Raw genomic sequence first — 62,421 nt, 5'->3', positions numbered from 1 at the left:
CCAGGTCTGCCTGCATCCACCCTTACAACTCACACCTGATTCTTTCCATATTTCTATTCACACACATTCTCTGTCTCTTGTCCCTGCTCTGCACGTTAATCTCTATGCAATAACTTCAAAGTAAGAATATTGACTTTCTATGTCCAGTTGCATGCATACAAATAAGAGGATCCCCTGACTATGACACCGACATCGTCATGACTTTGTTTAGGGGTACCGCGGGCCAGCTAATCTTACAAAAACTGCTCTGTGGACCCATGTTACACAGTCATTCAGTTCAGCTGGGTCTTGTTTTTTATGAGCCACATTGAAATCAAAGTGTTTTCCCAGGCTCTTGAAGTGCCCGGGTCAAGAATGCTGACAATCTGCTGTCAGAGAGAGGCTGTCAGCATCCTTCCTATCAAGCCCTTCCAGTCATCACTTGCAGAAGGACAAGCAGGCAGCCCGCTGCCTTGTGACAAGCGCTGTGACTCCAGGAGGGAGCCAAGGGCTATGAATGAAGCCCTAGAAAAGGTCACTTTATGTAAGAGGAAATAATGGCTTCACCCAGGGCTCATACATAATTTTTGAATCAAAAACCTGTTTACTGGCTGCTGGAATACATGTACTTAAAGATTTCTCTTGTTCTTTCTCCCCTCTTCTCTCATTAAAAGGTAAGACTTCTGAAATCTCCGAGTCATTTAGTTTGGGCATTTAATGTCCTAGGTAGGTCATGAACTGTTATTTATTATTGAATTTGCAGCCATGTGGATTACACTTACCTAGTTCCCTAAAAGGGCAGCAACAAGTTTTCCCATCCCCCTATTAGGACTTCATGGATGCCCATGGATCCATCACCTTCCACAAACTTTTTTCAGGGAGTATTTCTCCTGACACCTACACAGGCTAGAAAAGCCAGTCAGCGACCTCCTCAAGTAACTGTATGGACATTCAAATCATTTCAACTTTCTCAGCTTCGGAGGTGATTTCAAGACCTCAAGGATGGCTAGTAACACTGGAAACATTCCCTGAATAGCTTAGAAGTCATATGATAAGACAAATTCCCAATAGCTTTCTAACCCAATTCCTAAATAAATGATTTTCAATAAATTAAATATATATATATGTATATATATATACGTGTATATATATATATATGTACATATATATATATATATATATATATATATATATCCAGTCACTGTATTTTAAAATATGTCCTTTGCAAATTATGTATCTGCTTTCTTTGGTGAATTTTCCTCTTGCTTAAGGTTTCTGTTAACCCACACACAATGGATTATATTTGAAAGGTCTAAGTCACAACTCACTTTTTAAACTTGTGGAATTGAATTAAAGTAAATGGTTTATTTTCAATGTCTATGAACTGTTTAAGATGGTTTATGTAATTGAAATAAAAATATACACTTCTTGGGGGAAAAGGTGCAATGGTTGAATTCTTCAAGGGATTATCCGCAAAAACAGCAATGCCTTGAGTTTATGTAAATTATCTTCCATACCTCACGAAGTAGTGGTACAGTGGGAAAAGCATTAATTAAGAATCGGGAAAGCTGGATTCAGGTCCTAATCTGGTCATCGACTTTAACTGGCTGTGTGACCGTGGGCAGGTCATTCCACCCTGCCTCCCTGACCCCACCCTTAGCTTCAGGAAGTCTGAAGGGGACTTTGTCTAAACTCCTAAAATTCTGTTTTCAGCTTTGGTCTCAAACTCACCACTTATGCAAGAAGAGAGGTGATACTGACTACCATTTTACAGAAGGCAAATACCAAGAAGGGTCCACTAGCTATTGAGAAAGTCACGCAGCTCAGATCTTCCAGTAGCTACCTGGCACTTTTTATAGGCGTTGGGGATTTAATTAGGCATCGGAAATTTAATTAGAACTTGTGGCAGTAACTGCAATTATTGAATAGGGTGCCTGTGCATTGTGGAAGGATCAGATTCACTCTCATACCTGCAAACACAACTCATAGACTCACATCTACCTAAAGAGTCTCCTTCGTAGTCAGGGACTAAGGATAAAGTTACTGACTTATTCTCCCTCCAAGATCTAGCCATTCCCTCCAGTGGTGGTGTTGAAACAAGACAACAGGAAATGGCAGAGGGCCCTGGCACCACCACAGACCAGGGCTTTGTCATAGGCGTTTAGGCAGGGTGGGGCTAACCCTCAAAGCAGGATGCTCAAGCTTGGAGGGAGGCAGCTCTGCCCAGCGCTGTTCCAAACCCTTCAGATGTCACATTCTGCAACGAGAAACTGAGCAACCCGCCGTCATTAGCCATGAAAGTGATTAGCAGGAAAAGTGAATGCATGCTCACACACACACACACACACACACATTGGGATCATTAAAGTGTGTGTTCACAAACTGCAGCCAAGTTTTGTAGAAATGGGCATTTCGTCAACAGTGAAAAACCAGAAAGAGAATATGCCTAAAATTATTACAAGTTTGGCTTCTTTGACTGTGATTAGTCACAAAGCCGCTCTGCGCTTTCGAGGTGATGAGTCAGCCCTGACAGGGTTAGCTGCACTACTTGGTAAATTTGCTCCAGCAGAGTTCAAAATCATTGCAAAATAACTGACCTGTGTGAACTGTCAGCGTTGGGAGAGAGCCAGCGGAGGACAATGACATAATTAAAACGTTGAGACTCCTCAAGAGTCATTTCCTGTTTCTTTCTGTACAACGGTGGAGTACTCATTCATCGGGACGTCTGGTCTCACAGGATGGCAGTACGTGTTTGCTCGCTCCATTATAAATGACTCTGGCAGGGTTTGAGAGTACGCAAGAAAACCACATGGACGATGTTTTCAAGTCTTCATTTCCAGAGTCTACCTAAACATCAAATGCTTCAGGTGAATGCCTGGCTGGGAATAAGCCACGCCCACATCCAGCCTATCTCAGAGTGGTTAATGGTGATCTATCAGGTCACAAAGTGGTCAGCTTTGTCCTCAGGTGCTAACAATCTCTTCAAATTAAAGTCAGATGCCAAACAACCCTCAGACCAAGGGTTACAAGGCCTACATCCACAATCCACCCACATCGTCCTCTAAATCTCCAAAGTCCTCTGGCCCCCACCTGTGCCATCTTTGATAACCAGACTCACTTTGAAGGCAATCAAGGCGGGGGCTCTAAAACACTCACACTATGATATTTACTTGCCTTTCTGTGCAGTGAGAGTTTCCAACAAGGTCTTTGAAAAAAAGCAAATCAAGTGAGAACACCTTGTTCAATAGCTTCAAATGGCCAGCGAGTTCATTCTTCAGGTTTTTCTCTGTCAGTAATTCTGGACAGTTGTAATATTACAGTCACATGATTCTTTCCACTTTAATATAAATATAAATTTGGCTTAAATTCTATTAAAAAGAAAAACCACCAGAATTACTTAATGCTATTTTTTTAGTTGCGATAACCTTCTAGTTCTTAAATCCAGATTATTTGGATTGGAATACACATATGTTTATTACATACACATATGATATCTATAGGTATAATAGATATATAGATATAATATCTAATCCCTCTTAAAATAGTATCCAGATACTAACAATATTTTTGTTCCCATAGTGCTTTGCTATGAGTAAAGTAATTAAGTGGTAGCTCTGGGACTTGAACTCATGGAGATTTCACTGCCACTTCATAATGTGTCCATAATTTCTCCTCAAGAGCAGGACTACCCTTCCTACTTACAAATGAGGACACTATGGCTCAGAGAGATTAAATGAGCTGCCTAATGTCACAAGACTAAGCAGAGTCAGAACTAGAATCCAAGTCCCTACTCTTTTCAATAAGAGGAATACATGAAAATATTTATTGAGGGTATTGACAATAGCATAAGAACAGAAACTCACTGGATGACAATAGGAAAAGCAATGAAATATCAAAAACAGTGGGATATGATGTTGCCATAGGACTTTAAACAATAGTAATTAGGATGATAGCTACCACATAGTGAATGGGTACTTTGTGACAGGAACAGCAACAGCCCTTTATGTTAACTACCTAGTTTTGGGTTCACAACTCCATGAGACATAGCACTGTCTGCATTTTACACATGAAAACTGAAATTAAAATACATCACTATCCGAAGGGAACTCAGCTAACAAGAAAAAGATTACCTGGCTCTAAAGCATGGTTTCTCAACTTTGGCGCCATTGACATTTTGCGCTACATAACTGTTGTGAAGGTCTGTCTGTCCTGAGCAATGTAGGATATCGATGCCTGACCTCCACCACCAGCTGTGAAAACCAAATGTGTCTCCAAACATTGCCAAATATCTCCTGGGGAACAAAATTGCTCCAAGTTGAGCGCTTCTAGTCTAAAGCATAGGCTTAACCATTATACCATATATTGTGTCCAATACCGGCAGCCTTCCTACAGAAACATGGTGGTAGAAATAAATATTTATAAATATTGTATGTGTGTACATACAGATGTATAAATATGTATATTCATACATTCTCTCCATATAGGTGTTCACACACAGACGTAGTCATAGAGAGGATTCCATAAGAAATATATTCTGAGACTCTCAGATTTGATTGCAGGAGGTTTGGGTGGGAAGATGGGGGAGGATCAGGGTTCCTGGGAACCTTACCTGTGAGGCAACAAGGGAAACAAGATTGGTCAGAGGGGGAGCTGAACTGCAGTGTAAATTCACTGTTGAGACAAGATTCAACAATTCTATAGGGAGCTCTGGGAGCTGGGATGCCCCTTACACGTGTCCTGATTGACACACAGGGCCTGGTCTTTTATCCACTCGCCACAGATCAACCACTGGACATGGGCTATCCCCAAGGAGGGGTGCATCCTCCAGCAAGGGGCCTCTCGCTGAGACAAGGCTGAGGACAATTCTAGAGAAAGGTTCTCTGAAAGCACAACAGTCACCAACACTCCCACACCTAGGGACCAAACGTCCTCTGCCCTGAAGTGGCCATCTGGGTGCTTGCCTCTGTAGATACATGTAAGAGTATTTTTATTATTTAATTGTAACTTGCTTAAAATGCATAAGAATGTGGACCAAGATTGGAAAGTAATAAGCAAATGAAAATAGGAGTACTATGAATAGTGATTATTTTTCTTTTTCAAAGTTAAATACAGGAATGTTGCCATCATACTGGTCTTACCATTTAAAGGAAGTGCTGAGATCTCAGAAAATACAATTCATAGCTTTAAAACGCCATATATCATATATTCGTACGGCTATAAGATTCCCAAACCAGTTTATCTGCTGTATGCAGGGACCTTCTAAGCACTTTGATGTGCATTAAGTTACTAAATCTTCTCAAGAACCCTAAGGTAGGAATTTTTATTAATCCTTTAACAGAGAAGGAAATTGAGTTTCCAAAAGGTTAGGACAGGCAAGATCTACATATCTGGTAGGTGATAGAACCTGAACTTGAAGCCACGTATTAGGGCTCTGAAGTCCTTCCAAACCAGCTTTACCACCTTTTCACACGGTACCCCTGACATCCCCTTGTAATGGCAGTAATTTGTCTCCTCCTCTTTCATTTCTTCTTTAAAAAACAAAGAAATGGCAGAGTAGTAAAGCTATCACTGTAAGACTGTGCTAAAGGATAAAAAAATTTGCCTTCAAATTCCCCACTTGAAAGTCTTCTGAGATGTAATGTCTTTTAGATACAGTGGAGATTTTAAGAGTAAAGTTATTTTCCTTCAAAAAGTCAAGTCTCCTGCTCTCACCCTGAAACAGGAAGCTTTATAGGTAACCTGTTTGAAGGATGATTCTCTCAGAGCCAAGGCTTTACACTCTCAAGAGACTGAGGACTCGAATCTGTCAGGAACTCTGAGGGAACTGCCTTCAAGGTCATCAAGCTAGGGACCATTTCTCATCCTCTGGGGTGCTATGAAAATTTCAGCTTAAATTCATTAGCATTCTGAAAAATTATTTCATCAAAAGATCTTAGTGAATTTTTATATTCTTTATTAAAAATTCCCAGGTAGGGGCAACTGGGTGGCTCGGGTTAAGTCCCTGACTCTTGATTTCAGCTCAGGTTGTGATCTTAGGGTTGTGAGATCAAGCCCCACATAGGGTTCCATGCTCAGCTCAGTGTCTGCTTGAGATTCTCTCCCTCTGCCCCTTCCCTGCAAACACTCCCTCACTAAAATAAATAAATAAATGTCTTTAAAAAGTTCCCAACCTCAAAAATGGTCCTTTTCTTCCCAGAATGGCCATGGCCTTTGTACCAACCAAGCCTTTTAGAACCTTCCTGCCACTGGAACATATATTGTACATGCTACATGAACAAGGCTTCCAAAAGGGCACAGGTTGATCATCACAATGGATACTTTATTTGAAATGGAATGCATCTTGAAAATATGAAAAATAAATCACATCTCTCCAAAATCATTTGAGACATATTTACACAAATTATGACCACTCTATTAAGTTCACAAATATGACATTTTCTAAAGCATTTAGTACCTGGTGATGCTTGGTTTTCAGAAGTCAACATCTGCATATTCTAAAACTAAGCATAAGACTGATGGTAGAATGTAGCAGACGATAGTTTTATCTTTCTTCTCAAAATAAATACAGTGATCCAGAAGGACCACCTATTATTAAACCTTCCCCAAGGCTTAACTGATCACTGGCTTTTATGCTTTTATGCAGATGCTTCCAGAGTCCTTCTGCTACCTTCACTGGACCATCGTGCCCTGCCAGAAAAACCCTGTTGGATTCTATCCTCCACTCAGCAAATGTCCTGCCAACAAAGTCACAGACCCCTCTGTCATCCAATCTTCTGTAAATCTAGATTAGCTGTTCAACACTGCAGATCAAAAAGTTACCCTTTGAATTATGTCAAGAATTTAGAAAACAGATCTTTAAAACCCATTCAACAAAATTCCACAATTAATACATTTTAGGTTGCTTTAGGTAAACATGTATTATTTCTCTTGAAAGAATTGCTGATATACTCCATATCAAGCTCTATTAATTCCCAAGTTTAAATTTTAGGCAGCAGCTGAGGGTAGTGTATTGGTAAAGCAAAAGCAAATTAGCTTGACATTTACAAAAGAGAAGGAGGAATGCTCCCGGGCCCCTTTTCTCCTACAAAGCTCTGAGCTCCATGGGATTGTTCTGGTCTCACTCAAGTCTCAGAGCCTCTTCTCAGCCTGCCACTGTCCAAGTGGCAACTGGAGCCCAACAAAAACCTCATCACCTTCCCTAGGGACAGAAAACAAGCAGTGTGCTTAAACTCACACACTGGCAACAAACTCATGTAGTATCAGATTTGAAGTGAGGGGTCTTTAAGAGAAACCGAGTATTGATGTATGAGAGTAGGAAGGAATTAAAGGAGACTGCCAGACTTCCTCTCCGTAGGGAACTCCTTTAAGCAATGATGAGTTGCTTTTTGGTTTTTGTTTTTAACCTCCATCAGAAAAAACATGTGAAATGAAATTGTAAAAGTCAGGTTGATTTCTACATGAGAGAATCCCAGCTTCCTCTATGACAGAAATGCTCCCTTTGAAAGGGCCCTTTATACTCATTTACTCTCTGACCTCAGCCCTCCCTTAGGGCACACGCAGATCTGTGTGCATTTCTGCTAAGTCTGTCTAAGGAGCTTCGTCACGAGGCTTAGCCTGCCCCGTAGTACTTGGTCTTGGGAACGACATGAAAGCCAGTGAAGGAAGCACTGTGTGACGCAAGAGAAACCACCTCCTGGATACTGGAAACTACATATTTTTTTTCCTTCTTTCATTCATTTGTTTCAACAAATAGTGATTGAGCTCACTGTGTCCAAGACTTGGTGTCAACACAAGTTCAAGAACAAAAGTTCAGTTTCCAGATGGGAACATTCCTTTTCATGTCCTTTTCCACCTCTTTGCATTGTGTTTATTTAAGGGATACATTTTCTATTGGACCTGCCCTTTCCCTTTTTTCCTTTTCTTGGATTGAAAGAATTGTTTTTACCTTTGTCCATGAAAGTGATTTTTTAGGCCTCAAAATACCTTAGGTAGTTTGTATCATTTTCTTACAGAAAATGGTAGAATTTGGCCACTGACACATTAAGTGATTTGCATTTATATTTTGTTTTGTTGAGTTTTAGTAAGCATGCTTTTTTTGTTGTTGTTCTGAAAAAAAAAAAAAAAGATTCAGCCATAATCATTTCAAAGTGTCAAACAACAAAAAACATCCTATTCCTCTCCTTTCTAATTTCCGAGGTTTCACAGGTAAATAAATGCTAAGAGGAGTTCAGACTAGAGAGCCACTAAGAGGGTCAAATCAACCACAAATCACAGCCGACCAAGGAATATGGGCTGTGGAAAGACAAGATAAGGAACCATGATTCTGGTGGCCCCAATAACCACCACAGTCATGGGGGGCAAGAGGGCACAGAAAAAAAATTCCAGTAGCCACGAGGGAACCTGGGCATATTTTTTTCAACAACACTACCTAGCCTATGTCAGCTAACAACATACAAATGCCTTTTAAAAGCCCAAACGAATCTTAATTTTTAAAATATTTGGTATGGGTTTTACTTTTATTTTTAATAGCGCAAAAACATGAAAGAAAAAACTATGGTTTAATTGGAGGTTATATGATCTGCATATATTAAAACAACAGTACAATGAGCATTATCTAAGAAGCACAGCTGTGGTTCCAGAGAAGCCAAACCACACCTGACTTAAGAACTCTTCAGGTTTGCTGTCGGAACTGCCCGTCATATATATCCATATATGTGTGTGTGTGTGTTTCTAACATTTGTAGCATATTTTCATAACTGTGGCCATATTTTCATAACTGTGGCCCACTGGAAGTGGGAGTCTATTAAGTTTTGTTTGTCATTTGCCTCAGTTTTCTTTTTCCCCCACAACTTTTCAGACTAGAGTTGTGATTTCAAAATTTCATCATTTAAATATTGCACTAAAAAGTAATTTGATCTAAACTCTTTTAGGTGGAAGAATAAAGACATCTCTAGCATGAAATTCTATTTTCGTTTCTGTACTACCTAACTTAGCAATAACCTAATACTGACCATTCCAATTTGGATGCTGGAAAAATACTGATCAAGACTTTGTTGAAAAGATAATGGAAAACAGAGATCGTCAGGAAAGTCATGCAGATAGGAAGTGATTTTCAGCCCCAAGAGGATTTGGTATCAACTATGGCTCTTTTTAAGCTTAAGTAGCATCTGCCCTTGTGGATTTTGACCATCCTTTTGATTTGACACAGAAGAGGGTTTGTTCCACCTTTAAAAGCACATCCTTCCCCCTCCACCCCACCCCTCAGACTCCTGAACTGCTAAAACAAGACTGGGTTGTTTTCTCACTGAAAATCCAGTGTTTATCCAGCCCTTCCTTTTTCAATTTGAGTTTAGTTAACCTAACTACAAAACATAGAACCCTCAAATTTCTCAAAGAGCAATAAAAAGCAAAACAGTTGGTTTCTCTAATCAACAATATTTTCAGTATGAATAAAAAAAAACTATGACTCCTAGTCCTTCGAAATATTTACAAACTATATATTAAAGTATGAGATTCTAGAGTATATTTCTAGAATACAGTAAAAGGGTCAGAAAATGTGGTTCAAGTAGACTGTGCAAAGCTCTTGGAGAAGGATAATCTCTAGTGTGGATAAGAGCACAAATGTTCTCAAACAAGCTGAATGTTTCTCTTTTTCCCCCACTGTGTTTTTTGAAAAGCCTAATGCATTCATATTCAGAAATCACAGACATCTCCTTATTAGTCCCTTCAAACAGATGATATAAGCAAGGCTTTTCCCGCATTACACCAGCCCTACCATATATTCATGATATGCTCATCTTGCCATCAGTTGGGTTACGTATTAAATATTTGGGATTAGATGTCATTACTATGAACTTCCTTTTAGAAAAGCAATTAGATTTTCGTAGTTATATAACTCTGAACATTTAGTTTTTTTAAACTTCTACTCTACAGAAAATATATGCCTAAGGAAAAAAAAAATCTCAAAAAAGGTAATATCACAGAGTTTAATTTGAACCACCTGGCATAACAATGAAAGTGTCAGACCTTCTGCAAATGCCCTAGGAATAATGAATGAATTCTTAATGTTTTCCCCTCCACCGCCCTTCTACATTTTTTTCTTTTCCAAGATTAGAATTTACTAGGGAATAAGTTTTTAAAAATAAACTTTCTTTTTTGGAAAATGGCCTACATTCAGAAATGTCTTAAAACAAGCATTTAAAAAAACTAATAAATAATCATAAATCAAAATACATTAAAATAAAATTACAGTACATCATGGTAAGGTCCACCATACTGGAAGATCCTTTCAAAGGTTCATAAATAAAGCCTTCTGGACTGAAGCCGTTTCCTGCATCATGATGAAGAGTATGCAGAAAACTAAGAGGAGAGGAATCTCAAGTTATCAGCAGGGTGATGTCCAAACTACTTGATCTGGTGCGGGGCGGGGAGACTTTTGTTTTCGATTCAAGTGAAGACAATAGAAAGGTGCTCGTCCCACTTCCTCAAGTCCTCAAAACCTGGAAAGAAATGACAGGCAATTAAGTCATTGGCTCAGAATCCTCCAAAACCCAGCTCTCTTCGGGCCAGTCCGGCGGACAAAGCGAGCTCAGAAAGACACCGGGGTCGCTCCCTCGAGTGTCCAGACATACTCGAGCGGCGCTGGTGACACTGACAGAGCCAGTGGCGTCGCTGGGAAGTGCACAACCGGACCCGCGCGGGCCAGGGTGGGCGGGAGACGGTCCGAGAGGCCTCTCAGCCTAACCCGAGTTCCCCCATCCTCCACTCTATGCCCGGCCTCTCCTAACTCCAGCTTGCTACCCTTCTTTCTACATCTCCAGAAACTTGTAATAACTTCTCATTTTCCCCTCCAAGCACCAATCCGTGAATTAGGCTTCCTACTCCTCCTCCTTTCCGCGAGACCTACTCCTGAGACCTACTCCTCGGAAAAGCCCGTAGTAGCCCCAGTTGCCGGGACCTTACCTTGTCTGGCCCGGGTGCTGCCCCCTTCAGGCAGAGTTGGAAGTGCTGCGGAGAAGCCGGTGGCCGTGCGGCTGCGAGAGCGGCTGTTGGTGCGAGTGCGGTAGTTGTTGTGGGTGCGGGTGCGCGTGTGGGTGCGGATGCGGATGCGGACACGGGTGGAGCTGCTGAGGCTGAGGCTGGGGCTGACGCTGGGGCTGAGGCTGGGGCTGGGGCTGGGGCTTGGGATGGGGCTGCGGCTGAGACTGTGACTGGGGCTGAGGCTGGGGTTGGGGTTGGGGTTGAAGCTGCGGCTGCGGGGGCTGCTGCTGAACCAGGTGCTGCTGCTTCTGCCGCGTGGACTTGACCGCCAGGATAGCCTGACGGTTCTTGTACTGCACCATCTGCAGCGTGATCTCGGCGTTCCAGCCCTGGTCCTGCGGGCACCGAAAGTCGATCTCCTTGCCCTCGGCCATCACCACAGTGAAGTACATATACTTGCCCTTGCGCTCCACGCAGTCCACGGTCTTCATGTTGGAAAAGTGCAATTCCTTGAGCTTGACTGGCGGCTCGAGGCTGGCCACGGACGGCCCTCCCGGTTGGGACGGTTCGGCCGGCCCCTGCCCAGGCTGTTGCTGCTGCTGCTGGTGTTGCAGCTGCTTGGGCGGGATAAGCAGCAGCCCCTCCTCGGTGAGGATGCAGCACTTTTTCTTCCAGAGCTGCAGCAACCCGTCGCTGCGCTTCTCCAACACACCCTCCTTCAGCGCTTTGCAGCCACTGCTCTCCAACATCCTCCCGGCATAGGGAGGAGCGCCGCTCGGCTCGGCCTCTCCACTTCCAGCCGCCCGAGCCGGGGGCAGCAGCAGCAGCCGCGCGCCGTCCTCGCCCCAGCGGCTCCCGCGGCCGCCCGCCCGGAGCGCGCAGAGGAGGCTAACACGCAGGAAGCAGAGCGGCGGTGGCGGAGGCGGCGGCTCAGGGTCCCGGCAAGCCGGCAGCCGCGTCCTGATGCGCCACAAGGTCCCGGAGCTGCGAACCTCCGGGCCTCTGCCGTCCTCTTGCGAGCGCTCACCGAAGGGCACTGGCCGGGCCCCCTCACGGCGCTTTTGAATGAGCCATCTCCCCCACCCCCGAGTGACACCCAGCGGAAAAGGCGGCTCTTGGCGCCCGCACCGCGGGGGAAAGCCCAGCTCGGAAAGGCGCTCTGCCGCCGGCGCACGCCTCATTAACTTGGGGCCTTTCCAAAGCCGGCCGCGTCCACGCCCCCCCGCATGCCTTGCTCCGCCTCTCGCCGCCCACTCGCTTCCGCGCTCCTTCCAGGCTCTGGCTGCGGGGATCCGAGCCCCGGAAACTCCTCTCCTCCGCCTGGGGCGACAGCCGAGGGCGCCCCAGCTGCCCGGCGACAAATGCCGACGTCCAGAGGGCGCCGAGAGGCCATCCTGTCGTCCCGCCTATCCCCGGCCAGTGGGGCTAACAGCTTCAGAAGATGAGGAAGGGGGGCTGCCAGGCAGTACCTGGAAAGCCAAGCTATCTCGCTGCCCTCGGGAAGCAGCCCCGGGGATTCGCGATGAGCTCCGAGACCCTATGTAAACATCCCAGGGCACAAAGGCCGAGAGGATACGGTGTCTTTACACTCGGGTTTGCTTCCAGGCATTAGCTCTTCTTGGAGCGGAGGGCGATTGTTAAATCAGGGCAATAGCGCTACCGTCTGTCCCGTCTGGAAGGGCTAGAAGAGAAGGGTGACCCATCCGCACAGACTGCAACAGTAAATCAACTGCACTTACAGATCCCAGGAATGTCCAGTGAGATACCTCACACTTTAAGGAACAGCTTAGCGCTCCAAACAGCCGACTGGGCTCCGCGGGTCTCGCTCTCTTTGGAAGCGCCTAACGGGCCAGATCGGTTTTGTAATCTCTTGCATCTGGGGAAGGTAATGCTGTACTCGCCCCTAGCTCCCTCCTACTACTCTCGCATCTTAAAAAATTCTGTATTCTAGCAAACAAGAGGGAATAAAGAGCACTAATCGAAACCAAACCTGTTGGTGGGGAAATTCATCCATTAAGTAAAGAGACCCCCGAGGGTGTACCCACCCTGAGGATATGAAGAAACACACTAAGAAGAAATAAATCAGAGCTGGCCAAAGAAGAAAGACTGCTTCTTGTGCCCAAGAAAGGAGGGAGGACTTCCTATGGCTGAAACAAAGAATTCAGGCGAAGAAATGAGCGATGAGGCAGGGGAGCAAGAGTCATATCCTATGTGTCACGCTGAAAAATTCAAACTGAACGCCAAGGTAACTGAAAACACAGAACTTTTAAACACAGGAGGGTCCTGAATGTCAGTATAAGAAACATCTTAGCAAATGATCCAATTCCAGCACAGTCCTGAGTCCGCCTGAATTGCACTTGGCAGATTCTCAGAGCCTTCAATTCTTAATGGATTAGCAGTCTTTTATGGAGAAAGGCAACTACTAAAATTGGATAAAAATTTCTAGTAAATTGGATTTTTTAAAATGAACAATTCTGTATACCAGTAACAACAGTGCACCTAACATCAGTTCTTTCCCTGCCTTCATGGGACAAGTGAGCATTCCAGAGAATTTCTACATGACCAGCTGTTCATCTTTTTAACAGAATGCCATTCTTCAGCTCATGTGGAAAGGAGTATGCAACTCAGAATCTGAGGGCAGGTGTAGTTGATAAGGACATTCCATGTGGAAAAATGATACAATACAAACTTGACTGGGCAAAAAAACTATGCAAGCCATCTTCTTAAGAGAAAATGTTTGGTTATTTAACATTCTGCAGTTAATCAACATGCAGCAGATTCATTCTAAATTACTTCAAAATGTCTGAAAACCAGCACGATTTTCAAAAGCACTCACTTTGTAACTGGATACTTTACCACTCCATTTCCAGCTGAATATTTCACTATGATTTAGTGACTTTGTGAGCCGCTCAGAAGTCAGTCTACAATGTGCCTTCCTTGACCACGGTGCATCGATTGTGCATCGATGTGCATTGTGCATCGATGACCACGGAGATCTCAGGTGTGTAGGAACCTTGTAGTTGAGGGACAACTTTGCTCTTACTTCAACAGTCACATCCAATTCACAAAAATGGCCATGTTAGCCATGTTTTAAAAAGACAATGACACAAACTCACAAAAAAATTACAGGAAATTAACTATTCTGCCCAAAATGTCACAACCCTACACAAGATCACTTTCAAGTTACTAACGTTTCAAAAGCAAACTAATGAAATCACTGCTTTAGTAAACCCGTTTGAAAATGCAGATTCAAATTGCATATTACATCTATTATCATGTTGTGTATCAGCAGCATCTGACAGTTGATTAGCTTCCCCTCTTGGATACAGTTCTTCACTTGGCTTCAAGGACATAGCCCTTAATTTTCCTTCTACCACCCCAATCATGGTCAGTGTCCTCTGCAGTTTTCTCCTCTTCCCCTTTTAGTATCAGAATGCCCCAGAGCACAGTCCTCGGTTCTCCTCTTTATCTATACTCATTTGTTGGTCTCATCCACTCTCATTTTTAGGAAAGGGCCAGAGAGTCCCCAATTTATATCCAACTGCTTGTTGACAAAGAATGAAAGAAAGGCTGTATTAACATGCCAGGCAAGAGAACACATACTGGTGAAGATATTCAGAATAGCTCACTAGAGGGAAGAGTCTAAGGGGATTTTAGGCTGTGGAAAACAGGGTTTCTAGAGCTTTTGCTAATAAAAAATTTAAAAATACTGCTCTGGATAGGATGGAGTCCCTGGATGGAACTGGTTCAATAAGGATCTGTAGTTAAAGCCATGTTTTTTGCTTTTTTGTTTTCAGTATTTTGTTTAATAGCCTTCAGTTTTGTTATATTCAGGCCAAGTTTACTTTAAGTTGAAAATTTTTTTACTCTTCTCTACGGTACTATTTGGATATCTAATAAAGAACTTAAATAGTACATGCTCCCAAATATTTCTTCACCCTGATCTGCTCTACCTGCACCCCCTTCTCAGTTGATGGCAATTCCACCTGCAGGCCAGGCCAAAAACCTTGGAGCAGTATAGCCCTTAAAACAAGAGGCCCTTATCCAGAGCCTTGAGCTTTTGAAGAGTAAAATGACATGCCTATCTTGAGTTCATACTCATTCTAGACCAACTCCAGGTACTCAGGATTCCAAATACCCTGCCTAAATGGGCTCAACTGTTCAAAAAGTGGATTACATCATCAGTGTATGGACTAGTGTATAAAGGCGGTGGACAGATTTTGAACATGCAAGCTAGGATATCCATACAGATGGGGGGCAGGAGGTCCCCCCTTCCCATACAATTCAGAGACAGGGATAGGAAGAGAAGGGCAGGCTGAGGATCAGCTCTCCTCACAAGTAATGTTCTGGTACTGGACTTTAAATCTGGCTTTTCAGGTGTATTTATCAAGACAGGTACACTGAACATATTTCTATTTAGCAAAGCCTTTGAATATTTAACATTTCTGTCTCCATTGCATTCTTGCCCCAGGACTGCAAATACTTAGAAGCATACCTGCCTTGTAGTATATCCTTTACTCCTTTCTCTTGATACTCAATCCACAAATTGAGGAAATTCCATCAGTTATGTCTTCAAACTACATATTCTATTTTTCCTATTCTTTCATTACCACACTGATCTAAATTACCATCAACTCTCCCATGAATTATTGCAATGGAATCTTTCCTACCTTGCCTAATTCTACCCTAGTTTTGTAATCTATTTTCAATACAGCAGTCAGGATCTTCCCCTTTCTCCAAGTCTGCTCAAATGTCATCTCAATGAGGCCTATCCTAATCACTCTAAAATTGCAACCACCCCCTTCCCTTTAACTTTCCCCATAGTATGTATTATCTCCTAGCATCTACTGAATAATTTATTATGCCTGTTGTTTTTTTTCCTCTTCAAGAGGGAGGGCAAGGACCATTGTTTTTATGGGTCCCAATCACCTTGTATAATTCTTGGCACATAGTAGGAGCTAAATTTATGTAGAGATTTAAAACTGAATCAGAAGCCCCTATCTGCCATAAAAACAAAATCAATGTGTTCAAAGGCTTCTGACAGATTTTTCATAATGCATGCTTTCAAAAATTTTCAAAATATGAGACTTTATAAAAACTCTCCAAACTTGTCATACCGATATATATTTGGTATAATCTTTTAAAATGAATACTACACATGCTAGATCTCTCTCTAGATCTTAAATCCTGTATCCTATAGATCTAAATGAAAGCTATAAAGTTTTCTGAGCAACATGCAATTTAATATTGAGAGGCATTTATACAAACTGTCATCCTATTGGTTTCTAGTTCAGAGTAATCAAAGGAATGGAGAAACAATAATGGAACAGAGCTGATAGCAGTTTCTCCTACTTGGCAAATATCCAAAGACTTGTTTAAAAAGTTCAATAATCAATACTGGCTTAAAGACATTTGTCTTAACAGAACTTGGTAACTGAACTGTTTAAATTACAATGTGACTAAATTACAATGTGACTACAAGCTTATACAACCTATGAACTTCTGAATCTGCAATTCAAAGCAGACACTCACAGCAATGTATTATTAAGGACTGGGATACAGCAAGGTTCAAATATATTTCAAAAAAATAGCTAAAATCCCAGTGACCTATGAAATGTTTGGTCACTCTCACCAGGAGAGTAGTCTGCAACTTAGCCATTTTAGCCATTCAGCTCATTTTAAAATACTATTCCGCAGAAAAACCTTATGAAGATTCTAATCTCCAAAATGCCTAGCTGAAAAGCTTAAATACTAACTTAGTTAGATACAGAACTATCCAGACTTCTTAGGTTCATCTGCCTAACCGCCTTTTTCACTTCACTAGTTGGTGAAGGGATGCCTCCTAGTGATCAACTTGTATAATACAGCTTAGAGCAAGTCAGAATAGTATGTGGGCTGTTTGCTACTCTCTATACTCAATTCATGGGTTAAAACTATTATAACCCATTTGTGGTTCAAGCACTGCCAATCATCTATCTTTGTCCTTTCTGCCAACAGCCAAATTCAGGTTGTTGGTTTTTTTCTCACCTACTCTTCTAATAGGCTAACCACTTGAATCTATACCATTCCATACGTTCCACTGCTGCCAACTCTATTTCTAGAACGATACAAAACTTTATTACCTCTCACTGTACAGAACATTCCAACTCCTTATCCTGGCATGCAAAACCCTCCTCAGATAAGTACCACTGGCCTTTACAATTTACTCTCCTTTCACTCAACCTTCCATTAGCTCCAGTCACTTACTTGTGCACTTTTCTTTACAGAGTCTTTTCCTACCTTATCAAAACGTTTGTTCTCCAAAGTCCTATTCAAATACCACAGCTTAGCTTTCTTTTGGCTGAGCGGATTTCTTCCTGATCATATCCCACTACTAATGTGATCACTAGTTAACATCTTAGATGAATGTTTTTATCATACTTAGTAGCACAGTGGATCATCCTAGAGGTTGGTGATGGTGCTAACAGCACTTAAGAAGTCTAAATGTTCTGGCTGAAAATTTACTATTCAAAACAGAGAAGGCAGGCTGAAGACACTTTACTGAAGATGTCCAGCAAGTAACTGAGTTCAGGAGCATTAAGGTAATACTAGCTATGAAGTGACAAATTAAAATATGAATGGGGTCTAGTTCTCTTCTTTTCATCCTAAATCCAGAATGCAGGAGATACATTTGAGCAGAGGAAGGATACATTGAGCCCAATGAAGGTAGTTTAAGAGGGTATGAGAAACTTGCTTGGGTGCTGTAAACAGGCTCAAGGAACTGCTACTATTTCAAAGTATTGATACTCTAGAAGCCTTTGGGGTGGTAGTAGAGAAGCATCAGGTACTCCAGTGACTGACAGGGGGAGAACACCTGAACCTATTTGAAATTTGAGTGTTGCCCTGGCTGAAGAACATCCTCTGCCCCCCTTTAAGAGCCCATGAGCACTTAATATCCTTTCCTGAGTCCACTTCTCAAACTAGGTAAATGCTCCAGTTGTTCACAATTCAAATGTGATAGCCACTTAAGCAATCTCTTCATTTAAGGGACTAGACTGCAAGGATAGAATCTCCCTTTCAGTGTTCTATCACAACATAGTACATAGTCTTGAAAGGATACAGACTTCAATTTGTTATTATTTGCTAAAAAAAAAATTCAGCAAATGAGCAAAGGCCTTTGCTAGGCATTAGAGGAAAACAGAAGCAGTACAGATAATGCTTTCCAAAAATACAAGGATGAAGGAAAACAGATGGAATGATATAAACTTGCTTGAGTGCTGTAAATGGCAAGGTTACTTTATAAGAGGAATTCAGGCTATAGGCCAACAACTGGAGGGCAGAGGTTGTGTCACAGAAGACAAGACTGACAGCATAATGGATGCAAGACAGAAGAGTGAAAGGGACAAAATGAAAGAACTCTATGGGATAGCCAGGCCCAAAAAGGTGGAGAGATACTTTTACCAAAGATAGAACCCAGGAAATTTTTTTTTTTTAAGATTTTATTTATTTGACAGACAGAGATCACCAGTAGGCAGAGAGGCAGGCAGAGAAAGAGGTGGAGGCAGGCTCCCTGCTGAGCAGAAAGCCCGATGCAGGGCTCGATCCCAGGACCCTGGGATCATGACCTGAGCTGAAGGCAGAGGCTTAACCCACTGAGCCACCCAGGTGCCCCTCCAGAAATCTTTTTATGGCAAGCTTCAACACTGCCAGTAAACTTACTAGGAAAATCAAATCTCACATTAAAGGGAACAAATTTGCCACACAACTCCTAACTACAAACTACCTGATTCAAGTAAACCAAGTGAGTAACAATGACTATCTCTGCACAGGTCAGAAACTAGGACATTCAGCAGTTATTGCTTCTAATAAGATCCCATTTACACTTTCAGTCATTGTTTCAACCTCATCTGTGTACTCACAGTTTCCAAGGAAACCATCATGCACAATGAAGTGAAAAGCCTCAGATGAAGTGAAGGACTCTGGTCAGCATGCAATTCTTTGGGCTATATTCCTAAATCTTACTGGGGCCTGTTTACCTATTTCTGAAATGTAGTTATTTGCCTCTTATGTTCCAGGATATCCTTCATCAAACCATCTTTTTCTAAACCTGAAGATCCTCAGCATATGTGACCAATGTGACAGTCATCTTAACCTCCCTCCTCCCAAATTCAGCTTCAGCTCTAGATGTCCAGGTCTACCCTATTCACCAGTCTCCCTTTGGTGTTGTTACCAGGAATCACAAGCTCTTCTTTCAACGGGACTGGATGCCAAGAGTCTTTTGCCTCCTTCAGTCCCACTGCTGCCTAAAAACCTGAACATGATGGGTAAGAGCTTGCAGCAGCCATTTCAGCCATTAAAGCAATTTAAAAAATAAAGTAAGATAAACTAGGAAAAGGAAAGGGGGAGGGGAAAGGGCGGAGAGAGAGGAGAGGAGAGACGGAAGCCATCCATATGCCATGGACAGCAAAGCAAAAGCCTTTGAGAACTACGAAGCTCCCAAACCAGCCCCAGAGTCTAATTTACACCTAGAAGAAAACGCCTTTCAACCCACATTACATTTGGTTTGTTTGGCCAACATGTGTATACAAACCAGGCATGGCGGAGGGGACAGCGTATGTTTAAAACTGATCCAGATAAACTCTTATGTACTCTAAAGTATTTGATATTCTGAAATCCCTAGCTTTATGAAAGTGCCTATTTAACCACTAGTGCACACAGGAATATCCGTAAGAAGCCAGTGAAAACTTCTCTTAGAGTGGGTAGGAGCATAGGCTAAGGCCAAACAAGTGGACATCACACCAGCTACAACACAGACCAATGGTGAGGACGTGTTACTCAACTTCTATTTTACGTATACAGAGAGAGTAATTACCATCCTCAAGTATAAAGATTAAATAAAGCATTATTTCTATTATCTTAAATGAGTACACATTTGGATCTTTCAAAAATGATTAAGATCTATAATGCTATAAAAGCAAAATCCCACCTAGTTTAAAATAGAAATAGTATATGAATATATTTCCCTGAACTCCTCAAAATATATCTAATTTTTAAAACCAAATCTAGGGGCGCCTGAGTGGCTCAGTGGGTTAAAGCCTCTGCCTTCGGCTCAGGTCATGATCTCAGGGTCCTGGGATGGAGCCATGCGTGGGGCTCTCTGCTCAGCAGGGAGCCTGCTTCCGCCCCCACCCCCCGACTGCCTCTCTGCCTACTTGTGATCTCTCTCCATCAAATGAAGAAATAAAATCTTTTAAAAAATAAAAAATAAAAAATAAAAAAAAATAAAACCAAATCTATACTTATCATTTAAGGTTCTTTTACTAATCAATCTTGACATTTTTATGATTAACAGTGAGCTACTTATGTGTACACTTAGGAGTCTCAATTGTCCAGAAGACAAATGATAAAAGATTCTAATATGATAGGGTAAATCATTCTTTTCTTTCTTCATTAATAGGCATGCAATACACAATTTAAAACCTTTTTTTCTGGTCATTTTGAGAAACTATTGTAGCCAACTATTTTCATAAAAATAAAGAAATTGTGGCCATTATAAGATTTCAGTTTCTCCATTCAGAATCTTATTATACCTCTAGGAAGATGTAGTCCCCTTCTGTTTAAACCTGGGTGGGCTTTGACTGACTATAATCAATAAAGTAAGCGAGGACTTCCCAGATTACATCATGAAAGGGATACAACTTTTACCTCTTGGAACTCAGCAATGCTACTGTAAGGCAGTATCTAGGTAGAAATCTGGCTACATCCCACCTAAGGTCTCATCCAACATCAACCACCTGTGCATGAAAAGCCTTCAGATAATTCCAGTCCCTGCCCTTGAAAAGCTACCCCCTAACAATGCTCAGTACAGCAGAAATGAACCAAGCAGAGTCAACAATATAAATCTTGTCAGTGTTTTTTGAGAGTGGTTGTTATTCAGTACTAGGTAACTACAACTGTTGATACTTTCCATCTCACAGAAACACTGAATTTACAGAATATACACAAACCTAGCATTATTTTACCATTTTTCTCAATATTAAGCCAAGCAGTGTGTAGTTATCTGACAACTACGAAGGACCTTAGGCTATCCTGGTTGACTGAGATTGAACTAATGAGAATCCATCATTTACCTTGCTACAAGACTCTGTAAGAATGTTTTGGTACAATGCAAAGAGTCCAGATAAATACTAATTCATCTACACATATGAAAGTTTGCTGTACAACTACCATCTTCCAGGCCCAGCGTTAAGATAGGAAATCCAACAGTAAGCATGCATCCCTAAACTACCTCTTAAACCGGAAGAACCAGTTCAGAACTGAAGGTAGAGGTATTAAATAAAACCGAAGAGTAGGTATTAAATCAAAGAAAAAGAGACTCTATGTTGAGTAAGACATGTACAGAAGGCTAGTGGGAGCAAAAAATTGAAAGAAAAAAGCAGCCAAGCAGCTGAAACTGCAAATGCAGGTTAAACAGGCTGCGTTGTGGACATGGGTTGCTCTAAAGGTTGTAGGCCCACTCACCAAGCCAACTGAACAGAGATCAGATCCAGCTTCTAGTTTTGAAATTCACATCAACTTGCCTAATCCAAGTCTAAAACAGCATCTTAGCGGTGCCTGGGTGGCTCAGTGGGTTGAGCCTCTGCCTTCAGCTCAGGTCATGGTCTCAGGGTCTTGAGATGGAGCCCCGCAGATTGGGCTCTCTGCTTGCAGGGAACCTGCTCCCCCGCCCCCTGCCTGCCTCTCTGCTTGTGATCTCTGTCAAATAGATAAAATCTTTAAAAATAAAATAAAATAGCATTCTTATTTCAGGCATGTATCTCATTGTCCACCTCTAGATTACCTGTCACAATGTCCAGAGCTCCAGGTAGATGTTAGGGATGTTGAAGATAGGCGGATAACTTGGGTGTTCTGGAGCATTAATATCCAAATACTATCAGACTTAGTTTTACTCTAGATTATTTCTGGATATGAGCCAAGGCCCAAAAATTAGCATATGAAAACATGCTAATTTGAACATAGGTGAGATTTTTTTGAAACTAGCGGACTTTAGAGAACTAATTATTTTCTAATTTTACATAAAAAACTTTCAAAATGGGGGAACAGGTTTATATTTCTCATCCAGTTTTCGTCTGCTCTTTTGTATGCCAAGTAGAGCACCTCTTAGCCAAGAGCCATTTTGCCTTTAGAAACACAACAAAACCCCAACTAGTTCTAAAATTAACTGCCAAAATCAATTTAAGATGTGATTCCAACTACAAGTTCTAGATTTTCTTATATTTGGGAAGCACATTTACTAAATGCTCATATGGTTCTAAGTCCTAGACACATTAATGTATTCTCATTAATGTTCACCACAATCTTCACAAAACTATGAGGCTGAATGAACAGTGATAGATGAACCCCAAAGCCTGTATTTAACCATTCTACCTCCACCAACCCATATATTAACTATTTTACTCCCACATTAATTTAAAAAATGATAGGTCATCCCTTGTTTAGGGGCTATACAGCCTTAATCTAAAATTAGATCTTTTCCATTTTTATTCATGTTTTTTATTCCTATACAGCAACCTCACCCACAATTCTCATTCCTGAGTCCACCTATTTGATGAAAGTAGTCACAAGTACAGACTGGAGAATGGCTAGGGAAAAAATCCTGTGTTGGATTAACTCTGAAGCATTCAGTGTGTATTGTTTTTAATCCATTTTCACTGGTCCAAACAAATCTGCCTGCACATTTAACATTACTTGTACTGTGATTCTGTAAGAATGTCTTCATAATTAGAGGAAAAACAGCATTTAGAGGGTAAAAGGGTATGATGCCTGCAACTGTCTTTTAGAAAAAATGCATGTATGCTTAAGAATATAGGGCTATGTAGCAAAATCAATAAATGGTGAGAGAAGAACACGCAAGAATTCTTTCAACTGTTATTTTCAGAATTAGAGTTATACTATCTTTCATGTCCTAGTTTTAAAACTGCCTTCATGGAAGGGTCATCCTCACTTGAAATACTCTCAAGAGGTGGTTTTTAGCGTTTTAAACCCTTTAAAAGGACTTCTATGACTTAGTCTTCCATGGCTTGGCCCTTTCTATCTCCAACCAGTCTTTCAACACCTCGAATGTACCCCAGACTGTCCTCCTTCAGGACTTTCAGTGTGTTTCCTCTACTACCTTCACTGAACTGCTCGCTCTCTGCTCAAAGGATCCATCTTTCAGTACACAATCCTACTCTTCCTTGAAATTCCAGCTAAAAGCGGTCATGTAAAGTTTTGAGTCTTCTGGTAGAAACTACTTCACCATTCCATGAAAAATTTATCATAGCCACAACAGTCTAACTTCATTACAAATATCAAAATTATGACTATGAATAGCATTAACTCTTGATATGAGGTCTGTCAACTTCTGGCACTTTTCATCACTAATCCCCAAATTCCTTCTTGGTTTTTAAGTTTAAACCACACAAGGAAATAAAAACTACTTTTATCTTAAGCAACATTTTCTCCTGAGTTTCAAAATAACAGAACTCAAAACAAGTAATTAACAGATTTACAAAAACTACAAACTCTTAATTTCTAATATGAAAATTAAGCAACTGGATTAATGACTTATTTCCTGCTGGCAGTTTATTATTTCTAAATTGTTATGCTCCATTGCTCATCTATTTTACACTTAAGAAAATTAGTCAATGCCTTAATTTTTTTAACTGAAAAACCTAAAAGTACATGATGTCAAATGGAAGAAACACAAGATACAAAGTATACTATATTTTTTGAAAATATAATTAATACATCAATTAAAAATTTCTCATGGATCAACGCTCATCCTTTAAGTAATTTCACACCCCAACAAAGATGTCTCCATTTCTCAGAAGTCACATAAATGATCCCTAATTATTCCAAGAACTTGGTTTTTTAATCCAAGTTATATTCTGATACCTAGATTTTTAAACCAGTATACAAAGTCACCACTATGAGTTAGTTAATCTCACCATTATCATTTACATTTACTTTTCAGCTATTAGACTTAGTCCTCTAAGTCACAAATTACCTAAATTATGAATACACATTTTCAAAACAAAATCCAGTTCACAATGACCAATTGTATATACACAGTGCAGATATAAAAAAAAAAAAAAAAAAAAAAAAAAAACCACACCTAAAGTAGCATAGGATTTTCTTTCCTAAGGTTCCTATTAAGAACATATCTTCTAAACTACCCATTTATTCTGTACATTTAAAATAACACTTGGCTTGACTTAGTCAAAAAACATAAAGGCTAAAGTTTTTTTAAGACTAACCCATAAAAATGTACTCAAATTATAAACCAAGCCCTGAAACCAAGCATTCAAAAAATATCTGAATATTAGTTTAGTATTTCTGTATTGTGTAAGGTTTTCACAAACAATAAAGTTTTATTTTTATTTTTAATAATGGTAATGGCCTACAACTCAGAAAAACCCACAAATTCATACTGTCTTACAAAGAGCAGTAATATGAACAGTTAATTCAGTTATCTTAGGGGCCTTATTATACACTAATCAGTATTATTAACCTATTCACATTATAATGAAGACATTTCTATCAAAGCTAATCCTTTTCAGGTTTGTTTTTATTACTTCAGCTAAAAAGGAAACAGAGGTAGAATCCCATTTTTCTAAGTATTATTCTGTAAGACAGTTCCACACAATTAAGATATTTTTATGTCACAGAAATATTAATATTGCTTCAGTGAACTAGATAAAAATTCCGAAAATTTTCATAAACTTTCAGATATCTGTGAATCTTTAATCACTAAAGAACTAAGTGATTTATGAAACTATTGTTGTTTACTTACCATATTTGACCACAAAATGACAGAAAAAAATTTTCAAAGTATTAACTTACAAAGGTGATTATATGAGATTCTGCCATTTCTAGAGAGAAAAAAATAGAACTTCTTGGTAATCTGGTGCCTGAGTTAGGGGAAACTATAAACTGAAAATGTAAAGACAAATCAAAGTGTCTCAAAAATGTCTATATTGAACTCAGAGTAAAAACCTTTCTAGTCTTCCAATAACAAACTCCATTTAACAGGGTTTGGGAGGTTGCTTTTAAAATTATACAAATTTACAGGCCATCCTAGCCTAATCACAGAATAGCCCACTCTAAACATCTCTACTCTCTGCTCTTCAAAAATATATATATAGAAATATATCCACATTTTTAAAAAAACCACCCAAAATATCACCAGTACATTTTATAAAATTAAATGCAAATTTTATTAAGGATTTCAAATTACATATTTCAAATTTCTAAAATGGAATAGAACCATTTTGGAACTGGAGAGATGGCATAGATGAACACTGCAATGCCAAATTTATTAGGAAAACAATTCCTCTGCAAACCACATCCCCTTTATGTAACAAGATGAAATAGTATCTGTCCCTTCACTTTGGCAATAGCTATTACCTAAAGGAATGGAAAAAAAAAAATAGTGGTTCTGCTGCTTAAGTTCATTAAAAATGGGATTCTATCTTTAAAATTTTTTGAGTTCAGAAAAGGCTGTGATCAAATGAGCTATGGGAACAAAAACAAGAATCAGCAAAGAATATCTAATCAAAGCAAACAAAAGCATTTTGAAAATAAAGAGGAAAAACATAAGGTGTTTTCATGGCATTTTTTTCCTACACACTACCATAACTGGTTAAGGATTTCCAGTAGTTAATTAAAATCTCAGGAGAGGAATGAATAGTACTATACAAATAACAAGATGTGTTCACATTCCAAGATCTTAATACTAAATTTTCAAAAAGGAAGCTCTATCACTTCTAAGAACAAACTTAATGTAATTTTATTAAAAGCAGGAACTCTAGGCCGCCTTCTAATTATAATCCATTTAGTCTACCCTCACCGAGTCAAAGCTTTTAAGCTCATCACAAAAAATTAACAGTAATTAGCCTGAGGTATTTTAAATGTGGCTCTATAGTCTCAAATTTAATGGCATTTCCCCCCACGAAAAATGGTCTTCTTCCTATGTTAGTCCCATGATCTCTGTAGTTTATACTACAATATGGTCATAACTAAAACACTTAAAAACAATCCTTGGACCTTTACAAAGAGTTGCTCATCTATCAGCTTCTATTAAGATAGGAGCCACACAAAGATCTGCAAGAGTGTTGTCTGACCAGATCCAGAATAGAGGTACTTAAACCTTTGTTTTCCAGTTGAATTAACAAGCTCTGGTATGAATAAAATGCTGCCTATCATACTTGTGGTACAAACAGGTCCAAATTTTTGAGCTTTTAATGAGATCAAGAAACATTTCATAAAATTTAACTTAATATGCCTTAACATATCTCTGTGAGGTAGTTAGGTAAACAGTACTACCCATTTTAATACATAGTAAACAGAAGCATGGGTAAATGACATACTCATACTTGAAAAGCGGTAAAAATTAGAATTAACCATAGAAGCTTGGGGCCTTCTCTCTAGCTCTAATCAAAGGAAATAAAAGATTAACCTTTTAATCATTCTCTTAAAAAAAACATTACATCACTTAAGATTTTGCCTTTCTTTTTTATACTTTCTTAATTAGCCGATGTAGTACCTCTCCCAAAGTTGACACACTTCTCTTCCATAATATGGCAAACTGGGTACAATGCTTAATTCAAGCTAGGCCTCAGCTTCTACCTGAATTAGTACAAAATTAAGACATTATCTTGTGAGAACTAAAATTATATTTGACATTTTTATTTTAGGCTGCAAAAACAAAAACAAGCAAACAAACAATAACAAAAAACTTGAAATAGGCTTGTCAAATGATGTAAATTCATCCTTTCCAGGGAAGCAGAAGGTGGACCCTACCATAAAGAAAAGACGCTTAGTTAATGGAAGTTAAATTTAAAAGCACAATTAAAATAATGAGGCTTAACTTCTGAAAATAGGTTTTATTCACCTGCCTACAGTAACCAATAACCACACTATGAGTTAGGTTTCTTTACTCCGTTTCCTTACCAGGTTTCTAACTATGTCACCAAAAATAAAAAACCATTAATAATCCAAGTTATCAGTTGTTGTCTTACTGGAAATTCTTAACCATATATTTGTCTCAAGAAGTTTTGTTTTTTAAATGAGGAATTGTCTAAGTCACTGTATTTCTATAACAAAGTAATGAAAAGCACAGCTAGTGCAAGCAAATGTAAACCCAATTCCACTACCAGTTGAAAAAAAATACTTTGGTTCTTCAGGAAAAAAATTAGCAAAGCAAAAAAAAAAAAGTTTCTTTTAACAGTTCTGTTCACTTTCATAGCTGTAATCTAAAATCTTTGTTACATGATAAAAATTACTCCAGAAGAACCAAACCACGTAGTAATGAATGAACATGCATGAAAGAATTTGTGAAATCAACAGATCTGGCAGAAAAACTAGAGTTAAAATGCTAAGTAGAACAAATTGGTCTTTAAAATTATCAGTTCCTTTCCTTTAAAAAAAATTACTGAGTCTACCAAGAAAATACAAAAACATAAGGCTGTAAGTAAATAATAGTTGTGTTTAGGCTATTACAGTGCAGGTTATCCTCAAGGCCACATACATCCTGCTTCACTGCTGCTTGCACTCTGCTGGGTTTTGATCCTTCTGTTAAAGGAAAACAACAAGTCAATCTATCTTTTTCTACCTGCTTCGGTTAATTTTCAACACTAGTTATCGTAATTATATCATCTCATTGTTGTACCAAAATTTTTGCCAAATTAAAGAAAAGGTATGCAAGGATGGCAAATTATGTATTCAAATATTAGCAAGTCACAAAAATGCTTAAAATAAGGCCCGTATTTTACTCTGGAATGAACTCCATAAAATAACAAACTAAACCATAATCCTCAAAAACCACCAAGCAATTTATATTAGTCATATTACCAATAATTTTTGCCTTTTTATAAATCAATTATTCAAACATACTAACACTCATACCCTTTAGAGTATTTGATTTATTAACTACCCCTCTTACCTGCTCACTACATTAAAGTATCTTCTGGATCTTTTATAGTATTTAGCAAATGAATGAATGCACTTATCAGAAACCAAAGTTTCAAATGAATCCTGATAATGTACTATGTATTCTGGGGGAAATAAAGGGCTTTACTAACCCTGATATGACAAATACTCAAGAACAACCAATTGGTTGGGAGTCTCAAAGATAAAGAGAACAGAAGTGGTGTGGAAAACCTAACAAACAGTACTGCTTCCCTATTCCCAAGCACCCAGATTATTTAAAAACCTTTGTTTATAAAGCTATCCTTTGGAGGGAAAACCTAACAACACATCCAATAAGTAATTTCAAATTCTTCGTGTGACTCAGTCAGTTGAATGCTGACTCTTAATTTCGGCTCAGGTCATGATCTCAGGGTCCTGGGATTAAGACCCGTATCCCTGCACCCCAGGTCTAACTCTGTGCTCTCAGGCAGGGAATCTGCTTGAGGATTCTTGCTGGCTTTTCTCTCTCTGTCCCTTTTCCTCTGCCCCTCCCAAACCCCACTTGCCCTCTCTCTAAAATAACTAAATAAACCTTTAAAAACTAAAATGCTTCTTAAAAAAAAATGTTTAAAAAAAAAAAAAAAAAGCCCAGGGTGCCTGGATGGCTCCGTCTGTTAAGTATCTGCCTTTGGCTCAGGTCATGATCCCGGGGTCCAGAGTTAGAGGCAGGAATCAACTCCTTGCTCAGTGGGGACTGCTTCTCCCTCTAGCTCTGCCCCAACCTCCATCTCATGCATGCTTTCTCTCTCTCAAATACAATCTAAAAAAAAAAAAAAAACCCCAAGATAATGTATATTAAAAAAAGAAAGTTAGGGTTTATTTACCTTAGACTAAGAAAAATACAAAGTCAGAACCAAAAATAAAATTTCTTAGGAAATGTGCATTCATATTTCACGTATTATTGAAATGCCAGTGGGGATTAAAGTGGACTATACGTCATCTCCAGTCAATAGGATTTATTAAAGAGTTCAATGGACAAAAATTAAGAGATACCTATTAAGAGATATCACCTCTTATTTAACCTGCTTGAATTAAATAGAAAGCAGCACTAATTTTGCTCACCTTTGAGTCATAGTCTGGATCATTTTCCTCATCTCCTTCTTCTTCCCCTTCCTATATTAAAGTTCAAAATGCATCCATGAAGTAGGTACACAGTAGGAAGAAATGGCTCATAATGTACGGAGAAATTTTAATACAAGTTACTCTATAGGTCAAAAGATTTTCATGATTACAGAGTATGGTGACAATGCAATTTAATTGAAAGCTTCTAATATGAAAAATTTCCCAACACAACTTGAGACATCCAGAGAGCTTTTATTGAAAAGATTTACTGCAGCCAACGTTGAAAAAGTTTACTGCAGCTTTTGACTTCTTCAAAGAGCTGATAACCCTGCAGTAGAACAGAATTATTTGAAATAAAAAAAATGTTCTGAGTTTTGCAATTTATTTATTGAAACCTCATACATACATTGTTTGGCTGTAGAATTCTAAAACCATATTTTTTTTCCAAAAGGTTTATATCCCATATCACAGAATAATGATTATAGCAAAGGAATACATAAGTCACTCAATTTGCTTCTCAATGTGTTAAACAGAGAATTATTTGCTCATTTGGTAAACATTACCTCATCTGCTTCTTCACCTTCTTCATCATACTAAAAAGGGAAAAAAGGATGAAGTTTGAATGAAGCTAACAAACATTTGAGAATAGCATTAGTTATAGCCATCTTATATCCACTAATATCTAAAGAGGAAAATACTTAAGCCAAGGCAATTAATTATAAATTAAATGGCTGCAGGAATCACTCAATTCAGTGCCATTATCTAAATCTGACAATTTAAAAAGTTAAAATAAAGAACACAGTACGACTGTGCATTAAGTGTGATCAGGCAACTATTACTATGAATATTACTTGCCTATATTTATTTAAACACGCAGTACAAAAAAGGCCCTAAATCTATTGGAAAGACTGACACTTAGCAATAAAGATAGCCAAAATATTTGAGGGCAGCCTAATTTTACCTTAATCATTGCTTAATACTACTTTGGATAAAAATTCTATGCTTCTAGTATTTTTAAGTAATAAAAAGCATCTTAGGTATGTTTTGGTCAAAGAGCATAATATATCTACAACAGTGACCAAACACTAGTAAAAAGTTGCACTAAGTCAAAGCAGTCTTCCTGTTAGCAGGAAAATAAAAGCTACCAAGACCCTAAGAGAACATATTTAAAACAATTCAAGAAAGTTATCTATAAGATATCAATAATTAGCCTTTGAATTATGATTTTTTTTTTTAAATTACATCTATTCATTTAACTGCTCACCAACTGTGACCATCATACCCTCACCAAATGATTTCAACGCAGGATTCAGATTCACTCACATCATCATCATCATCTTCAATAGCTTCTCCAGTAAAGTATAACACTGATCTTGGGATTATGCGCTCACGTAAAAAGTGACCAATTTCAAAGTCTGCAGCAAGGATAGCTTCAGCATCATCATCCTGTTGTTTTGTTTTGTATTTTTTTAAGGAAAAAAAAGGCACAAAATTTAGTAACTTTTATTTAATTAGGCACATGCAAAACTCTTGGGTTTAAACTCTATGAAACAACACTGAACTTCACTTTTAACTTTCTGTCATTTTAAAATTAGCTTATGTGTGTGATTAAACAATCTTCTATATATGCCTTGGGTTTACAGGGTTTTTTTTTATTTTTTAAATTTATTTTCAGCATTAACAGTATTTATTGGTTTTTTTGCACCACACCCAGTGTTCCATGCAATACATGCCCTCTCTAATACCCACCACCTGGCCTCCCATCCCCCACCCCTTCAGATACCTCAGATTGTTTTTCAGAGTCCATAGTCTCTCATGGTTCACCTCCCTTCCAATTTCCCTCAACTCCCGTCTCCTAACACCCCTTGTCCTCCATGCTATTTGTTATGCTCCACAAATAAGTGAGACCATATGATAAATGACCCTCTCTGCTTGACTTATTTCACTCAGCATAATCTCTTCCAGTCCCGTCCATGTTGCTACAAAAGTTAGGTATTTATCTTTTCTGATGGTTCATAGGGTTTTAATAAAACAAAGTTCCCAAGTAAGTGTACATACTCAGAGAAATTTGAGAAAATAAAAATAAGAACCAGTTATTGCTTTTTTTTTACTTAAAATGTTAAAATAAAAGCAACTTTGTTACATGACTAATTTTCCTTATAAATATTCACTACTGAAAACACCAAATGGAATAATACTAAGAAAGAATCTCGGGATTTAAATAACATTAGGTATATGGCACATAATGGAAGAACATGAAGGATCACTCACACTTCCTTATTATTTTATAGAAAGAGAGTACACAAGCAGTTGTATGTATAATGCCAAATTAGGAGATAGAATCCTACTTAATAAATACTAAGTCAATCTAGGATTTCTATTTAATGACAAAGCACAACACAGAAATGGTGCAGACATTACTCAAAATTCAAATAATGTCATTTAAATTCCAAACAATACCAAACAATGAGTCAAATAATGTCATTTAAATTCCAAACAATACCAAACAATGAGTAAATATTCCATGGATGTTTATTTTGACTCATCAACATAATCCACTATAATAAAGTGAAAAAAAAAAAACCACAAAAGGGAGCAGCGCACTTTGACAGAAAGACTTCTAATCACAGGTGAAGGTGTTCTAGTTGTAACTACTCAAGGCTGTTCTATTACCATACTTGACAACAGAATTAAAAAAACAAAACAAACAAACAAAAAAAACTTCAACACAAACTCCCAACCCACTCACTGACATGAAAAGAGCACAAAATTCTATCTCTATGTTCATTAAGTAGTTCTACCTAAAATTCAGGTGCTGCTTTATAGTCCCCCTGCTTTATAGTCCCCCTTTTTGTCCCACAAAAGACAGACATTTTGAACAAAGCCACTTACCACTCTTTACGAGCAGAAATACTTGCCTTTTACAGATCTGTTCTTAGCCTTAGCCAACACTATTCCAACTCAAAAGTATTCAAAATACACATACTTTCCAATTCCAAATGTATAAAACTACTCAACTATCTGAGTTAAAGTTAAAAAATCTGGCCAACAGAAGAGCAGATTCAAAACGTATGTAGCTTACACCCTGCCTGCACAGACCTGTCTGAGATTGTTTCTCCTTCCAGGCTGTACACAGGCACTACGGCAGCTCTTGGCTATATGCTCATAATACATGGCCACAATATGAAACCATGTTTCCACTGGAGTAACAAATACAGAAAGAGTTCTAACCAGAATGTGGTTAGGAGTTTTAATAAATAGATAGTAGAAATGATTTATCTAATACATCCTAGTTTCAATAAGAAAAATATCATCTTAAGAACTTGAATCCCCCCAATACTTCCAAGCCTCAAAAGAAGTCTTTAGCCTTTCAGCATTTCTCAATGAAAACACTACAGGCATTCTGAACAAAATAATTCCAGATGCATAAAGGTCTTCTCCATGCATTGCAAGCCTCAGAATGTAAAATCAGAGTAGCAACTATCCAACTTCCCACTTCTGAGAACCAGTTCTTTAATTTCATAGTGAATAATTCAACAAATTAATAATAATTTAACTTACCAGATCTCCGCTCTCAGGAACTGCAAAATTGAGAAAAGAAATTCAAATGAGTACGAAACTAAAGAAAGCTTATAACAGAACAACCATCAATACCCAAACTAAAACCACTATTTACCTTCAGGAGGGGCAAAAAAATTAAAGAAAGAGTCATTGGAAACTGTTTTGGTCACAGTACGAACTGTCCCACGTCCCTTGTGTTTCTGCTTCTTCTTAATGGTTTTCAAAGTGACATTCTTTCCTTTTTTCCAATCTATCTGGCACCTTGCAAAACAAAGGGAAGAATCTATCAGAATTACATTATACTTTAATGCTGGAAGAGCCAAGATTTATCTAATTAAATATTTTTTTTTAAAGATTGTATTATTTTATAGAAAGAAGTGAGAGAGAGAAGAGTGAGAGCACATGCAGGTGAGTAGGGGGGAAGAGCAGAAGGGGGGAAAAAAAATCACAAGCAGATTCTGGGCTGAGACATAGGGCTCGATCTCACAACCCTGGGATCATGACCTGAGCTGAAACCAAGAGTGGAAGCTTAACTGACTGAGCCACCCAAGTACCCCAAATGTTATTGTTTTAATTACAGATTTTAGAGGGAAAAATTGGCTCAAATGTTTTCAATAGCAATATAAAGAGAAATTTTTAATTCTAAACACATTTTTGCAATAAATAGACAATTAACACAAATTCATAATATAATAAATTTAAGTGTGTTCTCCTTTGAAGAAATGTCTCTAACACTATAAGCCAAGGAGAATTCTAGGAAAATAAGTGTGTTCATCTAATAAAACACTTTTCTGAAATGTTTAGAGATAAACTATGCATCAAGGACACACAAGAATTTACTAAATAATACAAATCACAAATAAAACAAAAAGACAGAATATTCTGTGGAAGTAGTAAAATTAAACTCACCCTGTACAACCCATAATTTCTGGTCCATCAAAAGAAAAGGGATCAGAATCATCTGGTTCTGACCTCATCCTGTATGTTTTTGTCAACACTTCATTTGTGAAATATTCATTGGGTTCAAAGTGAAATTCTAAGACGAAACTCTTAAAAAAAAAAAAAAAAACTAATGAAATTCCTACATCACAAATGTTAATCCATTAGTAAGTAAAATTCAATCTGTTTATTTTTATAAACATGTAAACGCTTAGGCGATAATGCCTTTCCTATTCTGGGAAAGGGTCAGATAAACCCCAAATTATGTTAAAAAAACAAGACAAGACACAAAATAAAACTGAATAAAACTTAGCTTAGCTTACAATATCTATTTATTAACATGTTTATAAAATAGTTTTATTCAGTAATAAACTGACCAAGTACTCCTTCCTCCTTCCATACCCATAAAGAGGACTTTTAATCATCTTATCCAAATTTGACAGGAACAGCCCAACTGTACTACACACGATAGAACAAACTATAGCCTGTAGTAGTTTTCCCCATTCCTCACATACTACTAATGGTTTCTGGGAGAAGCTAGTAACTGATCTTTCATCATGAAAAGTGGAAGCCCTCTAACATATTCTGTTTTATGTATTTCCCAGACACATGCCTTTCGAGACAGAGTTAAGTATTTAGGGTGCTACTATTTCTTACCTTTTTTTAATCTAGGATCAAGGAGTTCCTATATTTCAAAAACAGTTTTATATTCAGAGGGAGGAAAAGAAATAAATTCTGCATCACAATTACCAACATTTAAACCACAATTATTAACATCCTACCAACAACAGTACCAAGTACGAGTTTTAACTTCTTTCTGACCCATCTCTGGGCTTAGAATATCACCTCTTTTTGGAAAGTTCCATATGTCTACCTAAAAACGTCGAATGTTAAAAAACTGAAAATACTTTAAAGTTCTTTTACCATGGGCTGGCCAGCATCTGAGAACTTCACTTTAATATCTTTCAAGTGCTTCAAAATAGGTTCATCATGTTCCTGAAAATTAAGAAAATATGGAAATGCATATCTAACATGGCATTTTAGGATTAGTGTGCTATTACTGGACAATAAACATTTAGCTGACTGAAACATTTTTAGTGAGGCCTTATGTAACAATTATGAACCATAAGACCTATTCTCCAGATTATGGCTTATACTAAAGCTAGTTTACTTATAAGCTCTACTTACTTCTACTGGCAATAGTAGGAAAAAAGTGACTTAACAGAGAATTACATCATCATCAGACTGAATGGGCTGAAGACTAAAAAAAATTAAGTCTAACTCAGGCATGTTGGCTTTAAAAACATTTCCTTTTCCAGCTGCTTCTTGTTCCTTTCACTGTGCTAGGTCCTTTTCTACTTTTCCAAAGGAGAAATGCAATAAGCAGTCATTGTTATGAGATTTCTTTTCCATGACTTTAACTTTCAACAATTACACTATAAGGCAATAAGTACTATAATGCACAGAGTAGTGGCTCAAGAAATGCTTCTTTTTCTATTTTTTTTTTTTTTTTTAGATTGTATTTATTTATTTGACAGAGAGAATTCAAGCAGGCAGAGCAGCAGGCAGAGGGAGAGGGAGAAGCAGGTTCCCCACGAAGCAGGGGGCCCAATGCGGGACTCCATCCCAGGACCCTGGGATCGTGACCTGAGCCAAAGGCAGATGCTTAACCAACTGAGCCACCCAGGCACCCCTCAAGAAATGCTTCTAATTAGGACAGGAAAAGTTTCCCAGAGAAGGTGACATCTGTGTTGTACTCCCAGAAAAAGCGAGAACTGTAAAAGAGCTAAAGATCTTTATGTTATTCTTTTAAAATGTAAATATTCCTTGGAATATTTGTTTCAGACTGAAAAAGTCTTTTTGGGTCAGATAAAAGAAATTTTAAGTTTCCTCCCTCCAATCTCTAATACTAAGTACCTAAACAAAGAAGACAAAAGACTATGACAAAACACAGCTCAATGATAAACAGCTGTCAAAGGGACCACTTCATTATCTAATTTCTGAAACTGAATTATAATTTATTTATTAATCAAAAATGTCATTTTCCTTCTACAGGTAACAGAGGTTTCAAAAGACAGCAATCATTCTACAGAGGTCAACAATGGAGAGACTAGTCATCACAGCCATTTAAATTTCAAAGGTTTTTATCCTTTGAGGTAGTCGGATGTTTTTATGAATAAAATTACCTGAACCATATCACTGAGCAAGTCAACGTTCTTAAAAACAGTTAACCAGAATTCAGGAATTCCCTTGGGGTCTTCTTTTTCTTCATCTTTTTTCTCATCTTCAATCTTGGCTTTTTCTTTCAGCTCCTCCTTGATAAATGACAGCATTAAGTTACTAAATTCCTAAATCAGACTATTTGATAAAATCTTACCCATCCCCTTAACTTACATCCAGCAGTGAAGTACAGAAACCAACAAATCCTCAATCACCAATTGCAATTTTCAATCAGTTAAGTTCTAGTCTAATTGTGTAAACACTGCTGTTACCCATACCAAACTTTACTTCTACAAATATTACTACTACCAGACCCCTCCAAAAGAGAACCACTAAGAGAGAACCTATGAACTATATGGAAACAGTTTTAGAGAAAAATTATAAAGCTTCAGGAAAAATAATAATAAATAAACCTTGCCCAATTCCTCACCCCTTGTTCTTATCAAAACATTATGTTCTCCTTATCAACCAACATTAAAATAGCAATGCTGGGGAAAGAGAGTCATGTAACAGAAAACTGTATTTATGTCACAACCCTGCCGCTTATTAATTGTAGGAAAGTCAAACAGAAGCCTCCATTTCATCACGTGAAAAACAGTAACAATATTTTATATGTCATGATGAGGTTCAAAGGGAAAGTTTATATAATCTATTAAAATTTAAAGACTAAAGAAATGCAAGGGAACAATGTATTTGGGTACAGACGGCACCAGGGCTAAGAGTGGCTCATCTGTTCTGATTATCATTAACTCACCATCAATCTTACAATAAAATATTTCCAAGGTATAAAAAAAACCCCTAAATTACAGTTGGTACCAACCGAAATTTCATCCTCCTCATCTGGTTTCCATTCACATTCTTCTTCCGTAGGTTCATAAATTGCATTAATGATCTCAAATCGCTAAAATGATTTAAAAAAACAAAAAAGAAAAGCTTGCATAAAAACACTGACATCCAGCTAGTAGCTGTTTCTCATTAAAGATGTGTATAGATTTAATGAATGCATACCACAACTTGCATTGCTATTATCGGTAGTTTTCCTAAATACCTCTAATAACCATTTTGGTGAGAGGTCTGAAGACTAACCACCCGCAAGTTTGTTTGTATTTCCAGAGCTTTATTGTAATCTCAAATTTTAGATCAAGAAAATAAATTAGTAGAAATATTACCTTATCAAACAGAGGCTGATAGAGAACAGCATACTTTCTTTCAAGATCATGAACTTCCTCATAGAATTTGGCTTCTATCTGTGCACATTTAACTTGAAGATTTTTGAGAGCATTCACTCGTCTTTTAACTACCCTAGGCAAACTGAAAGGTTGGTACACACCAGTTACAAAGCATCACAGTAAAACACAAGTCACACTTTTATCATATTGAAAAGTAAAGCAAAGAAGTTAGTGAATGATAGGTGTCCTACTTGAAGCAAAAGCAATACTCAAAGTAATTAAAATTCCAGAAACATAAATACATGAACTTAACTATAAAATATTTCAAGAGTGAACATTTAAGCAGATACAGTAAGTTGTGATTTAAAAAAATGTAAATCATATCAAACCTAAATCTTTCATTATAATCAAGTTCAGGATTAGACTTGTCTGTGCTGGCATTTAAGCTGTAAAATAGTCTATCTCTTAGGAAGTTAGAAAGTCATGGACTAACCATCCTGAGAATAAGGACAATACCTTGCTTTAAAAAAAGTATGCATATCTCACCCATACCAGCTATTTTTAGGGAAAAGGATATTAGAAAAAAGGAGGGAATCCTACACCATTATTTCCTATTTTAGTCTCTATTTAGAATTTAAACTTACATTTAAAAAATGTGTATTTCATTAAGAGACTTTCAGTAACAGGTTTGAGATATAATTCATAAATCATACAATTTACTATGGGGTATAAGCCCCCTGAAGTATGATTAAACTTATGACTCTCCCTACCGCTCAAAAAATGTTTGCTCAAAATTTATTGAACTTCAGGGACTCTATACAACAGATAGAATCCAGGTTAGAATTTCCTGCCTTAGGCAGATTGCTATAAATCAAGTAATTCTCTTACTTAAGTTAACTACTTTAGGTAAGATAATGAGAAATAAAAAATTTTCTACATATACCAATTTTTTATTTCTCACAATTCAAAGTAAAAAGTTTGATGTGTTGTCAAGGTGATGAAATAGCATGGGGTGCTGCCCACCCCCACACTTTGTCTCAGAAAAACAAAAAGAATTCAAATCTAGTAATTTCAGAACCAAGAAGAAAACAACTATTCAGGGGCTCACACACGCAACCACACACATACCAGGAGCAACTTCAGGGTAAGAGTAACAACTGTACAGAGTGAACTGCAACCTGGAAAAGGGAGGGAATGGGTGGGGCAGCAGTGAGGAGAGGCTCGAAGAAAGCTTTTGAAATTCTGCACTTGCCTTACAACAGTCTCTATTAACTCCTTCACCCTTTGCAGAGCCTAGTGCCAGCATTGTTAGTAATGATGAAAGCTGAACTGGCTGGCTGAGAGCCTACAAGCATTCTTCTTCCACCCTTCCAATCCAGGTAAAATGGATTACAACCAGAGGAGAACGCCTCTTCCCCAAGCAGCCAAAAACAATCACCTGGAACTGACAGCAAACTCTTGAGTCCGAAGTAATCAGAACTCTCCTTAGGTTCATTCCAATCCCTTTTCTTAAATTCCATGGGACTGTCACAAACCAGAGCCTCATCTTTATTTCTCCCCTCAATAATCATTACTGGGGAGCAACTTATCAACCAGTGAGCCTGAGCTCTACAGCCAAAGTAACTAAACCCTTAAGAAGTGTAATTTTTAATGAAAGAATGAAGTATTTATTATCTGAAGCCATATTATTAAACAAAGCAATGTAAATATATTTAAAGAGGGAAGAAACGACACCAAGAAATCTGAAACAAAATAGAAATATTAAATATGAAAAATACAGTGCCTAAAATAAGTAACCAATAAATAGGATAAACAGAACATAGGTTCAACTTAAGGAAGTCCATTAAAGTTGAAAAGCTCTCTAGAAAGGCAGCAGGAAAGACAGAAAAATTATGACTTGGACAACAAAATTAGCAACAGCTGAAAGACAGAAGAGGTGGCTATCTGAATAAATGAAAAATAAATTTCTCAGAGTTAAAGTAATATGGAAATCCTTACTCTAAATCCCTAAACAGTTAATGAGATTCATGAATATCAAAGACCAAAGAAAATTCTAAATGTGTTCAACGAAAGGCAAATAACCTACACAGGAGAAGGAATCTGACATCAGCTTCAAAAGGAAATAGCATATACAAGAAGAAATGAACTTTTATTTAAGAAATCTGAACTTATAATTTTATAAGCCAAACTATTATTCAAATATGAAGACAAAATAAAAATTGCATGAGGCATATAGGCTTTAGGAAATATGCCAGATATACTCATTACATTCATTAAAAATAATTTCTGAGAAAGTTTTAAAAAATTAAGAAATTACTATGTAAGTATGGGTGGCCAAATATCTTGGTAAATCTTACTGTTGCCTTGATAGAAAAAAAAGAAGACTAGAGAATGTATATTTATAAATAATACAGACATTAGTAAATTTATGAAATCAGTAGGGGTAAATAAACTTAACGAGTTATGAGCCCCTTGGGTTGCCTGGGTGGCTCAGTGGATTAAGCCTCTGCCTTCAGCTCAGGTCATGCTCCAGGAGTCAAGATCTCAGGGTCCTGGGATCAAGCCCCCGCACCTGGCTTTCTGCTCAGCAGGGAGCCTGCTTCCCCTCTGCCCCCTCTGGCCGCCTCTCTACCTACTTGGGAATCTCTGTCAAATAAATAAATAAAATCTTTACAAAAAAAAAAAGAAAAAGTTATGAGCCCCTTTACCATAATAACAAACAACAGAATGCAGTAACTTTAACAGAAGACAACCTAATTTAATGGAAAGCAAAAAAAGAGAAAACAAGGCACAATAAATTATAAAATAATAGCAATTGAGTCCAAAAACAATACCGCTTTCAAGAAATGCAGTTTAAAATTACTAATAAAGGGAGCGCCTGGGTGGCTCAGTGGGTTAAAATCTGCCTTCGGCTCAGGTCATGATCCCAGGATCCAGCCCCACATCAGGCTCTCTGCTCAGTGGGGCGCCTGCTTCCTCCTCTCCCTCTCTCTGCCTACTTGTGATCTTTCTGTCAAATAAATAAATAAAATCTTTAAAATAAGTAAGTAAATAAATAAAATTACTAATAAAGAAGCAAACTTCCATACTAAAGATATAAGGATGGAAAAATCCATGCAACGTAAATAAAAACCAGAAGAAAGTTAGAATAGCTATCTTAGTATCAGACAAAACAATTTATAACACCATCACCACCACAAAATACGACAGAGGACATTTTATACTGGTAAACTAGAACAAAAGGACAAGATATACACATCACAAACATATAGTTAATAATACAGCTTCAAAATATATTAATCTATAACTAATAGAATTACAGGGAGAAACAGTTTAAGCAGAAATTTTTAACACATTCTTCCCAGAAACTGTCAGATCAAACTATCAATCAATAAGCAGAAATAAGCAAACCTGAACAACACAATTAATGTCTAGGCTACAAATTTCAGCATATAGTTTCACACTTAACTTTCATAGAACATTTAGAAAAACAAATATTAAGGCCATAAAAGATAATTTTTTAATAAAAATCAAATGAACAAAGCCCTCAATTCAAGAAACTGGAAAGGGGAATGGAGCAAATCCAAGTAAGGGTTCTCAAACCAAAGGCCAAAGTCCATTTTTAGAAGCATTCTACCCACCATTAGAGACCAGTTAATTCCTATCTTATACAAGCTGCCTTTAACAGCAACCCTGTTTATTTCATTAAGCAGCTGAAATCTTGACTCTAATACCAGGGCATGGAATTACCATCCCGTTAAAGTTTCTGTATTGTAAATATACATATACATACATCACACATGCATATCCAAACACACACACATATTCAAGGACATTTCACTAATGAGTAAGGACCTTGAATAAAATATTGACTACCTGACACAACAGTATAATATTAATACATGATTAAATTTATTCCAGGAATGCAAGGCTAGTTTAGTATTGGAAATACAGGTTTCCAAAAATATATTCAATGTGTACTTAATAGATTCAAAGAAAAAGTCAAAAGACCATCTGAATACATACAGAAAAAAGGTCATAAAAAAATCCAAGTGGACACCAAGTTTAATGGAGAGATTTTATATCCATTCCTGGTTAAGACTAGAAATAAGATAAAGATGCTCACATTCAATGCTAACAGTACTGAAAAGTCCTGGCCAATGTTATAATGAAATAAAAATAAACCTGGTATGAAAGATTAGAGCTAAAACTGCCATTATTTGCAGACAAGATCTTTTGCCTCTGGGAGAAAAGAAAAGAACAAATTACTATAATACATGTAGCAAGATTTCTGGATGTAAGATCAACAGCAAAAGAAATAAAAAATAAAAATAAATCAATAGCACTCTTCTCTACATCAACAACATTCAACTCAGAAATACAATACAAAGTAAGATGTTATCCACAATACCAACACAACTAAAGTATACAGAAATTAACCAAGAACAGACAATGAGAAATATTTTGTAATAAAAGAGAGTATGATTTCAATAAATACAAGGATATAGATGAGACAATTTTACATTAGAAGAATTCCCTACCCATTTTAATCTATAGATTCAATGCAACTCCTATCAAAATTTTAGTCGGGGGGAGGGGGTTGTTTTGTGAAAACCCCTATCAACTTACTATCAACCATATGTTGGATAAAGTTTACATATGATTAGGCCAATCTTGACTGTATTCCACAGGGGATGAGGAAGGGAGGGAGGGTAAAAGAAAGCAAGACATTATAGGGAGAAACAAATTAACAGAATGATTAAATTATCACCCTACCAGATACCATTTACATACTAAAAAGCCAAATTAAAAAAAGAGTGCTGCTCAAAGACAAACACAGGTGTTTATAAGAAACTGATACGCAATAAAGGTCGTATCACAAATAAATGAGGAAATAATGAACTGTTTAGTGAAGTGTTACAGAAACAAGCTCAGTAAAAAAGGCACAAACAAAAAACAAAACACCCTAATGCACAGCTAAATACAAAGAGGGTTTATTAAAGACCTAAAGATGAAAGGTAAAACTAGTCAACAGGAAATGGAGAAGGAACTAGTAAGAACTTAACCTGAATAAGCCACAGGTCAAAAAACCTAGAACATAAAAATTAAGGACTTCTGTTTTATGGAGAATGCTATGGATAAAGTTAATAAAAATGACAACAGATTATTTACAAAGTCTAAAACTGATAAGAGATTAACACCTTGAATATAAAAAAAACTCCCGCAAAACAAGATAGTAAACCCCAATAGGAAAATGGACAATGAGAACAACCTAAAAGGTTCACACTCATGATGAATAAAAAGCTCATTAGACAACAAAAAGTACAAATAAAACAAAATAAACCTGGACCTCTTAGACTGGTAAAAGCAAAAAACCCATAAAGCTGAATGATGCCACAACTGCTGGCAGAAACAAGGATGAAGGTTGCCTTCATGCACTGGATACAGTCATTCTAGAAAGCAAGCTGGGAAGTACTGAAAAGCTTGCATACCCTGTAACTAACAATCCCACTGTAAGTATGTATCCCCCCCAAAATTCTTACACAGTTCTTTAAGAAGGCATGCAAAAAGAGGACCATTACAATGGAATTTGTGCTGATGAAGCTTAGAGGCAATCAAGATATCCATCAAAGAAAAAGCATGTAATAAAACATGGTGGACACAAATCACCATAAATGGTAACATTCAGAAGCCAGAAACTACTAACCAGAGATTATACACAGATAGCAACATGGATGGAGCTTAAACTCATAAAGCCAAGTAAAAAAAGAATTATAAGCAGAATAAGATATACAGGCTACTATTAATGATTTACAGGACCAGTGAAATAAGTAAGAAATTCGCATTTCTTCTAATTCTGTGTATTTCTAGTAAACCTCCGAACAAATCTCAGAAATGGTTAAGATCAGTGTACTTCCTATGGAGAGGAGTCAAACTTTAAAAGACCAAGTCTAAATTGGTGGTGCTCAGCGAAATTTTAAACTCCCCAAAATCCTATGCTAGATACTAACAGACATTAGCTTTCCACTATTAAGTATATGAGTCCTAGATGGTCTTAAAAAGATATACCTGCAATGCTGATTACAGAAGGATAAATAAAGACTACAGAAAAGAAGAACTTGTACCTTTCAATGTATCCTGTTGGTGTTTCTACCAGACCATCAAGTCTTTCTTGAAGGGCTGCAAGAATCTGAGGATTTTGCATCATCTGAACAGTCAGCTGACGCGCTTTAAAAAAAAAAAAAAAAAAAAAAAAGGGCATCGAAAGAAGGATTTTATGAAAATGTATTATGCTATTTTAATAGGACAATCCAATAATGAAGTTTTCCTGACTAGCCCATAATTCATTGGTCTGAGTAGAGATGGGGAGCAAGCTGAGGAAAATCCACTCTGGAAAAACCTGAAGTTGAGATTCCTAATGATCTAGTAACACAAACCATTTCTCATGTCATTGCCACAACTACTATTAACTATAAATGTCCCTTCTCTTCCTACTACCTTGTGTTTCATCTACCTTACATTTTTAAGAAGCTCAAAGCTTCATCCAGATGCCTACCTATGACTCCATATAATGCTTTGATGGTAGACCACACATTATCAGAAAACTTCAAGTGTACTGACACTTTCGACCCTGGGAGAAAGACTGTGAAGTAACCTAACTGCTTGTTTGATGCGTACAGTATAGTGTGCTTCTGTGTATCAGAATAGAGAAAGTTAATAGCTGAGACAACCAAGGTTGTAAACTAAAGCCAAACAAAATGTGGTTGTTAATGTGTCCAAAAATTATACTAAACCAAAAATAAACTAGATTTAGGCAAAACAAATTATTTTGCTATTATTATCTCTTCGTCAATAGACATTACACAAAACTGACATGAATTTTCCCAGTTATGTTTCTGTCAATTCCTGGTATTAATTTGATTACTGGATGGTGTACAGTTATGATAACCAACATGACTTTAGAAATGTCAATGTTGGCCACTAAGGACACTGACCTACATATCTTTTAAGACGATGCTACAAGATGAAAGCTGAAGCTAAAGTTCAGCTGTCTTTTCACAATTAACCTCCATCTGGCTCAACAATGAAAAGTTGAATCATCTAGTACTTTATTAATTCTTAGCCCATACCTACAAGGCATAACCTAAAGCAGCACAATTCCCCACTACCATCGCTACTTCTCCCTTTATAATTATTTGCTGAAAAAAACTGTAAGATTTTTGTTTACATTTAATAAATGTTTTTTGTCACTTGGTAGGAAATATTTTTTAAAAAGCTTGAAATTTACAACTATTATGTTTTCTATATATGAAATACTGAACATTTCCAGTAACTCTAAGCTAGTATTGTTTGTTTACAACTACCACCAGAAACAACTCCCACCAAGACCTGTAACATTTCTAAATTCAGACAAAACTCACAGCAGCTGTTTGACCCAGCGAAGCCATGTCACTCCAGCAGTAGAGGGTACACCAAGTAACTTCTGATGGGTCACTAACTATATTCACACCTTCCTCCCTTATTACCACTCTATATCCATCTCCCTCTTCCCCTCCTTTCTTCCCCCCACCCCAAACAAACACACACAAACTGTTCCTGAACTAGACGTATGGGCCACATGGGTAAAGCAGACAAGGATCCAAAAGGGAACAGTATTTGTTACTACCCTCTAGAAGACATGTGCCAGCAATCACTGGCTCCTGAAGTAATTTAAAATAATACCTTTGATTTTTGTTTCTTCACCAGTTTCTTCTTCTTCTACTTCTTCAACATCATCCAAATCTTGATCAAGTTCAGACTGTTCTTTGCTACAATATCATAGTATCACACCAAGGTTCAAATGTACCAATTACCAAAAAAAATTAAAAATTACAAAAAACTTCAACTCATTTTCTAAGTTAATATGCCTCTTTCAAAAATATGAAATTCAAAAGGTAATTCAGTTTTCTTTCTAACTTCATAAATAAACAGCATAAACTGGAAGTACGTAAAATTTCATTTAAAAGCACATGGTCAAATATAAAATTTGTATTTTAAGGTTTTTTTCCAGAGATTTTATTTTTAAAGAAATTCTCTGCACCCAATGTGGTGCTCAAGCTAACAACCTGGAGATCAAGAGTTGCATGCTCCACCGACTGAGCCAGCAGAGGCCCCTCTACTCTTAGCTTTAAAAATGTCGTTTGATAGGGTTGGTTCCAGGAACATGAGGTCAAGAAGTATATGTTCTCTACCCAGTATCCGCTGACTTCACTCTTCTTAGTAACAGCACCCTGATTTTACATGAGATGGCAATACACCAAGCTTTTAAAAATCTCCATTTCCCAGCCTATCTTTTAGTTAGGTGTGGTTATGTAACTCTGGGCAATGAGTTAAAAAAGCAAAATGTACAGAATTTTGAGTATGCCTTCCTTAATAGGATAATAGACAACTGGGAGGCCTTTTTGATCTTACTCCCTTTGCAGAATAGGGATATAAATTATAGAGTTCTAATAACCATGCTGGGACCATGAGGCATCCTAGAGAATGAAAGCCAACAGAATGAAGGAGTTTGGAAGAACAAGGATCCTGGATCCCTGAAAGCTACAGGGCAATCACATCAGCCTGTACTCACTATCTTAGGACTTCCCTTTTTCTTTACTTCATAGTGGAGATGGGCAGAAAGTTAAGAAAACCTAAGTCTACCTTTGTACTTAAAGCCAGGAGGATGGCACCATTGAAAGGGAAAAAAGTAGTAAGATAACATTCACCCCCTTTCACCTTAAAAATCTAGCTTTTGAATATGAAATTACAATGAGAATTAAAAAGGGAAATAAGGTTATCTAAGTCAACATATAGGTCTTCATATAATTCCTTGTGTGATTTTACATTTTAGTATTTGGTTCACAGATTTAGTCACGTTCACGTTTAGGAACAGCAATTCAAGTATTAACTTTCATACACAGACAAATACCACCTAATTTTCATATAAGAACAAATACAGAAAAAAGTCAACTGTATTCTGCCAGCAAAATTTATGTCCCTGTAAACTAAGGAGAAAAAATTCAGCCTTCCCATCAGAAACAATAGATTATTTCTGAAACTGTCTTTGATTTAGTATAAACCTAAACGTACATAGATTTAAGGGCCATTAAATAAAGATCACATAGCACAGCTACTCCTCCAGTGTGATTTTAGTCATATACTGAACACCTACATTTTAAGGCCTTAAAACAGGGGTCCACAGACTATGTTACATGGTCAAATACAGCCCACTATTTTTCCAAATCAAACTTTATTGGAACACGGCCATGTAAGTTTGTTTACGTACAGTCTATGGCTGCTTTTACACTACAACAGCAAAGCTGAGTAACTGCAACAGAGACCATACAGCCCAAAATGCCTAAAATATTTATAATGAGGTCATTTAAGTTTGCTAACTCCTGCTTTAAAAAACAAGAATACTCCCTTCCTTCCACCCTCCTAGGGCTCACAGCCATCTAAAATTAAATAAGGTGATGGTGGGGAATTGAGCTGTCAAAACCAATTTATTCTTTTTTTTTCCCTTAAGTTCAAAACAAAATGAGGTTGCAAGGTTAAGATGGCAGATTGCACATACTCCTCTGATCTTAGTCCTTCCAAAATCTCTACTAAAATTAGGATAAAAGGGTTTTTTAAACAGACGAACACTGAAGGACAGGAAGAGAAGAAAGAGCAGCAGCAAGTTCATAGAGAAGTGAAAATCTAACTTAACAGTGGGAAAATCTGAAAACTAGACCTAATACAAAATCAAAAAGGACACTTTTGGAACTAGGGCTGGAGGGATGAAATTTGGAGAAAACAGGGAGGACTAAACAAAAACTGATAAAGCAGTTTAATCTCCAGATTCTCTCCCTCAATCTAGCAGAAGCACAACAGCTTCTTCTTTGGAAAGGGTTAAACTAAGAGCTCAGACTATAAGACCACAGATACAGCTAAGAGTCTCTCAGATATAGGACTGTATCCCGCTAGAATGTTGGATGTAGAGACCCTACCCTAGCCACCTTTTCCCAATTTGGACTCTATAACTGAAAGCCAGATCCTCATCCAGATATTCTTCCTTAAGGTATCTGACATAGAGCCCACCAAAAAAAAAAAAAAAAAAATCATTCTGACAATGGGGATTCTCACAATAAACAACCACCCTGATGACCTTACATTACAATCTAAATTAAAAGCCTCCCTCCACCCCACAACAAATTTTCTCATCAACTTTTTTTAAACATCTCTCATCTGCATATTCTCCCCCACCCAGATCTTAGTGAGTAGACAACCAAGTTTTATGTCCTATTTGAGAAAATGCTTTTATATGGAGACAAAAACAAATACAGGAAAGAAAAATTTAAGAGCAAACAAACTACACAGGGAAAAAACATCCACAGAAAAGATACCACAATCCAGTAAAAAGATATTACAGTCAATGAAGTAGGAACAAGATGCTATAAAAAACAGGAACAGAGAATAAAGATACTCCTGAAAACTACACAACAGAAATTTAGACACTTTCCATGCTGAAAAGTAAAATTTCTTCAGCTTTCCCTAGAAAGAAGAGCAGAGATAAAGATGGGAAAACAAGACAAAAGATAATTAGAACAAGTTCAACATTTAACATAAAGGAGGTCCAGAAAGAGAAAACGGAAATAAGACAATCAACAAAATAAGTAAGGATATTCCCCAGAAGTGAAAGCCATCAGGTTGCCAGATTGAAAGGGCCCACCACTGAATGCCTACTACAACAAACTTTAAAAAATACATATAACAATGTGAAAATTTCAGAACTCTGAAGCCAGAGTGCTTCCAGAAATATGTATGTTTAACACAAAAAGTGTCACATACAATGATCAAGAATTATAATGACTTGGAACTTCAACACAGCAATACTGGAAGCCAACTGATAATGGAGCAATGCCTTCAAAATTCTGAAGAAAGAGGATTCCCAAATGAGAATTCTACACTCAAACTATCCAACATAAGAATAGAAGTGTCCTTTTCAGTCATTTATCTTAAAATAATTTATTTCCTTCGTACTCTTCCAAGAAAGTATTAAAGAACCAAAAAAGAAAATAACATGGGATACAAATTTGCAAATAGCAAACCCAAGAGAAAAAAACAAAATGAAACCCCAGGAAGAAAATAAAACAGATCCACAATGATGGCTATATAACCAAGGTTAAGCAATCCAGATTGGAGCAGTATAATACAGAAGGCAATCACTTTGAAAGCCGTTATCACTAAAATATCTGCTACCATTCTTTTTTAAACATGGAAGGATTGGCCAGATTCTTATATGTACTTGAATGTGATGCCCTTGTGTAAATTTTCCTGCCTTCCCACCTCCATGCTCTGCTGCCTACAACTTGTGTGTATCATACCCCCATCCAAGTCCAAGTGTTGTTTAACCTACTCCCAAGCTATGTGAAATCGTAAGCAACAAATAATGCAGCTCACTTATTCTCCCTTACCATATTTCTGCAAGACATCCATCCACACTAGAACCCTGACAGAAGCCAACTTCATAAAACTGATGTTTCTAGAGTACATGACCTTGCCCAATAAATTCTTCAGGATAGCTGATGCTAGACTATGACCCAGATAATCTTTTTTTTATTTTCCTACCTTGGAGACTTCAACTGATAGTGGTAATTTTGCTTTTCTTTTTAAACACAGATAAGTTTGTGACTGCTATTCAGATTTTCAAAATTAAACACTGATTAACAATGTACAGGTGTTAAAACTCTAAAAAAACAAAACAAAACAAACAAAAAACCAAACAAATGATTTAGACAAATGCCAAGACAGTGCTTACACGTCTGGAGAAGGTGGAGGATGCAACTGAGAAGAGGGACACTGGGCTTCTAATACTAATGTTTTACTTTTAAAAACTCAAATATAATTATCCTAAACTCTACATATACATTTCATACACTCTTCAACTTGTTTGTATGATACACTAATATGGAAGTAGTAAAGTCTTCGGGAAATACACATATGGTAAAAATGGATTTTGCCAAGTATTTCTTCCTCATTTCTGTGCTCAGCACATTCCTAAGAATAACCACTGGCAAATGGTTTATTTAAGACAATGATTATATATACATTTTGTTTTGGATACACTGTACCCATCATTATATCGGCAGGTATTAAGCATCAGTCTTTACCATACATTTTTATAATGTTATTATTACTACTATTAATTACATCACAGTACAAAGTGAAGCCCAATCTCTGGGAAAAGTAAAAAACAAACAAAAAACCAACTATCTGGCACTTACTTGTCAATGTCCGCCATGTTGTTAAGAACTCCAAATATCTACGGAGAGAAATGCCAATGTTAACAAAATATACTTTTATATATAATGTATTTAAAACCATTAAAAACATTTGATGCCCAAACCCTTTAAATCAGTACCACACTGAGAACCAACCCAAGAAGGAACGTATACTCCCATTAAAAACACATCACTGTTGGGTGCCTGGGTGGCTCAGCTGGTTGAGCAACTGCCTTTGGCTCAGGTCATGATCCTGGAGTCCTGTAGGATGATTCCCGCAAGGCCTGCCTGCCCCCCCCCCCTCCCTGCTCAGCGGGGAGTCTGCTTCTCCCTCTGCCCCTCCCCACCTCATGCTCTAACACTTGCTCTCTCTCTCATTCTCTTTCAAATAAATAAAATCTTAAAAAAAAAAAAAAATCAGTATTAAGAAGAAAAATCATGGCACATATACATGGACTTTCATACTAGCCCCCAAAGTAATTTTTCAGAGGACACTACTAAAAATAATGACGTTATTACTAGGCTTTTAGACTCTACTATGTAAGAACATTTCATAATAGCACTGCTGGTAAAGAATCTGATGTATGCTAGTATCACAGAAAAGAATACAAGAGGTCTTTATTCAAACTCTTTTAACATACAAATGGTCAATTTTTGCTTAGACTTAGTACCTCACAGAACCCACTTCATTTTTAACGGTATTAATTCTTATCAAATTCATGTTAAAAAGTCAAAATCTGCCACCATTATGCCCCCAGAGATCTTCCTAAAAAGTTTAATAATCTTTGCATCAAAAGTCAGTCCTGGGGCACCCGGGTGGCTTAGTCATTAAGCAGCTGCCTTCCGCTCAGGTCAAGATCCCTGGGTCCTAGGATGGAGTCCCTGCATGGGGCTCCCTGCTCAGCGGGAAGCTTGCTTATCCCTTTCCCACTCCCCTGCCTGCGTTCCCTCTCGTCTCTATCAAATAAATTAAATCTTAAAAAAAAAAAAAAAAAAGTTAGTCCTTTAAGCAACTTAATGACAGTTTTAAAGCTCTGGGTCCCAATCTTTTTCAAGTGAACCTTCCCCATCTCTTCAGTACCTCCCGTCTTATCACTGATAAAGACCACAACCCCCACCCTGCTACCCTGGATATGCTGGCACATTGTCAACAAATTCTTGGTTACCTTACATCAAAATACTGTTAGAACCCAACCAGCAAATACCCTAAATTCTTTCCCCGCTATAGATTAGTATTAACTTAAAGAATACTTCTTTTAGGGGCGCCTGGGTGGCTCAGTGGGTTAAAGCCTCTGCCTTCGGCTCAGGTCATGATCCCAGGGTCCTGGGATCGAGCCCCGCATCGGGCTCTCTGCTCAGCAAGGAGCCTGCTTTCTCCTCTCTCTCTCTGCCTGCCTCTCTGCCTACTTGTGATCTCTGTCTGTCAAATAAACAAATAAAATCTTTAAAAAAAAAAAAAAAAAAAAAGAATACTTCTTTTAGAAGAAGAAAACTGAAGGTAAAACGTGTTATATTCAAGCAGGAAAATGGCTAAAGCCACACATAATGAATGCACAGACTACCAAAAAAAAATTATCTAAATCAAGCTTAGGATCCCACATTAAAATCAAGTTTTTATCTTTTAGTAACTTAAAACCACAGACTTTTAACTCTCAGAAAGCTACAAGGTGTGATTCCTCATATCAACATGTTTTCTATGAATTAAGAAGAGTTAATGATTTCAGCAGTCAAGAGCTAATATGTGGAGTATTATTAGTGAGCCAACATCCATCCTTTGAACAAACTGAAGAAAATATTTCTTCCTAATAATGTATCCTATTCTACTTTAAATATTTTTGCTTTAAATAATTTCTAATAGCACTGATAAATTTCTCTAGTGATGCTGGGTAATTAGCCAACATTAACAAAATATTTAGCAAACAATTATGAAGAAATATTAATTCAAAAATAAGAAAAATATTGAATCTTAATCATCAAAGAAATACAAGTAGGATTCCAGTTTGTCTATCAAATCAGCAAGACTCCTCTTTTAATGCAGGGAAAATGGTGGTGAACATGCAGTCTTAAATATGGCTTATGTTCTTTCTGGAGAGTAATTTTGGAATAGTAATATAAGAAACCTTAAAAATGTCTGTCTCCAGCTTTAGTTATTCATTTGTGAGACTCTAATATATAAAAAAAAATATTATGAATCTAAAGGTCTATGCTTTATCATGTTTGCCTAGGTTCTTCCAAAATTCAGTTAACATAACCTTTGGCTCTTGGCTCAAAGTTTTACTTTTTCAGAGAGGCTTCTCCACCCTGTATATTCTGGCTAAATAAGACTTCTTGGTTGTACACACTCCTAGAATGCCCCACTTCTTTCCATCATAAGATGTCTCAAGTTTGTAATTACAAATTAGTGTGATTATTTGACTAAGATCTATCTTTCCCAACTAACCAGAGCACAAGACTCATATTACCGGGATTATATGTGCTTTTGCCAGTCGCTGCACTGCATCCTTCAGAGTAATAATATATAAAGCTTATGCACAGAGCAGGTACAATTACTTATCTCATCAAAAATAAACTTAGTATTAGCATGGAATGTGCATACAATGAAATGCTTTGCAGTCAATGAAGCAGATACAGAAAGAGCACAGGGCTTATGGCAGAATTCAATCTGGACAGGAATATATATATATGCATGTGTGCGTGTGTGTGTATATACATATGTATGTGTGTGTGTGTGTGTATATACACACACATGAACATGCATACTCATGCACATACTTTATGAATAAAACATTTCTAAACAGATATACCAGAAACCTAGTAATAGTCACCTTTAAGAAAAGGCTGGGAGAAAATGAGAACTTATATTTGGTTTTTCCATATTTAAATACATTTTGCTAACATTTTGGAATTTGCTGGGTTGAAGTCTAGTTAAGTCCAGCAATTATCAAAAATATAAAACAACCCCCCCAAAGTTCTAAATTCAGATTTTTGTAACATTTTAAAATGTACTCAGAAGAATGGCTACACTGCTACCTTCCCTGTCCATTTCATGGGGTCACATTTAGAATTCAAATGCTTTAAATGAAATTCTTTGATTCTTTATTAAAGATGATTCAAGACAGAACAGGATGGCATTTACTTCTTCAGAGATACTTTCTCTACTATGCCCTGCCCACTCTAGCTGAGTTAGATTTCTTGGTTATACACACTTCTGTTTTCTAAAGCAGACCTAATTTTGTAGTCAAATCATTTGGGTTGACACCAGCTTTGTAAAGATCTAGCTCAGGCAAATGACTTCTGGTCTTATTCACCATCTACAAAAATACAAAAAAAATCTATTCCTTTATTGGACTACTCTTATTAAGACACAAATTTATGGGGCGCCTGGGTGGCTCAGTGGGTTAAGCCGCTGCCTGCGGCTCAGGTCATGATCTCAGGGTCCTGGGATCGAGCCCCACATCGGGCTCTCTGCTCAGCAGGGAGCCTGCTTCCCTCTCTCTCTCTCTGCCTGCCTCTGTCTACTTGTGATCTCTGTCAAATAAATAAATATTTTTTTAAAAAGATGCAAATTTATAAAAGACTTAACCTGCGTTTGATAACTACTGAACATTCAATAAAATATAACTTTTCAGTTATGTCCATTTTTAATTATCTCAGCACAGGGTCAATATTTCTGCAAAATAATTAGCTGAGATGATCGTTAAAATGTACAGACTAACCAATAAATGTGCCACGGTAACGTTAAGATGTTAACATTAAGGAAAACTGGTTAAGGGGCATGTGGGAACTCTCTAGAGAGTAGCTCTACAACTTTTCTGTAAATCTAAAACTACAGCTAAGTTCTTTAAAAGAGAAAGAGATTAATCCCTATGCCCAGATCCTGAACCAAGAGGTCTAAGAGACTAGACCTAAAAATCTCCATTCTAAACAAGAAACCCCAGCCCCTGATGTAGGTGATTCTCAGACAATCAGATCACATTGAAAAAAACACAAGTTTCCGTTAATACCTACATTAGTTTTGTTGGTTTTTGTGGGTTTGTTTTTTTTTACTGCACTCAACATTAAATTAAATCAATGAAAATTTTATTTATCAGACATGAAATTACTTTCTAAGAGTTCAGAAGAATTTCCACTTCTGGTAGTGACAAGCTAAATTATGCAGACCAACTCTGCATAAAATAATTCCAAGTCCAGAATAAACATTTGCTGAAATCTTAAAAGCAATGTTTTAACTACTGAGAGGTAAAATCAAAAGCCCCAGACCTATCCAAGGTGGGAAATCTTTACAGCAACCCTCCACATTAAGCAAAGTGCTATATTATCAAGGATGATAAACCAGTTCTCTTGGACAAATAAACTAGAATCACTTATTAGTGTTGTCTCAAAACCTCAAGCCATGAGCTTTAAATGGTCAGCCTGATCATGTTCCTAAGTATCTATACAACCAAATGAGAAAGGCACCTTCATTCTAGACCTCAAATAATTTATACAAGTAGTTTTCAAGAGCAGTAAGGGCAACAGAAACAATACAATAGAAACCTGCCCCAAAGATTTAAATATTGTCAAAAGGACTATAAATAAACTTATAAACATAGACAAATGACAACCATGCTTATTGAGTTTGAAAATGCAGTGTCTGCAAAGAACAGCCATCTATTAAAGGTGATAAACAAATCCAGCAAAGAATGAGAGAACTTTGAGAAATAAAATAATGGAAATCAGGCCAAATGGGCAGGTTTATCAGTAGACTAAACACAGATGGAAAGATAATTGAGGGATGCAAACTTAGAAGAAATCTTCCAAAATATGGCAGAGACTAAAGGCTAGAAAATGGGATGTTTTATCAGTTTTAACTGATGTTAAAAGATATTTCAGGATACAACAGAGTCTAATGAAGATTTAATACAAGTTCTAGGAGTTAAGGAGAGAATGCACAAAATACTTGAAAAAAATGAAAAGCCTGGGGTGGCGCAGCAGTTCAGCAGCTGACTTCCGTCCTGGTCATATCCCAGGGTCCTAGGATCAGGCTCCCTGCTTGGTGGGGAGCCTGCTTCTCCTTCTCCCTCTGCCTGCCTCTCTGCCTAGTTGTGCTCTCTATGTCTCTGTCAAATAAATAAATAAAATCTTAAAAAAAAAAAAAATGAAAACCCAAGAATTTTCCAGAACTGATGGAAGACAGCCCTACAAATACCACCAGAACTGATGGGGTTGGCCCTACAAATCCCAATCATGATAAATCAAAAAGAAACCTACAGTTAGAAATATCAGTGAAAAGGCAAGACATTAAAGACAAGTCACCTCAAAAACACAGAGAAAATACTCAGCTTAAAGCCATAAGACACACAGCTACCTTCTCTTCAATAGACACAAAAGACAACAGAGTCCTCAATGTGCTAAAAATAGCCAAGGATCTTAGAATATTATAATGAAAACACCTTCTAAGAATGAATGTGAAACAGGTATTTTCTGGAAAATATGCCTCCAGCTCTCTCATATATTCTATTAAGTATATTATTCAGGCAGAAGGCAAGTGATCCCAAATGGAAGAACTAATTTCCAAGAAGAAATGAGGGGCAAAAAGGATAACTTCATATATCTAAATAAACCTTTTTAAGTATCACCACTGTGTAGTGTGTTAAAAAATTAAAACTACCACAACATTAAGTCAGTGGTGAAGATAAATCAACTAAAGGTTCCCATTAAAAAGCATCAGGCAGGATTTAAGAAAATCCAACTACATTCCATTTATAAGAAACCTATCTATAACATAAGGATATAGTTTTCCAGTAAAATATAATCCTAACCGAAAGAAAGCGGGTATAACTATTATTAACAACTAAAAATAAAGTTTAAGGAAAAGCAATACTAGAAATAAAAAGGTCACTCTACAATAAAATAGTGTATTCACTACCCAGTATATGTAATGTGCAGAAGATCTCAATTCAAAGATACTGTTCATAACAATGTCACTGAAGGCAAATCTTAACCTGAGAACTTGAACACACAAAAAATCTTCCACTGCAAAGGGGAAACAAGTCACTGAATTACACCACAAACTGGTTGTATTTTGTGCTCTTGTAGTAGTTGGATGTCCAGACATGTGTTACCAAATAACTTCTCACCATTCCAGAAAACCTGACTCTGAATAAGTTCTCCTGACTTTCAATGAGAAGTAAAGAAAGCGAACATTTATGAAGCCTACTCAGTAAGGAACTATTCTAGGCTTTCCTCCTATCTACGGATAAAATACTAAGCAACTTGCTCAGCAACACACAAAAGGTAAGAACCTAGTAATTAAAAATCTGACTTTCAAAACCCATGTGACATCCAATATCATCCAAAAAACCAAAGTACCTGCTCTATCAGCCTACTGTTACGTAGATTATACCATAATAAAATAGCTGATGTTCCTTTACATAAAATGACATACTTCATAGGGAAACAACCAATCATGAAAAATTACAAATATTTTAAAGCAAGAGTTCAAGGGAACCAATAATAAGATTCCCCTTACCTGAGACCTCACATCTCCCTCCAAATGCACTTTTAAGCAAATCTCTATTTAAGACACTGTTGTTCTATAATGTTTTCAGTGGTCCAAGGGCTCAATACTTGATTTGGCTCCAGCACAACCTCATAGTTACAATATCCTATTCTTTAGGCTCACCAAATGGACTCCTATTTGAGAACACTACATAACTTCTAGTCCAAGGGAGCTCAATTTTCTAGATTATCATCTAATCCCACAGCACAGAAACATACCTGGGTTGGACTGAAAAATCTGGTGAATATTCACCAAGCAGTAACAAACAAAACCAATTTATTCGCATGAGGGGAGAATTACACACACACACACACACACACACACACACACGCGCACACACACACACACACCAGACAAAAAGCTTAGGAGCCATCACTCAACTACCATATGTAAACAAATTCCATGTTGGAAGACCCCCTGACCATAAATAAATACTGTTGCCTTTCCTTAGAGCACAGTGGAATCCAAAGCGTGCTTATGAATTCCAAGCTGGTGTATAGTGTAACAGTTTAAATCAAGGGAGCTCCCTTTAAAAACCAATACAAAAGCCTCATGGTAAGTCATCATTGCTCAGTTATGTAACCTTGAAGAAGTCCTTTAACTGCTCTGTACCTCGGGTTCACATAAAATGCTGATACTACCTACTTCTAGGAGCATTAAATTAGCTAATAATACGAAGTAATTTGTGCTCTTACATTATTTTCCCCTGTTGTGTTCTTCTGTACCCTCTTTACCTTAGAAAATAATTAAGTATAATTAATTAAATATGTTAGTTAAATGTAATAGGTTCTTCAAAATTACAACCCCCTTTCCCAATAAAAATTAAAAAGTACAAAATTTCTGAACAAATAAAAATTTATCAAACCATGTAGTGTAAAAGGCAAAGTTGGTAACCAAAAGTACAGAGGCCACTTTGGATGGCAAGTGCAGTAATGTGATCTAGTAGTCTGATATCAATGTACAAAACAACTTACAAGGATGGGTGAAAGCAACAACGTTCACTTTCTAAAACCTACTCTGCCCAAAAAGGGGAACTTCTTATTCAGATGAAATTAGTAAGAAATGGCACTTAAAATCACCATTAAATGGGTCCTTGATGTAAAGAATGTTAAATACTACTCTGTCCCCCGCTTTTTTTTAATAGCATTCACTACAACTTAACATTTTATATCTAGCTAACCAATGTTTTTTTGATGTTTTTAAAGACATTATATCCGAATAGATGCTAAAATACTCAGAGAATCAAATAAAAACACAAATAATGACAGGTCTGATTTAAACTTGAGGATCTGAATAGACTGATCAACTTATCAGGACTCATCCTCTCTCATCTTATTTTCATTAACATTTCCAAATTTACAACCAATCAAAAAATGAGCAAAGATGTAGTATTTGATTTTGATATCTTCTTCATTCTTTAAGTCTAATAGATTTCGCCTCTTTTAGCCCCTTTTCCTACAAAAGGACTTTTTAAAATATAATTTGGGGCGTTAGAATTCAGTCACCTGGAGACAATATGGACAAGCTGGGTAAGTAATAAAATGAGCAACAGCATTTTGGACTAAAATAATTCTGGTACAAGTGTTGGGTTTTGGTTGTTGTTTAAATCTCCAGCAAACAAGATCAGTCATGTGCCACATTTAGCATTGGCTTAGTATTTTGTCAACAGGCCCAGTATCAAAAATAGGTACTTTGCAACAGATAAAATTTACAGGTTTCAAACTGGTATGATGAATTTTTTTGAAGTTGTGTTTATCAAATTAACATAACGTTGACCTGATAATCTATGAAGTCAAAGTTTCATAACCAATGTTTGATTCCATCTATCCTCCAAAGGACCAGTCTTCTTTTTTTCTTTTTAAAGATTTTATTTACTTGACAGAGATGACAAGCAGGCAGAGGCAGGCAGAGAGAGAGTGGGGAAGCAGGCTCCCCGCTGAGCAGAGAGCCCAGAACCCTGGGATCATGACCTGAGCGGAAGGCAGAGGCTTTAACCCACTGAGCCACCCAGGGGCCCCAGGACCAGTCTTCTTAGAAGTAAATTGCACATTCTAGATTTGGAACATTAACTGAACTTAATTTTTTAAAATTTTTATTTAATTTGAACAACTTCCAACAAGCACGAGACTTAGGCCCAGAAGATCACTGTAAACCATTATTTACCTCAACAATTTAAACAAGTTATTCTGTATGTAATATTTCCCCTATCCAAAGGTAATGTGTATTTTAAGTACAGAAGTGTTAACGTGGGTTGACAAGAAAAGAGGACTTAATTAAATATTACTTTTAAAAGATACGTTGATGCTACCTATCTTCAAAAACAGCAAATTCCGTTTTACAGCTCTTCTGAAACCAGGCAATGTTCAGAGACTTAAAAGTGCAATCCTTACAGAACTAGTTACTAATCATTTATCAGTGATGATCTAAAATAGGGGCTCCTTGAGGACATTACGTGCCAGATTCGTTCTTTCTCTACTCTGAAAGCCTAGCCCTCCCAAATAGGACTGCATTCCCAGCTCCCTTCACTGCCTCCTTGTATTAGTAGGAGCACTGACAAGACAGCAGGCTACAAACCTGACCCACTAAGTTTACATTAACGCCTATTTCCACCCATACTTCCTACACCCAGCGCCTCCATTCATTATAAAAACAAAACAACTAGTTAAGTAACCTCTTCTGGGAACTTCAATGAAGGAACTAATTTGTAAGAATGTGAAAGAAGTCCTAATAGAATTAAAGACACTAAAAACAAAAAATCGTTTATTTTCTTCTTAGAACCGTTTACAGGATTAGATTAATTAGGATCACTTCTCCCCAGGTAATGAAATCCCGGTCAAGACACCCATCTAAATTCTAACTGTACTGGAGGTACACAAAAAAATCCCGTGTTAACAACAGCTAACACGACCCCTTCACAAGCGTAAATTCTTTAAAATCCTAGCAGTAGAGGCCATGCTTCATCACCCATCTAACACTCATACTTTCCTGTTACCAATAAAAAGATTAAGACCAAAGAGAAGCAGGTAGGAGTTTGAAAGCCAAAAGCTAGACTTGTTTACTCTGAATTTTCACATCCCACCACCCCTACAACTCTCAGTAAAGTGAGGACAACCCATCCCCGTCTCCAATCAAGCCCAGGCGACGGCCACGTGTCTAGGGAAGCCTCCGGGGTTTCCCCTCCCAGCACCGTCGCCGCCTCCAGTGGGCGGAGAGCCCAGGAGCCTCGAAGCCTCCCCGCCCCCTCCGGGCCGCGTCCCTTCACATCCCCTCCCTCCCATCGGAATTCGCAGCCTCCGCCGTTCTCTCCATCCCCCAGCGGCCTCCCTCCGGGGATTATTTTTGAGGAAGCGGGGGCGTCGAGGAAGCCGTGGGCTACGCACTCGAACCCGGCCCGCACCCCGGCAGCCTTGAAGAGACAGCGGCCGTACCGCTGGGGACCGGGAGGCGAAACCGCGGCCTCGCTGCCGTCCGCGCGGAGAAGCCGGTGGGGCTCAGGGAACCTCGGCGCACACCAGCACGGCCCCCGCGCCTCGCAGGCCCCGCCGACGCCCCGCGTCTCCTCAGCCGTTCCCGAGTAAAGCGCCAGCCAATCCTCGAGGCCCTCTCAGGCTACGGGGACGAAACTCCGCGGACGGCTCAGGCTCCGGCCTCACTGGACGACCCGGGAGGCCCCGGAGGCCAGAGGCCCTCACTCTCATTCCCCTGTCCCTTCCCTCCGCGCAGGCCGCCTGACCGATCCTACGTTCCCCTTTCCCTTTCAGACCCCCCATCCGTTACCGGTGGCTAGCACGGGGAGCCAGGCGGTCGGAGCTGCGCAGGCAGTGACTCAGGGCGGCGGCGGGAGGAGCAGGAGGCGGCGCCGCGAGCAGATGGCGCTAAAAAAGACCCGAGAGCCCGCCGCTCGCGCTCATATACAATTAGCGTCAGCACGTAGGGCCCGCACCGCTGCCCCCCCAGGCCTCGCCGTCTCCTAGCAACGCGAGCGGGAGGCGGGCCCAGGACGGGTTGCCTAGCAACAGAACTGTCCTTCTTCTTGGACGACCTCCACACCCTCTGCGAGGTGCTTGGGGGGGTCCTCGGGTTCCCGCCTCGGCCCCCTGCTACGCGCCGCGCCATCTCTTTTCTCCCCGCTGCACAAGAAAAGAAATCACAATCCCTTAGGTACCCGGGAAGGCCCCTGACTCGCTCGCCTTGCCCCTGGCCCACCCCGTTCTCCTCTGCCTGGTGCATGGAGGCGTCAAAGCCGGGTGGGGCAGCTGCCGCCCGTTCCTTTCCCGGCCTAATTCCTTCAACTCCGTGGTGCCGGGTAACCATTTTCCTTCCTCGCCTGTACTTTCCCCTAAGAACTACAGTTCTTTCCTCCTGACCACCTTGGCGGCGTCTTCTGCGGTTTTGCGTGTCCTAACTCGGTGGGTCTCAGTGGCTTCCGGGACTGCCTCCTCATCCCTTACCTTCCATCCTTTTACCTAACGTGCAGTCCCTCATTTCTACTTCAGTTTTTTTGATGGATGAAAATGGCAATGTTTGTTTACTCTCTGGATGCCTTATAATGGGGACACTGTTGTTTCATCTTGCTGAAAAAATAAATTTTATGTAAATCCTCAGGCCCGTGAAACATGGCTATTTTTCAACTGATGATGGATTGACTAATGTTAACTCTTAAAACAGTGGTCCACAAAGTGTGGCCCCCAGATGCGTTAAAAGAAGTCGGAGAAGTCGAAAGTATTTCCATAATAATACTAAAACATTATCTGCCTTTTGCAGTCTCATTCTCTCACAAGTGTACAGTGGAGTTTTCCGGAGACTACATAACATGTGATATGGAAACATTGAAAAAGGAAGCAGATAATAAAATCCAGTCATCTGCAGTTAAAGCAGACATTAAGGAGATTTGCAAAAATGTAAGACCGTGCCACTCAATTTTTTTGTTTTGGAAAATAGTTACTTTTCTTATATAAGATTCTTTTATGTTAATATTTAATTGATTTATTGTTTTTAGGTGAAATAATGAATACTTTTAAATTAAATTTCTTAATTTCTGATATGATACATATCAGTATCTAGAATGCACCGGATAGTTTTCTGGCGTCCCCAAGTTTTAGAGTGTAAAGGGGTCTTGAAACCAAAAAGTTTGAGAATTTCTTCTCTACATGCTCATTCCTTTACATTTCAAACTGCCTGAAGTTATCTATTGTAATGCTCATGTTTAATAACTATATTCCATTTTAAAGCACATAGATTTTCTTTTGTCATTTCCAATCTCATTAAAATTAGTTGCCTTGGGTGCCTGGGTGACTCAGTCCTTAAGGATCTGCCTTTGGCTCAGGTCATGATCCCAGGGTCCTCTGCTCGAGCCCCACATCCGGCTCCCTACCGATGGGAAGCCTGCTTTTCCCTCTCCCTCTGCCTGCTGCTCCTCCCCTTCTTCCAGTGTATCTTAGCCAATCTAAGAAATGAAACCCTAGTAAATTGCTAATAATGCATGTCTTTTAATATAATCGTTTAAACCATAGTTTGTAAATCTAAAATTCTACCATTTAAGTCAAGGGAAGGTCAATCATTTATACATTCCTTTGGGATAGTCCCAGATGTATGTTGGGAACAAGGTAAGACACTAGCAATATAACATTAAGAAAGACAAGTTTCTTGGTATTACTGAACTTATGGTTTAGTGAGGTAAGGCATGTGACAGACAGTAATGAAATAATTTTATTTTTTTAAGATTTTATTTATTTATTTTAGAGAGAGAACTGGAGGTGGGAGGCAGGTGGCACAGAGGGAGAGGAAGAGGATCTCACACAGATTCTGTACTGAGCCCAGACCCTGTGTAGGGCTGAATCTCACAACCCTGACCTGAGATCACGACCTGAGCTGAAACCAGGAGTCAGATACCAGACTGAGCCACGCAGGTGCCCCTGAAATAATTCTAGATATAAATAAGTAAAGGCGATGAAGAAAAGAAAATGAGACATAGGGGTAGAAAGTAACTGACCTGAGATACCATTGAGTTTTTCACATTGACTCCTCTTAGACCCTCTAAATGCATAATGCAGTTAACTCATCTAACTTAATTACAGTAAATGGTAGCCCTGGTCACTGATCATGAACCATGCTGAACTTTGAGTTAAACTTCCTTTTTTTCTTCATCCCCCATTATTTTCATTTGGTTGATTTTTAAGGCATTGTAGCCTAGTGGTTAAGAAACACAGCTTTGGAATCTTTCATCCCAATTTTGTTGTGAAAGCTTAAACAATGTGTAAGTTGCTTAACATGATACCTGATGGAGAATTAACACCAAATAAAAGTTAAACATTATAAACTTCTTACTGAGGTTTTGTTTTGTTTTTGTGTTATTTAAAGGTTGAGGGAATACCCCTGAAGTCTTCTATTAGCATCTGACACTATTTTTGTGAAATATTTTATCAAAAACTATCTGTCACAAATTTTACATCATTTTTCCTGAGCTGAAGTAATTCACAACAATTACCACAGAAGTATACTCCACATTTCTAAATATTGGATACAGACACTATAGAAATCAACCAGACAAATTGATAACAGAGATGATTTCTTAAATATGCTTATGTCTGTATTTCAACCCTTAAGCAGTAGAAAAGCACATAAGCTTGATAGTCAGAGAAGCATAGGTTCATCCCAACATTCTGTGACCTTGCAAAAGTACTTACACACTCCGACC

At 38.0% G+C, this 62,421-nt stretch overlaps 2 protein-coding genes across 7 annotated transcripts; both read right to left on the bottom strand.

The window, feature by feature from the left end:
- Positions 1-10,243: 10,243 nt before the first annotated feature.
- PHLDA1 (pleckstrin homology like domain family A member 1) lies at positions 10,244-12,194 on the bottom strand. The gene is made up of 2 exons (XM_032854746.1): positions 10,942-12,194; positions 10,244-10,478 (listed from the first exon to the last, which is right to left on the bottom strand). Exon 1 carries the CDS (start codon positions 12,138-12,140, stop codon positions 10,968-10,970), a length of 1,173 nt encoding a protein of 390 aa, XP_032710637.1. The 5' UTR covers positions 12,141-12,194; the 3' UTR covers positions 10,244-10,478; positions 10,942-10,967.
- A 14,452-nt stretch (positions 12,195-26,646) lies between these two features.
- On the bottom strand, positions 26,647-59,615 carry NAP1L1 (nucleosome assembly protein 1 like 1). 6 transcript variants are annotated; one of them, XM_032854741.1, is made up of 16 exons: positions 59,502-59,615; positions 49,187-49,224; positions 44,622-44,707; positions 43,025-43,127; positions 36,900-37,041; positions 36,551-36,631; positions 35,697-35,825; positions 34,435-34,506; positions 33,481-33,620; positions 32,687-32,832; positions 32,572-32,591; positions 30,334-30,456; positions 29,574-29,603; positions 29,011-29,061; positions 27,481-27,552; positions 26,647-26,777 (listed from the first exon to the last, which is right to left on the bottom strand). In XM_032854741.1, exons 2-15 carry the CDS (start codon positions 49,201-49,203, stop codon positions 27,517-27,519), a joined length of 1,176 nt encoding a protein of 391 aa, XP_032710632.1. In that variant the 5' UTR covers positions 49,204-49,224; positions 59,502-59,615; the 3' UTR covers positions 26,647-26,777; positions 27,481-27,516. The 6 variants fall into 6 exon arrangements, with proteins under 6 accessions (XP_032710632.1, XP_032710633.1, XP_032710630.1 ...); XM_032854742.1 differs by having other exon boundaries at positions 27,509-27,552; XM_032854739.1 differs by lacking the exon at positions 26,647-26,777 and having other exon boundaries at positions 26,845-27,552.
- Between the last annotated feature and the right edge of the window lie 2,806 nt (positions 59,616-62,421).

Source organism: Lontra canadensis, unplaced genomic scaffold, assembly GCF_010015895.1.
Source record: "Lontra canadensis isolate GAN:19392208 unplaced genomic scaffold, GSC_riverotter_1.0 scaffold9, whole genome shotgun sequence".
Classification (NCBI taxonomy): Eukaryota; Metazoa; Chordata; class Mammalia; order Carnivora; family Mustelidae; genus Lontra; species Lontra canadensis.
This window is presented reverse-complemented; position numbering and strand designations above follow the sequence as displayed.

Coding starts and splice junctions, on each gene's coding strand:
- NAP1L1 (XM_032854741.1), bottom strand. Junction 32,592..32,686: donor TTTTTTTGCCCCTCCTGAAG/GTAAATAGTGGT, acceptor TCAATTTTGCAG/TTCCTGAGAGCGGAGATCTG. Junction 29,604..30,333: donor TTGAAGATGATGATGATGAT/GTGAGTGAATCT, acceptor TTCCCTTTTTAG/TATGATGAAGAAGGTGAAGA.
- PHLDA1 (XM_032854746.1), bottom strand. CDS start 12,140: ATGAGGCGTGCGCCGGCGGCAGAGCGCCTTTCCGAGCTGGGCTTTCCC.